Source organism: Miscanthus floridulus, chromosome 7 (assembly GCF_019320115.1).
Source record: "Miscanthus floridulus cultivar M001 chromosome 7, ASM1932011v1, whole genome shotgun sequence".
NCBI lineage: Eukaryota > Viridiplantae > Streptophyta > Magnoliopsida > Poales > Poaceae > Miscanthus > Miscanthus floridulus.
Window position 1 is genome coordinate 14241899 of NC_089586.1, and position 67858 is coordinate 14309756.

General features: G+C 46.1%; 3 protein-coding genes and 3 pseudogenes across 3 annotated transcripts; 3 read left to right on the forward strand and 3 right to left on the reverse strand.

Annotated features, from left to right (window-relative positions):
• The first annotated feature begins 17605 nt into the window (after positions 1-17605).
• On the forward strand, positions 17606-19977 carry LOC136465105 (receptor-like protein 9DC3; annotated as a pseudogene).
• Positions 19978-23791: 3814 nt separating this feature from the next.
• Positions 23792-29246, forward strand: LOC136465106 (receptor-like protein 50). Its single transcript, XM_066463973.1, has 3 exons — positions 23792-24210; positions 24286-25502; positions 28513-29246. The coding sequence occupies exons 1-3, from the start codon at positions 23804-23806 to the stop codon at positions 29244-29246; spliced, it is 2358 nt and encodes a 785-aa protein (XP_066320070.1). The 5' UTR covers positions 23792-23803.
• A 124-nt stretch (positions 29247-29370) lies between these two features.
• On the forward strand, positions 29371-30997 carry LOC136462628 (receptor-like protein 9DC1; annotated as a pseudogene).
• A 223-nt stretch (positions 30998-31220) lies between these two features.
• On the reverse strand, positions 31221-35966 carry LOC136466568 (3-isopropylmalate dehydratase large subunit, chloroplastic-like). Its single transcript, XM_066465014.1, has 14 exons — positions 35827-35966; positions 35616-35741; positions 35175-35498; positions 34966-35034; positions 34758-34874; positions 34251-34325; positions 34085-34162; positions 33908-34003; positions 33684-33733; positions 32961-33015; positions 32743-32874; positions 32593-32640; positions 32343-32501; positions 31221-31723 (listed from the first exon to the last, which is right to left on the reverse strand). The coding sequence occupies exons 1-14, from the start codon at positions 35878-35880 to the stop codon at positions 31583-31585; spliced, it is 1524 nt and encodes a 507-aa protein (XP_066321111.1). The 5' UTR covers positions 35881-35966; the 3' UTR covers positions 31221-31582.
• A 3781-nt stretch (positions 35967-39747) lies between these two features.
• LOC136462630 (putative disease resistance protein RGA4) lies at positions 39748-40471 on the reverse strand (annotated as a pseudogene).
• A 15556-nt stretch (positions 40472-56027) lies between these two features.
• On the reverse strand, positions 56028-57243 carry LOC136462631 (putative disease resistance protein RGA4). The gene has a single exon (XM_066461701.1). It carries the CDS (start codon positions 57117-57119, stop codon positions 56595-56597), a length of 525 nt encoding a protein of 174 aa, XP_066317798.1. The 5' UTR covers positions 57120-57243; the 3' UTR covers positions 56028-56594.
• Positions 57244-67858: the final 10615 nt, after the last annotated feature.

The window sequence follows — 67858 nt, forward strand, 5'->3', positions numbered from 1 at the left end:
GTGTTGTGTTGTTAAAAGTCCCCTCTCTAGGAACCCTGCCCTCCTTTATATAGTCAAGAGGTCAGAATCCTAGTCAGTTTACAATGAGAGTTCCTAGTAGGATTACAGAATAATACTACTACTAAGATTACATGAGAAGAATCCTAGTTAGACTAGATCTTCTCCCTTCATTGCGAGGTATCCCGTGGGTCCCGCACCGACAGACGTCCGGTTGATTTCTAAAGACCGCCAGACCTATTTAGAATCCATTTTTAGAGATGTCTCTTAATAGAGCCGTCTCTAAACTAAAATAGAGACACCTCTAAAAATAGTATCTGCAATAGTGGCCATTTGTGGCCACAAATTCCACGGTAAAGCATGCTCGGCTTTGGCATTACTATATAAATAGAACATAAACAAAAGAAATATAGAAGTATGTGTATAAAATTAGTTAAACCAAATGTGCCATAAATTGTCTTACCTTCCACTCAGTTAGCCGACTCCCTTGCTAACATAATTAATAGTCAGACAGTGGACCAAAACGGGCATGCATCTCTTAGCAAAAACTAATAACAATTAAGTATACACTGATAAATACTCCTTCGATCCAGTTTATAAGGCATCTTCTGACACACAGTACAGTCTCGTAAACTACAATTTGATTATTGATTTATTTTATATTGTATTGTTAATGATTATAAACTTATAATTGTTGGATAGTACATTTGAGTACAAATCTAATATTATCAAGTTTGTATTATTATAGTTAAACATTGTTAGGTAAATTTTTAATCACTATAAAGTTTGATTGTTGATCTACATGAAATGCCGTATAAACTGGATCGGAGGGTGTATGCACTAAGGTCCTCCACAGCGTGAGGCTTGTAGAGGAAAGAGAGACTTGGGGAACCGCTCCTTCCCACTGCAGCTAGTAATTCTAACTTCCACGTGTGCCAGCAAAACGAGCAAGAACCTGCTTCGGGCCTTGTTTAGATTGGGGTTAGGAATTAGTATTTGACACTATATCATTTTCGTTTGTATTTGACAATTATTGTCAATCATGGCCTAACTAGGCTCAAAAGATTCGTCTCGTAATTTACAATCAAACTGTGTAACTAGTTATTTTTTTATCTAAATTTAATACTCCATACATGTATCCAAAGATTTGATGTGATGGAGAGAGAGTGAAAAAACTTGCAATCTAAACAAGGCCCCGGTGCGCAAACAATAGAATAGAATTTTATCGGTACTTTAATGTAGACACCAAACTAACGCAGAATACTAGTTGGCTTTAGCTAGTGGCTCCTGTGTATTTTTTTTATCTACCACATGAGTCCCATCAGTGATGTCAGCAGCTATAGAGCATGTTCGCTGGTTGGTTTCTGAGCTGATAAGCTTGGCTCATGCTGGTTTATTGTTAGAGAAAAACACTGTTGGCTGGCTGATAAGGCCTGGCTGAAATCAACAAGCGAATATACTGATACACTGCAACAATTGGAGCGCTTCTGTTTTTGGCATTGGGGGGTCCAATTTTCTTGCTGGCTCTACTTCCACACGGTGGAAGGCCTAACACTTACCTATACTAATTTTATCATGATAATCATGATAATTACCGACTAAACTAAATTTGCTAATTATAGCACGTACTGCTGCTTAACATAGTAATATTGCTAATTAGTAATACTGCTACCCTAATCCTTATGGACACACAAATCTGCGCTGTAATTAAGAGAAATTTTACGATGGTTATAAAAAATATAGACCATCAATAGGAAGAGGGGTGAAAAATAGGATGTGTCCATGTGAAAGAACTCATGAGAAGTATAAAAGGTGGGGGACAATATATACAGCCTACTCGGGTGGCCTTTACAGCGGCTGCCGCTGCAGGAATCTACAGCACCAAACAGAGAGGGGGTAACGATAGTGTCCTCGCCTGGACCAATATACCTCCATTTCGTCTCCAGAATTTTCCCAGAAGCGGCAGTGCTGTTTGGTGAGGAGGAATGTAACGCAAACGTAAATGATAATAAGCTGCGGATGTTAACGGCGGGATGTAAGTTTGAACTAATTTCATTAACGTTTACATTACATTAGAACCAGCCAAACAGCACGCTAGTACGAGATGAGGCAAAAACTCAATTACCAATAACATTTTTTTTTAAAAAAAAAAGTACATGGAACAACCATCGTAACGATCAAGATTACAGAAACTGGATGAGCTCATCCGACAAGATTGGACAGATGATTTTCCCACATCAACATGTCGATCTCTCTGGGATTCTTCTACTAGTTGGATGGCACGGTCTAAATTAGACTAGAACCAAACACCACAAAAAAGTTAGATTGCCTATCCTGGACAACCATATCCCATAAACCAAACGTGCAGAGTCCGTCAGGGGAGGAGCAGAGCCGAGCTGCACCTTGCTGCGTTTTGCCGGACGGTGAACCACTGTCTCCATGTCCTGTGCACCAGAAACGTGTACATCCTCCTCAAATCCCTGCTGAATGGCGTTGGCCTTCAGACTGGACCCTTTCTCCAATCCATCCTGATAATGGACCTGCAATCCACCTGTGCTCTCCATCCAGCTCTTCACAACAACCGCCTTGACACCATCACCGTCCGCCAGCACTCCGCCCATGCACCCCGCAAGAACTCCACTCGTGACTCCAAAGCTTCGGGTGGAAAACCTCCTCAATGGAGATCCCGTATCACCCCCACCTCGGAGAACACACACAAGCTGGCCGAACTAGTCGAGATGTATTGGTTCCCAGCAGCTTGTTAACCGATCGGAGAGAGGGACAACCTGTAGCCCACCAGGAAGCCAGGGTTTCCTTAAACTTGCCTCAAGCCAGGCGCGGTCCACCCGTGTTCCTGAAGACCTGGAAAGGCAATCCCTGGCGAACTCCTCAAAAGAAATTGGCGTGATGCAAACCTGACAGAGGTGGCGCCAATCGCCATCTGCACGAGCCACAGCCCCCACCATGGAGCACTCTTGGTTTCCATGATCGGAGATCTTGATCAGAGCTCGGATCCTCCGCCGCCTGGATCCGCCGGGTTCGGTCGCTGGTTCTGCCGGGTTCGGTGAAAGAGTTATTGTGCTTAGTTAAATCCTTAAAGGTAAAGTGGGTGCCATAGTCAAAACAGACTTTTTTCCATTTCGTAAATAGTTTAAAAACTTAAAGTCATTTTTGGCTTATTTTTACCTTTCTTTGATTACGAGAACTAACTCTTGGTTTCATTCAATTTGTTTATATTAGACTTATACGTGGAAGACCGTGGTGATTACAACACTTTTCACCCCTTGCCAAATCCAGGGCGACATGAAGGGAGTGGGTCGGCTCCTCGCTATTGTCTTGTAACAGGCTGGTTCTATTTATCTTTATTGGTGTGGGCTTTGATGTGAGATTGGCAGCAGCTGTTCTAGTGAAACAGGACTGCGTTAGCAGGTTGTTTCATATTTTAATGATTCTATATATTTTGAACGTAGACCTTAGTAGTGGCTGGAACTATGTTCTATTATCTAAAAAAATATTTTGAACTTGACCTAAAGGCACCCAATTGTTTGCATGTACGATTTACCATTAAGGGTGTGTGTGCGCTTGCGTGCATGCGCACGTGTGTGTTTAAAGGAGGTGCAACATGTCATGCACAAACAACTTGGTATCATGTATTATCTTACTATTACTAGTTAGAGATCCCAACGAAGGCTTCACGTTAATTTTTGCCAAATATGCTAGGAAAAAAAAATGAATCCTAGAAATTCTCTCAATAATCAGAAATATCAAACCATCAAACCATTCATTCGGTAGTCTCTAACAATATAATGATAGCCACTAGATATATTCCATTTTCTAAAAAAGAACCCATATTTGTCATTATAAAAGACAATGTAAAATAACTCTTACTATTACTAATTAGAGGCCCCAACGGAGGCTCTACATTAATTCTTACTATTACTAATTCTTGCCAAGTGTATCGATCAAAAAATATAAGGCTCCGTTTGGATCCTTGGAATTGAATTCATTCTAATAATTATAATTTAGGCACATATTTATTATGTTAATATGGTTGTATATGGAATATATTTGTATACTATTGTTAGCTATGCAAGGAATATGCTTATATGTTGTATTTTACTATAGATAAGCGAGTTGAAGAATGTGCTATATAAGTTGAAGATTAGAAACATAGCATGGTAGTCTATAGAATAAATTTTCATCTCCCACCCTATGAATTTGAGATAGGCTTATATGTGAACTTTAGAAAGCTACGGAATCTCAAATTCCAAGCCAAATAGTATAATTTATTAAGTAGATTTCAATTTCTTCAAAATGAAAGAATTCAAACAGCCCCTAAGGGTGCTCCACTTGTCCTGGAATCCAAATTTCTCTGGCCACGTGCCAAACTTTTCTAGTGCCGCTTCTTTAGAAACATTGTGGATATACCAGACCAACTTTTCCAATGTCATTAAATCAAGCTATTTTAGTGATTTCAAGGCATTGACAGAATTGGGTATTGATGGACAAATTACTTCCATGGATTTCATCTCTTCATTTGGTATGCTTGAATCCTTGCGCGAATTGACCATGATACGACTAGATTCACTGAGACAATTGGAGTCACTTTTTTCTTGGTTTGAAGGCATCAAGAACCTAAGAAGCTTGGTTTTCTTCGATTGCAACTTATCCATGACAATACCTTCCTCCACTAGAAATTTCAAAAACTTGACAATGCTAGAGATTTTTGAAAGCAACTTCACAACACAGACGTTATTAGCAGTTGGCAATATTAGAAGCTTGGAAGTTTTCACCATCATTGGTTGCGGTTGCTTAACGGGACAACTGCCATCTGCAATTGGGAATATGATTAACTTCGAAAGATTGTACATTGCGGAGTGTCAACTTTCTGGGCCAATACCACACAAAGTTGGTGCACTGAAGAAGCTGAAATCATTGGTACTACCTTCTATCGGTCTTTCTGGCAGAATACCAAGTACAATTGCTAATTTAACTCAGTTGACTGAGCTGCAGCTTGAAGGAAATTATTTCAACAGTATGGATACCTTGCTTGCTCATAAATTTATACCAAATTTCTGTAAAAGCACCTACAAATGCTCACTCCATATTATTTTTAGCTCCTAAAACTGTATTATTTTATTTGATTTGTATTCCTGTACAGATGATTGTCTTGTAATGAACAATGCTAATGGAGCCATTGCATTGCTGCAAAGATTTTTTCATCAAAATGGTATAAAATTTTATGTTGAATAAGCTTGATTGTGAAACAATAGATTAGGAGTAAATGTTTGATACACGTCATTCTTCAATGGTTTGTGAAGAATGTAGATCGATCCAAATGCAAGTATAATATCTCCTAAGAGGGGCAGTGCGCTATGTGTTGTGGTATTAGGAAAGTCAAGGGGGAAGGGATTCTAGGGCTTATGACATAGTTATATTGTGATTTTTATTGGGGTTGTCCAAAGAGATGCTTTCTGTTATGCGTATGACAATGCAGTTTATTAGGTCATTTCAATTTTCTAAAAGCTCAAGATTGAATTAAAAACAACAATTGGTTAGCACCCTCTTTGAAATCAGATAAAGAAATAAACCGAATAAACCACAAAAATAGGTTATTATGGTTTAGTTTCAGTTTTCTTTTTTCTCATATTATTTGTCCACCATTTTTAACTGCAATCGCATGCTTTAATAAGATAGGCATATGCAAACCATATAAGCTAAATTAAATGGTTTAGACAATGTATAGCAGCATCTTTGTTCTCTTATATATAATAAGTTGTAAGAAGTGATATAGGATCATGCCCACAGTTGTTTTGTAAGATTCATAGTTTGTTGGGGGTGAGCCCAACACCTGTTAGTTATAGAATTGGGTACAAGTTATACTGCAACAGGGGTGGTTATTGTACTATATCACTAATGACAATTACACCCGGCCCCTATAATGTGTGTCCAGATGTAAAAAATGAAGGCAAATGTTTCAGTTGACGGCCTTATTTATGGATAAAAGGATGTGTGTGGACAAGAGAGGAGGGTCTGATTGCAATCAGGCCCACTTGTTAGTGACCCAAGTCCCTCTAACCTATGTTAGAGGAATTAGTTCTAGAGACGAGGGTGCCACACTCCATTCATTCAATATATTCTTACCTCTCTATTTCTTCCCTCTTGTGCCCTCTTCCTCTATTGTCTTCAAGTTTGAACTCTCATCTGGTGGAGAGAGCCCTTGCCATATCCAGTTAAAGCAAGACCATGTTTTGTTATAACAATAGTTTTAATCACCAAGGGTGTAAACAAAAGTATGCTATGTGTGTCGACCATTATAGACAATAAGAAAATTCTACTTCTAAACCACAAAGGAATTTAGTATGTAGTTTCTACACTAGCGGACTCCAACAGCTTCCTGACTTTTAGTTCTCCACTGGTGCATTTGTGATCATTGGGTTGGATTGCAAACTGGATGGTTGTGTGAAAACAACATGATACTAGTGCGTAACACTACTAATTTATCTTATCACCCTTACTCAAGTTTTTGTAAATAAAAAACTAACATATGTAGCATCGGAGTTATATTAGTTCAGTAGCATCTACATTCTACAGCATCCCTAAATATTTCTCTTCTTTTTGTAGGGAAATCCCAACATCTATATTCGCTCTCCCAGCGCTAAAGCACTTGGATCTTTCAAATAACCAACTTTGTGGTCCTATCCATGAATTCAATGGGGCATCTTCACACTTAAAGATAGTAAACTTACCAAAGATTGAATTAACTGGGCAGATGCATGTCACAACCAAAAATTTCAATTTTGAGTTGTGAATACAAAATACAAAATAAAATAAATGATTTAATGATTTTAATAAAATTTCCAAGATTTGGATAGTTTGTTGGTAATTTAAATGCGCAAAATATGAATTTTAAATAATTTTTATAAATTAATATGATAAGGTGTTGTATTCATGCCTTGCATTAATTTTATTATGTGAAAAATGAATTCAAAAATTTATTTAAGCCTCGAGTAGGTTTTGTTCTTTTTTTCAAAAAAAGGGTTTCAGAATTAGTTTAAATTATATCAAAACTTAGTTTCGAAAACAAGTTTGGAAAATGACAAAGCTTTATTTCATGATTGGGCCAAAATCTTCTCTTTTCTTCCTCTTCAACTTTCCTTTTCAGCCCACCCCATCACATTGGGTCGAATCTGGCCGAGGCCCAGATCACCCCACGAGCCCACCTTCTCCTCGGCTGGGCCTCCAGCCCGCTGCAGCCCCAACACCACTTCCCCTCTCCTCCAAGGCCGGCCCACTAGACACGCAGAGTTTAGCTCAGGTTCCCATTGCTCTCCCACCGATAGCCGAGTCCCGCCGACCTCCTCACTCTCAGTCGTTGACGTGTGGGCCAGCCCCATCATCCGTAACCTTCCGCCGCTCCCTTCTCTCTGGTGGAACCGAGCACGAGCTCGTTGCCGAGATGGACGCCCCGACCCCTTCATGCCCCATACCCGCACTCGCCGCGCATCACGACCGTGTCACGCCCCTCCTTTTTTCCCTTCTGACGCGATCAGCGCCCTCCCCTCACCCCCAGCTGGTCTAGGCTGCCATTGGTGGGCACCCGAGCTCCGCGGCCCTTCCCTCCTCCCTCGCCTCCTCCCCTATAAAAGTCATGAAAGCCCTAGTTTAGTTTTGGCTAATTGATAAACCTATTGTACTAACCCTATGCTCTAAGTGTGTATTTGAGGTAGGTTGGTCTAAGTCCAAGATGTGGAGCTAGATGGCACTCATGGTAATGGAGGTGGCCAAAAGATGGTGAATCAAGTGCTCCAACTTGGAAAAGAAGAAAGAGAAAAACAAAATGGGCTCAAGGCAAAAGTATTTGTAATAGGGCCATTTTGTTTTAATTTACCGGTCAAGACACTATAGAGAGTGTGACCGGGTTTAGGATTGATAGCCATACTATGAAGAGGGGAGAAATTCATTGTGAAACGCAATTATCAAAGTGCCACTAGAATTTCTAACTCATTGCATATGCATTTAGATACTAGTTACCTATCATACCCTTGCAAAATGATTTGGAAAATGCTAACACATGTGCACAAGTGTTGATGAGTACACTTTGGTGTTGGCACGTGAGAGCAAGGGAGAAGAGATCATGCTTGAAATAGAGCAAAGGGAGATGAAGTAGGGGCGTTAGACCCTGGCTGGCCTAGGTGTCGACCCATGTGCCGCCGGTTCGACGGCTAACCCTAGCCGTGCACTATTCCTGCATGAGCTTCGGACTCAGGCATCGGCCTCTTAGCCCTAGGTCCAGCAGATCCTCAGCAAAGAGGGTTCGGAAGCTCTGAACCCTGGTGCTTGGTCCGCCGGCTGCACCGGACCTGAGTCCGATAGTTTTGAGCGGTTTTGGAGCTCTCGGTGTAGTTTTCGCAGGGCGTCAGACCAAGGCACTTTGGTCCGGCTGGTTTAGTTGTACTCAATCTGACATGATTTTATCTCTCGGCATGTTTACCGGAAAGCATCGAACTGTAGTGCTCTTTGGCCCAGCAGTAGTACTATGTCGATCCGATGGTTGCTCCACGTGCGGGATCAAGTGACAGTTGGGGCATGGCAACGGTCAATTGTTTGACTGGGACATGTGGCGACTTAGCAGTGGGTGCGGCTGAGCGTTGGACCCAAGCTCCATGGTCTGACAGCCTCGTTGTCCGGGTCGAGAGCTCGGTCCGACGATCAGTTTAGGGGGCAATGGCTATTTCATGGCTTGCCCCTCTATTTAGGCCTGTTGGCTAGCTTGGGCTCTCTCTCTTGGCCATTTTCACAACTGATACAATCTTGTGAGCCTAGCCATTCACCTCTCACTCACTTCCTTTGATTTGTTCATCATTTAGTGAGATTGAGAGCATACAAGTGCATTGCTTGAGTGATTGCATCTAGTGGCACTTGGTGATTGTATTTCGCTGTGGATTTATCTTGTTACTCTTGGTGATTGCCGCTGCCTAGATGGCTTCGAGCAGTGGAGGAGTGTTGGCTCGAGTGGGTGATTGTTCCTGGCGACACCCGGTGTGATTGTGAGGGGTTCTTGACCTTGTCCCTATAGGAGTCGCAAAAGGTACTCTAGTGGATTGCTCATGATGTTGAGTGCCCTCATTTGTGTTGGTTCTTACGGCGCCCAAGTGTTGGGCTAGGCATGGTGCCTATTAGCGCGTGAACCCCAAGTGAATAGGCCGTCACAACGGGGACTAGATTGCCGGCAAGCAATTGAACCTCAGGATAAATCTTGGTGTCATCATTGGTATTCATGTTGATTGGTTGATCGCTTGCTCGGTTCGATATACCACACTACCACCCTTGTATTTACATTCATTGATATACTTGTGTAGTGGTAGCTCTTGTTTATCTTTCTAGTTGTGTAGCTAGTTATTTAGTTAGTAGTAACTTGTTCTTGCTAGCTCACTAGTTAGTTAAGTAGCAACTTAGCTCTTGTGTGTGCTATAGAGATCATAGTCATTAGCTCATTGGTAGGTGGCTTGCCTATTTGTGTAGAGCTAGAGCAAAATTGTGTTGCGCCATTTGTTTTACTAACCAAGTTGCTCTAGTGAATTTGTAGAAGTTTTATTATACTATTCACCCCTCTCTAGCCATTTAGGACCTTTCAAGCTACCATAGGGCTCCTCCCATCACGTCGCCTTCCTTGTGCCCTCTCTCCTCCCCCAGTGAAGGTCGAGCTCCTGATCTCCCCAATCCCGCAACCTCCCGCCTCCATGTCTGCTGAGTCGGTATCGTAGTGGAACAAGGAGTCCGTAGCACCACCCTACGACATCAAACCTAGCTCACAGCACCGCCCCCTGACTTCACCTCATGGCCGCCACCACCTGAGCTCCACCACAATCCACTACACCGCCCTGATCTCCCTCCTCGCTGCCTCCCCACCGCTAAGATCGCCGCCGGTGAGTCCACTATGCCGTGATCGTTGTCCCCCGCCGCTCACCGGAGCCCCCACTCTAGCCGAACCCCTAGCCGAGGTGCCACTCCTTTCCCTCCGCGTGCAAGCAGCAGCAGACCACCTTCATGGCCACTGTCCAGAGGAAGAAGATGACGAATTTACAAAACTGCCACTGGTTCGTAATCTTCGTCGTTCCTTTGTTTTATTTTTGTTTTGCTCTATTTAAATTGCATTAGATTCATGTCGACGTGATCTATGTGTTCGTAATGATGTTTACCATACTAAATGTTCCTGAGTTTATAATTTAAAATATTAAATTAATTAATGTTAATGCAACTAGTTCTATAATTAAAATCAATATAGGTTTTATACTTCGGTATTTTATACATAAACGTTAACATGATTAATATATTGCTAACATAAACATGTTTCTAAATTATAATTTTCTTAGAATAAACAAGATCATATAAAACCGTCTTAAATGCTCTCACATGTACCTTTGTTTTGCAAAGTTTAATCTAATTAAATTATATGACGACATTTATAAATAAAATATGGTTAGCTTTAACTCGATTTTTGAAATTCAATTTGTTATAATTAATGTGAATTAATACTACTCACATAGTTTTTCTTAATTAACATAAATTAGGCTGATAGTTGTTTCTTTTATAATATAAATCTTTCGGTAGTCGTTGCCATTATTGGCGTTTCTTATGATCTCGTGACCGTATAACTAGTTCTCTTTTAGTACTCCCTCCGTACCAAATTATAAGTCGCTTTGTTTTTTTGGTATATCCATTTTGCTAGATATGCGTAGCAAAATGAATGAACCAAAAAAGTCAAAGCGACTTATAATTTGGAATAGAGGGAGTACATTGTTTTCTCTTGTGTGGTGTACTGTTCTTAGTTGCTTTTATTTCTTGCTTGTATGTTTGCCTATGTGTGGTGCTTGCTATGAGTAGAACGAGAAACGTACGTAAGCGTTGGAGACCATAAGCTGAGTGCCAGAAGTTACAGTACGGAAGATGAAGTTCGAAGATTCTCTAAGCAAGTTGCTTTGGGTGAAAAGCAAGTTTAAGGCATGTATAGCATGGGATCATCCTTGTTGTCCTATTCACCTTAATAACTTTTTAATCATATGCATATGTCTACCTTGATACCCGTACGGAATTCTCCTAGCTATTTGATATCCTGGTTCCTTGTCACCTTGGGAATTATTTGCATATGGGTAACTAATGCTAGTGCTCAATTAATTATGATCATGGACTATAACTTGTCTAATGGAATATGCAACAAAAAATAAATGATGCTTTTTAGCAACAAGAATAAAGGGTGAGAGCATTTGGCTTTATACATGATGCCCTTGTCCTCCCTAAGAACTTATCTGTAAGTGATCACCCGGGACTTACAGTACAATCATGAGTGTTATATGGCTCTGGCTGTAGTCAAGTACGAGGATCTTTTCTAGCTTGCTAGTGGTTACCGAAAGGCGCAAAAGGGTTTGACACGATGGGTATAGTGTGGTCTCTGTTCCTATGTGTGTGCCATGTCGAAAGGGGGCTCTATATCTACATGCCACGGAAATCTAGTGGCTACTAACTTATTAGGAAAACCTTTGAAATGTTTCATAGTGAACCCTGTTGACCTTCCTGGAAGTCGTTCAAGAGGCTTGGCGAAGGGAAAAATCACGGCTCATGGGTAAAGATGTACAACCTCTACAGAGTGTAAAACTGTTATAATAGCCATGCTCGCGGTTAAAAGCGGCCCTGGACTCCTTATTGAATAATAACAAATAATCGCTGATGTTTTTTAAATGCTATCTCATTATTCATGTTATCAGTTTCATGTGATTAACCCGGGGGGGGGTTGCTAAACGTGTTGCTACTCAATTGCTAAAATTATGACTCATTAAAAGCTAATCGCAGTAAATCAGTGCCAACCTTTTGAGCCTCCTGAACCCCATGTTATATTACTGAGTACGATATGTACTTACGTTTGCTTTATATTCAAATTTTGGAAAAAAATCCTGAATGGGTAACAGAAGATGGAACTTGGTTAAAGTTTTTGAGGAGTGTTGGGCGAATGTTACCCCCAGTCAACTGTAACTGTGGCTCTGGAGGCTTCACTTGAAGATTAGAACGTGTATTTCTGCTACTCTGAAAATATCTTGTCTCTATATAAAGCATTGTCTCTTGATACTATTGTTAATTTATCGTCAAATGTGTGTGATTTATTTCTAGGCACACGTATGATTCTACATTCGATTTTGTCCTTAAAATCGGGTGTGACAATACCTCGGTCATTTGCTGGTACTCCCAAATTTGATACGACTTCATATTTCTAGGAACAACTTGATGGGATTAGTGGATCTTGACTCACTATGGAGGTTAGAAAACCTCACTTATTTATTTCTTTCACACAATAAGCTAACTGTAATGGAAGGGGAAGGTAGTAACTCTTCATCTACCTACCTATCTCAGCTCGTGCACCTAGAACTTGCTAGTTGCAATATAGCAAAAATACCAAACTTATTGATGCGTCTTAACCACGTGAAGTATCTAGACCTTTCAAGTAATAAAATAAGTGGAGATGTACCAAAAAGGATATGTTTTTTTTTGAAGACATCACCGGAGGGGTGAGAGCCCCACCTAAATGGATTTTCCATTGATTCCGGCGAGCCGGTGGATGGAGGGTGCCAAGGCACCTACAGGGTCGAGGACCCGTAGTCATATTTATATTACAAATGAGGAGGTAGGAGAGCTTAGTTCATTACAGACATTGCGCACCACTTGTCAACTATCCATTGATCTTCGACTTTTAGGCGGCAACTCCAGAGGCGACATGCTTCTTTGGCCGTAGCAAGCAGCCGCCAAAGGCAAGGCTGTTGCTGACGGAAGACGACGTCGTGCCTATGGTTCCAAACTTGCCAGCAACAGAGGAGAATCATTGTAGAAAAGAGCTTTGATGGCACCTCAGCCGGCCTGGGCAATTCCCAGAGCCTGTTGACAGGAGGGATAGGCAGGTCTCTCCATCCAAGGTGGTTCCAGAAAGATCTAGCGACCGTGCACTGGAAGATGAGATGGTCACATGTCTCAGCGGATTGGCCGCAGAGTTCGCAAATGTCGTCATCCAGGACATGCTTGTTGTGGAGGTTTGCTCGACACTGAATTCTTTCATGGAGCAACAACCAACCGAAGAACCGAACCCGGGGGGGAGCACGGCTTTTCCAGACGAAGTTGTCGATCATACTGACTTGTCCGGAGTGTGTCGAGACACGGTATATGCTGCCGGTGTCCAGCCTGTTCGCCGTGCAAGTAAACTTGCTGGAGCGTTCGTCTGGCTGCTGTTGTAGGTTGATGGAAGCGATGATAGCCTCGACCTCAGCCTTCTCGCTACATGCCTGGGGAGAGAGTCACGGCATCAGGATGGTCGCAAGGCCGCGAATGCATACTTCCCTGACTGAAACATTTGGCTGAGTGCAGTGACTGAGTAGGCAGGGAAATTTGAGTGCCAGCGTGGTGCCCTCTGTCCATGAATCCCACCAGAACGTCGTAGATGCACCATCTCCAATGACGACCTTGGTTATACATCTGTATGCTGGCAGTAGAGATTTCAGGCCATCCCAGTGGTTACCATCATTGGCCCCCTCCAATGTTGATAGGTCTGTGTGTTGCCATGCCCAGGCTGCCCATGCTGACTCTTCTGGATGGTGTAGGCGGTGCAGTAGTTTAAGGAGGAGGCAGGCGTTCTGTGTAGCCAGATCGCGCACCCCCAATCCTCCTTCAACTTTTGGCTTCTGGGCAACCTCCCATCATACTAGGCATTTGCTTCCTGAGGTCTTATCTGTTCCAGCCCAGAGGAAGGCACGCCGTTTCTTGTAAATGGCCGTGATCACTCCCGGTGGGAGGGCCACAGCTTGCATCATATAGGTTGCAAGGCCGTCAAGTGCCGAATTGATGAGGACAAGCCGCCCTTGGTGGTTCAGGAGGGCTGACTGCCACCCAGCAAGTCGACGGTCCACTTTGGAGATGAGCGGGGTGAAAGCGGCGAGATTCAACTTGACATTGGACAGAGGCAAACCTAGGTATACCTGTGGGAAGGACCCCTTTTGACACTGCAGGATACGCACAACGAGCTGAAGGCGGTTCTCAGGAACGTGCATGGGCACCAGAGTGCTTTTGGAGAAGTTGATCTTAAGTCCAGTGGCCAGTGCAAAGTCATCTAATGTTGTCTTTAGCCGCCTGACATTAGTCAGCTCCGCACGAACTAGCAGTAGCGTGTCGTCTGCATATTGTAAGACTGGGCATGGACCGTCAATGGAGGGGTGATGGATGCCCGAGTCTTGTTTGATCAGCTGCTGTAAGACATCAGCCACCAGAAGAAAGAGGTATGGGGACAGTGCATCACCTTGCCGCAGCCCCCTTCTGCACTTGATCCATCTTCCTGGACAGCCATTGATTAGGACCGAGGAATGAGAGGTGGTGAACAATTGGGTCATCCATTGAATCCACGTTGGTGGGAACCCCCTGGCATGTAAAATTGCGAGCAAGCTGTCCCAACTAACAGAGTCAAAAGCCTTGGCGAAGTCTAATTTGAGTACCAAAGTGGGACACTTTTTGCGGTGGCAGTATTGGACGAGCTCTGTTGCATAAACAAAGTTCTCTGAAATTGATCTGCCTTTGATAAAACCGGTCTGGTCGATGTCAATCAATTGCTGAACGTGCCTTTGTAGCCTGGTGGTAAGAATCTTGGTGATAATCTTGACCGGGCAATTCTAGAGGGAGACCGGCCTAAAATCTTTCGGAGTTGTGGCCCCCTGACATTTGGGCAGCAGAACAATGTATGCCCGGTTGATGCGGTCTAGATCCACCGTGCCGTTGTAAAAGCTTGAGAGGAAGCTGAGGATGTCGTCTTTGATGGCAGTCCAAGCAGTCACATACCAGGCTGGGCCGAATCCATCAGGTCCAGGGGCGCTGTTGATGTTCATTGATTTAACTACATTAAGAGCTTCACCTTCAGAGAAAGGAGCCACCAGGTCGGCTAGAGCAGCAGCATGCGTCACAGGGTAGAGTGTTGCCACATCGAAATTCCATCTCGTGTCATCAGCCACACCAAGGATGCTGGTGTAGTAATTGGTCATGGCCTCAGACTTCGCCGCATGATTGACCAGAACTGTGCCATCCACAGTTATTGCCGCAATCCGGTTCATTCTTTGGCGGCAAGATGCACGAGCGTGGAAGAATTTGGTGTTGGCGTCACCTTCCTTGAGGCTTTTCATTTTTCCCCGCTGCTTCTAGTAAGCCGCTTTCTGGCTAAGGAATAGCTGCAACCGGTTTGAGCACTGGTCCCTGAGACAACGTTCACCTGGAGAGAGTGATCTAAATTCTTCCAAGTAGTCAAATAAGAAAATGAGGAAGTAGCAATTATGGTATATGAATGGGGGGGGAGCGATGCTTACGCAGCCAAACCTTTGATGCTAGCCGAGCCGCCTTGACCTGTGCAACCATGACACGAGCAGCATCCCCAGTGCGAGAGACAGACTGCCAAGAAGGGAGAACAGAGTGTAGGAAGGAGGGGTCCAGGAGCCAGGACCTCTCCAGTCTGAAAATGCTGGGCTTAGGAATATTAGTTTGGATGGAGGCAAGGATTGGAGTATGATCAGAGGTTGGACGGTGGCCGGAGGTGAGAGTGGAGCCAGGAAAGATGTTTCCGAACTCCATGGTAAAGAAAGCACGATCCAGTCTAGCGAGTGTTGGCTCAGCCCTTTTGTTTGTCCAGGTGAACAGTCGGTCTAAGAGCGGCAGCTCGATCAGCTATAGGTCATCAATCATTTGGTTGAACCTGGAGGCTAAGCTAGAGTTAAATGAAGTCGTATTCTTATCCGACGGTGCCCGGGTGAGGTTGAAATCCCCAATAATTATCCAGGGGTCGTTAATGGTGCTGGCAACGTTGCTCAAGTCGCTAAGGAACTGATCGGTGAAAGCATGGTCCGCAGGGCCATACACGTTAGTCAGGGCGAGGCGAAGGTCAGATGTGGTTGACTGTAGGACCACAGTTATAGTGTACGCCGAGAAGTCATGGTGAACCAGGGTGAAGAGGCTGGAGCACCAGGCAGTAACCAGCCCACCACGAGTATCATTGGCCGGTTTAGCACGGAAGGCATCGAGGTTGGGGGGCATGAACGAGCGAAAGCAGAAACTGTCTACGACGTTAAGCTTGGTTTCCTGGAGGCAGACAAGCTGTGGGTGGTTCATGTCGATGTTGTCTTTGACAACCACGCGTTTGTCAGACTGGCCGAGGCCATGCACATTCCAGGAGAGCACCACAAAGTTGTGATACGAACGATTCATGGATTCAGACTGAAACAACCAACGCCTGCTGAAGGCAGCAACGAGTTCCTGAGAGACAAAACAGACGGCGAGAGGACACTGCACGAACGAACAGAAACTAACACAGCAAGGTTCAAAGGCCTAAGAAAAAAGGACGGCGACGGAGAACCGCGATGACCGGTAAAGGCAGTGGCAATGCCAACCAGCTGAGCCGCAGGCGCAGCGTCGATCATGGGTAGCGACCGGTGGCCGCCGCCACCGCAACAGCACGCCAGCTGGGGCCGTCAAGACACGCGGCCTTGGCCAGACGGGAGAGGTCGAGCGCCATCAGAGGATTCTTCTTCTTGAGGATGCGGCAGGCAGACCTTGCGCCTTGAGCTCAGAAGAGCAGAGTACAAGGCTCTCCCGAAGAGCCTTCCTGTTGACCGCCTTTGTGGTCATGTCGACGAAGGAGCCAGACTCCCGAGCAGCAAGCCTGGAGCTAGCACGCTGAGGTTGGCGCCCAGCAGGAGCACGACCGCGGCGAGGCTGCGGCAGGTGATTAGGAGCAACCGGTAGGCCCGAGGAGGCTTCAGGGGCACCAGAAGGACCCGGGCGCCCGACCGGGCGACGACCGCGGCGCGGCTGGAGGTGCTGGACCGCTGGGGACGGCGGCGGCGCGGGCGTAGTGTTGTCGACGTCGTGCCAGGGGAGAGCGAGGAGCGGATAGGAGCAGAGAGGCGTGGAGGGCACCGGGTCCCACGGCTCCAGCACCGTCGACGGGAGGATGACCGGGAGGCGCGGCAGCGGTGCAAGCGGGAAAGGGCGCACCAGGCCGTAGAAGAACGAGTCGAAGCCCGGGAAGCCAGGGACGAGCCGTAGGTTGCCGAAGGGGCGGGGCAGGTCCCGGGCAGGGGGACGCACAGGGCCGAACCGCGGGAGAGGGGTGTCCGACGCACTCGCGGGCTCGCGGGGAGGCGGTGCCGTGGGTGGTAACTGGGGTGCTGGTGGGTTGGCGCTAGAGGAGGCTACACGGTTGATGGGGTCAACGGTGGGGGACTGGAGGACTGAGGAGGAGGGAGGAGGCGACGCGGGGCGAGTGGGAACATGCAAAAGGATATGTTCACTGACACGGGACTCAATTCATCTGTTATCCCGTTCAATAATACCTTAGCTATTTTGGATCTTAGTTACAATAGGTTTGAGGGGCAAGTTCCTATGCCGCAGTCATCAACTAAACTCTTGGACTATTCAAATAATACATTCTCTTCCCTTCTTCAAAGCTTCACATTATAACTTAGCAAACACTAGTTATCTTAGGTTGTCAAACAATAATATAAGTGGTCATTTACCACATTCAATTTGTGATTCAACCATGGAAATCCTTGATCTGTCATATAACAATTTTACTGGACCGGTACCATCATGCCTGATGGAAAATGGAGTTTTGAGAATAATAAATTTGGGGGAGAATCAATTCAAAGGGATGTTACCCTCCAATATTTCAAGTGCATGTTCTGTCGAGACAATAGATTTGCATGGCAATAAGACTGAAGGTCAGCTTCCAAAAGCACTCATTGCACTGACTTGGAGGTTCTTGACCTTGGAAGGAATAAAATTGCGGATACATTTCCATCTTGGCTAGGGGGTCTTTTGAATCTTCGTGTCCTTGTCTTGAGATCCAATCAGTCCCATGGTTCAATAGGTTCTCTTGAACATGAGAAATCGGGAGATCAATTCGCAAGTTTGCAAATAATTGACCTAGCCTCAAACAAATTTTCTGGTGAGTTGCATCCACATTGGTTTGAAAATTTGAAATCAATGAAGAAGTATAACAATACAGGACAAATCATAGGCCATGGAATGATAACAAGTGGATTTTACCATGATTCTGTCACAATATCATATAAAAGGGTCTATGGTGACATTTGAAAGGATCTTAACTACCTTAACAGCAATAGACATATCAGATAATGCTTTGGAAGGTAGAATTCCTGTGTCAATTGGAAATCTTTGTTCTCTACATGTACTGAACTTGTCTCACAATGCCCTCAGTGAAGAAATTCCTCCCCAACTTGGTAGCATCGCTGCTTTGGAGTCTCTCGACCTATCTTCAAACATGCTATCAGGTGAGATCCCACAAGAGTTGACAGATCTCACCTTCCTTAGCATCTTGAACCTGAGCAACAACCAGTTGGTGTTAGATATATTATGGGCTTGGCCCGTATAATATTTAATAAATCAAATAAAACTCTATGGTACATAACATTAAGCGTTGTATGGTTTAATACCATACGGGATTTTGACTGAACGTTTACTCAGCTTATATGGTTGGAAATTATCCATCTTAATTGAGAAGCTGAGAAAAGGACAAAGGCATGCCACACGCGCCGCCGCCGCCGTCGGCCGGGCCGTGGCCGAGGCAGGTAGGCGGCGAGCGGGAGGGCGTGACCAGTCTTTTGCCACTTAATCCACATAATCATGGGAGTTTCTCCCTTTGATGGTGGAGGCGAACTAATTGCGTCAGTTACCGTCCCTTCCGCTTCTCCGTCTCCTGGGATTCTCCGCTGCCTTTCTCCCTTTCCGTCGCCGCCATATATCCGTAGTCCTCCGTCAGTCCAGATCTCCGTCTTCCGCAACCTCTCCTGAGAGAAACCACATCTCAGATCTCCGTCTTCCGCAACCTCTCCGGAGAGAAACCACATCTCAGCAGCCCTCTGGCTTCCCCGTCCCGTACCTCTGCGCGCACAGAGTAGCGGGAGAGCAGGTGCCTCCGGAACCCTCGTTCGCCTGAGAACCTTGCACGGGGTGTGCGGCGATTAGGTTTTTGGGGAGCGATCCGCGACTGCTCGTCCACGTACGCCTTCTTCCTGGTGGTGATCGCTCGGAACCTGTCTTCTTCCCCGTGATTGCCTGCGGAACAGCAAGGCGTCTTCTTCCTGGTGATCCGTTCGTGGGACTGCACTGCGAACATCGTCCTGCATCGACTGTGGTCCACGACTTCAAGCAACGCACTATGTCGACTAGTGCGAATGGAGCCTCCGATGCCCTTGGCATGGGACCCTCCGCTGGGTACAATATAATCCATGTGATTACTGTACTTTGCGCTTTTAATGTATTCATCTGTATGTCATGTCTGCATGCTGCAGCGTTTGTTAAAAATATACACATGCACATATATGCCGTCACGAACCTGCTGATGTTATATTTCTGGATTAAATTGATAATGAAAATACCTAATTATCTAACAGTTGGTAGGTCAGATACCACAATTGCATCAATTCACGACATTCCAGAATAGCTCATTTGATGGCAATGTCGGACTCTGTGGACCCCCTCTATCCAAGCCATGTGGCACTCCGACAAATACTCAAACTGAAGAGCATCCACAAAACTCCTTTGACATTGTTTTGTTTCTCTTTGTTGGTGTGGGATTCGGAGTGGGATTTGCAATAGCTATTCTAATGAAGCAAGATTGGATGTGGAGGTGGTTGCATATTATAAGGATTCTATGAACTTGGCCTGAAGCCGACCAGTTGTTTGCAACTTTGATTTACCAAAAAGGGATGATATAAAAGAGGTTGCTGCTCATACAGTTACGTTATCCTTAGCACATAAAGATAAAGTGTTAGTTCTTGTGTGTATGTAATCTTGTGGAATCTTGTAATTGTTGGTATTTTTGCTTACTACTACTTTCTGGTATTAAATATGTTACCAGTGATCAGAATTATTCATCACAGTGGCATCCTCGAGATGAGAATTAGACCTTTTTTTTTTTGCACACATGCATTTCAAATGGAAAAGGTATGTCCCTACCACCGCCGATCTGTGGGTTGGACTAATCGGGGGAAGGAGATGGTTTTGGGGATCGGCGGCGGGAGCAGCGAGCGGCGCAGGCAGGTAGTGGTGAGGAAGATGCCGCCATGCAGGAGCGTGCGCGTGTGCATGTGTGTGGCGATCGAGGAGGTGCGCTGTGCGGCCGGCCAGAAGCGTGCGCGTTCCGCGATGGGCGCCGTGACGCGCAATGGCGCCGGCAAGGAGGAAGACCTCTTGGTGATCAATTGATCCATTCCTCTCACGAGCACCTCAGATTTTGAATTTCCCCCAAATTTCTCCCCTTCTAGGTTTTTCCCGAGATTTGAGTTTTTCGCAAAAAAGCTTTAACCTTGCCGATGGATCTTGGTGAAACGAGTCGAAGCTGCATTTAAATCCTTGTTTCTTTGCTTTGAGATTGGCTCAATTCTGTTGAGTTCTGGAGGTACGCAGTTTTTTTCCCTGCACTCCTGTATCTTTTCTGAAATGCATTCAGCGTGCAGCAGCAGTTCTGTATCGTTATTTCAGACCTGCACTTCTTTTAGTTTCTCAGCATTCACCAGTTCTGCTGCTCTATTTCTTTGCTCTGCTCTCAGTTTTATTTGTTCTGCAAGTTAGTCTGTGCAAGAACAGCAGGTAAGCAGATCGACAATGGCTTCGGAGTAAGTGCAGAATCTCAGCCTATCTATTTTCTCAGATTTGTGACAAGTCCTTTTCAAGATACACTGGTAAATCGTTTAAGTAATCATTGCATACATCTTTTTGGTCAGCAGCTCTTTCGCTCCTTTTGACATAGGATCTGTGTTATGTTTCAGTAGTTGTCTGAATTAGCTGCTCTCTCTGCTTTTCAGTTAGTTCAAAGGCTCAAAGCTTCTCCGTATTCCTATTAATTATCAGTACAGTTCTGAACCTGTGTTATGATGTTCTTCTTGCAATAGTGTCGCATGTTTCTGTTAATTCGAGCACGTACTTGTTTTTAAAAAAGAGTTTGACCTCTGCTTATAAGAAAGCACCATGTTTGATACAAGACTGGGGTTACCAGTTTAAGTTGATACAAACATATAACAGCCTCGGCAAACACTAAGCAGTTCAAAGCAAGGCTAACAAAACAGGGAACATAAAGCCAAGCTACAGAGGCCCTAATTTTCTCCGATGTCCGACAGCTCCACCACGCTAGGCTTGAAAGACTTCATCCATTGGAGCACCTCCTCCTTCACACTCAGAATTCGCTCCCCGTCTACCTCCTTTAGCAGAATACTCCATTTCTGCAGTAAAGTCAAAGCAACATATACCACATCAGTTGGCGCCCTTGCAGACCTCTTCTCAATTGCCATCTTGTTTCTAGTAGTCCAAATAGCCCAACTAAAACCTGCAAAAACAAACATAAGAAGTTTAACAGGTAACAGCCCCTTGCCCTGTAACCACACCCCAGAAAAATGATCCACCGATCTTGGATATGTAACAAGGTGAAACACCTCCTTAGCAATACCCCAAATTAGTTTAGCCATTAAACACCCAAAAAAGATATGATTCACTGATTCCAGCTCCCCACAAAGACAGCATCTGTCACTGCCGTTCCACCCCCTTTTGGCCAAGCTATGGGCCACCTGAAGTTTGTTGTTAAAAAATTGCCACAAAAAAAAATGATTTTCAAGGGAACCTTACATTTCCAAATGATTCCAACCACCCTACTTGCAACCCCCCCATCAGACAAAAATCTATACAGGGATTTCGTAGAGAATTAGCCCTTCTTCTCCAAGGCCCATATCACACTATCAGTAGAATGCCTTTCCAAGTTAACCTCATCCAAGTCCTCCAACAGCTCCTTCCACAACTCAAACTCTCTCAGGGAGAGGGCTTTTCTAAATTCTATCTGCCACTCCCCTTCTTCCCAACAGTCAGCTACTGTACAGTCAGTGTCTCTGACCAACCTGTACAGCTCCTCATAGTATATCTGTCTGTAAGCCAATTCGAGCACGTAGCCACGTACTTAGTTCACCTCAGTTTGTTCTTGTTTTTGCTGTAGCAGTATGTCTGTCTGAATGTCTTTCGAGTTTTTGCTCTGTAGTACGTCGTCAGCCAGTAGTAGTGCATTTGGTTCCTCTTTGTTTGCAGCTTGTTTTTAGTACAGAAAAGTTTTTTTATTTTTATTTTCAGCTTGTGGTTAGCTTCTACAGTGTGCTTGTCTTTTGTTTCAGACCTTGCTTATTTTGCTTCTACAGTGTGGTTTTAAGAAACTAGGGTTAATCTGTCACTAGTTGGCTTATGTGACCTTGATGATCAGAAGGGAGGTGCTCTGGTCTAGTTTGGCATGTGTGCCGCAACATGGTTACACGAACAGGCTCGAGTAGCCAGGTCATGGCATGAGAGGTGTGGCATCGATGTAGGTTTTGTAGCTCCAAACTCAAAACAAGAAAGGTAATAGTAAGCGGCGACGAAGAGTTGTGAACGGACAGGGGGAGAGAGTGAGAGGGAATAAAAAAAAGTTTGCTCTTAAATAAAGACTTAAACATAGACTCAAATTTCGCGTGACGACGTACTACAGAGCAAAAACTCAAATTTCGCGTGACTTAAACATAGACTCAAATTTCGCGTGACGATGTAGGTCACGCCACAGTATTGTTTTGTCGCGTGACGAGACTCAAATTTCGAAAAATCATAACCCTTCAATACGATGTCGGATGAAGATAATTTTTATATGTAAATTATAGACCTCGATGAGATCTACAACTTTATAGTTTTAATTTTTTTTATTTGAGGACAGTAAGATGCTCAAAAAATAATATAAAATTTCAGCACCATAATAATCGCCTACTAGCGCTTGCCGCATTAGAGCACTAATATATTATTTGTATGGAGTTAAATGAAAATACTTTTTATACCAAAGTTGTAGCTCTCAATGAGATCTACAACTTTGTAGTTTTGAGTTTTTTTATTTGAGGACGTTAAGATGCTCAAAAAAATAATATAAAATTCCAGCGCCTCCCGAAAATAGAAAACAGCTTTTGAAACCAGCCGATGACCAAATTTGTCCAGTTTTGATAGTTGGAGGGTGTTTCTTAACCAGTTTCATAGTTGAAGGTTGAAAATCGAACTTCGGCGCGAGTTGAGGGTTGGAAAGTGTACTTTACCCTAAAAAAAGTTTGCTCTTAAATAAAGACTTAAACATAGAAAGTATAGATATACGTGTATATGTATACATATAGATATAGATTTGCAGCTTCTGAGCTAAGTATGTCAAGTTAGGGAATAGTCGGTCAAAATTAGGTCTGGCACCATTATTAGGTGTAAGCCCGTCTCAAACGCCATAAGCTTTTTGAAAAAAAAAAACATCAGAGGCGTTGAGACAACTACGGAGTATTATTGTGAATTTAGAAGCGGGAAAAGGCAACAGGTACGATAGTTCCTCTGTGTATGAAAAGAGAAAACAAGACTTTGACTCGGTGCCCGAAACTAGCCGCCGATTAGGACCTTATGAAGAAAAGGAAAGGGGCCGTGCATGGAGTGATGATTAATGTTAATGTGGTCATTCAACTGTTTCCACTGAGTCAAATTAAACAAAGAGAAAGTAATACACTAGTGGAGTGCTTTCAGTTCACGATCCACCACGCACATGAATGTGCAGCATGCCATTGTGGGTGTAGTGCGCGTGCGATGACCGACGATGACTTGGAAACTTGAACAAGACTATCAACTTCAATTACAAATGCAAATATGCCATCCTTGTGTTACCAGCTAGACAGTAGCCTAGCATGCAAAAATGGCTTCCAGTTGCATTGGTTGGACGCCATTGCTGCTCTGTCTCGTACAGCTCCTCCACTTCCACACACATGCCGCCTCCGCCTCCGGTGTCCATCCTCACGGGCATGCCAACCTCACTCGCCACCACTCTGCTCCTTGGCTATGCCGTCCAGATCAGGCAAACACTCTGCTTACACTCAAGCAGTCTTTCAGCTTCCACCCAAACGGAAGGTTCCCATATGACTTGGAGTCCACCACCACTCTTCCGTCGTGGAAACCTGGCACGGACTGCTGTCTCTGGGAGGGCGTCGGCTGCAGCAACTCCTCCTCAGGCCATCATGTCGTCACAGCTCTCGACCTCAGTGGGTTTCGATTGAACAGTGATGGAATTCACCCCGTGCTGTTTAATCTCACCTCCCTCAGGATGCTCGACCTGAGCATGAACAATTTTAGGGGATACGACATCCCATCAGTTGGTTTGGAGAGGCTCGTTTTGCTCAGGCACCTCAACCTCTCCAGTTCAGGAATCAGCGGTCAGGTACCTATTGGCATTAGCAAACTCACAAACCTTATCTCCTTGGACATTTCGTATCGTTCTAATGATATTGAAGACGCAGAAGACGACTATGATATCGATGCCATCTCCGTTGCACCTAATTATGGCCTCTCGGTACCCTATTTCCTCAACATAGTGGCGAATCTGAGCAATTTGACAGAGCTTTACCTTGATCTTGTGAGTATATCTTCATCTGTACAAGATTGCTTCAAAGCTCTAGCTAAATCTGTGCCACATCTGCGGGTTCTTAGCTTGGGGTACTGTGACCTCCAAGGTAATATTGATAGCTCTCTCTCAAGGTTGAAGTCTCTGGCAGTGATCAACCTCAGTGGGAATGATGGTATCACCCCCGGTCCATTTCCTGAGTTTCTCATGAATTTTCCCAATTTAAGAGTGCTCCAACTTTCTTGTATTAATCTCCAAGGGTGGTTTCCTCGAGGAACGTTTCTATCAAAAAATCTAAGGGTACTCGACTTGTCCTGGAATCCAGATCTCTCAGGCCACCTACCAAACTTTTCTAATGCAGCTTCTTTAGAAACACTATGGATAGACTGGACCAACATTACCTATGTTAAATCAAGCTATTGTAGTGGTTTCAAGGCATTAACAGAATTGTCTATTGATGGAAAAATTATTTCCACGGATTTCCTCTATTCATTTGGTATGCTTGCATCCTTGCGCAGATTGTTCGTGACACACCTAGATTCACCAAGACAATTGGAGTCACTCTTTTCTTGGTTTGGAGGCATCAAGAACCTGAGAAGCTTGGAGTTCAACAACTGCGACTTGTCCATGACAATACCTTCATCCATTGGAAATCTCAAAAACTTAACAAGTTTAGTCATTTCTGAGAGCAACCTCACAACACAAACATTATCATCAATTACCAATATTATAGACCTAAAATTTCTCAAAATCGAGTGCTATGATAGCTTCTTTGCTATTCCATCTGCTATTGGGAATATGACTAACTTGGAAAGATTGCACATCCTGAATTGTCGGAGTTCTCGGCCAATAGGCCCAATACCACATGAAGTTGGCGCACTGAAGAAGCTGGAATCACTTGTACTACATTCTATGGGTCTTTCTGGCAGAATACCAAGTACAATTGCTAATTTGACTCAGTTGACTGAGCTGCGGCTTGACGGAAATCATCTCAGCGGTACGGTTAGCTCACTCGCTCATTTACACCTAGTTTTTGTAAATAAAAGCTCACTCCGTACTATTTGGAACTCCTAAATTGCTCTTTTTGTTTGTGTTTCCTATACTGATTCTTCTGATCTTGTATTGAACTACAGTAATAGAGCCAGTGCATTGATGTAGAAATTTGGTTGTTTAAAACCAAACCTTATGAAATTTATATGAATAGGTTTGAGTGTGAAAGGATAAACTAGGACTAAATTTCAATGTGCATCATTCATTGTTTTGCGTAGAATGTAATTCCTTATGCAAGCATAGTATGTCCTTGGAGGGGCAATGCATTATGTGCTACGGTGATTGCAAAGTGGAAGGGATTCAAGGGGTTATGGTATAGCTAATGCATAATTTTTGGGGGGGTTGGTCCAAAATGATTCCTTCTGTGATGCAAATAACCATGCAGTTAATTTATTAGGCCAGTTCCATTTTTCAACCTGGAAACCGAATTAGGACAAACTGGCCCCCGCATCGCTCCTCGGGGCGGAAACCTCAATCCCCAGCGCTGGTGCCCACATCACCTCCCTCCCCTGCCTCGCTGCCGCCCAAGCGGGTCGCCAGAGGCTCGTGCGCCCACGAGGATGGCAGTGGCAGTTTTTTTGAGGTCCAAGCAAGCTCCAGTGACAGTGGTGGCGGCTCTTTTGGCTCCGGCGGGTGGATCCACTTTTCCCCCGGCCGGATCTGCGAGGGGCGGCCATATCCGGTGGGTTGGAGCTTGATTCCGGCAATATCGGCCTGGGCAGCAGCGGTGGAGCTCGAGCCACAGAACCCGCATGGGTGGCGACGCAGAGATCGCGCGGGCGGCGTGCCCGTGCCTTGCTTGCGAGCTCTAGACGCGGCAGCACAGCAGCAAGCGGGTTGTGCGCGAGTTGGCCAGCAACACATGGTGAGCGCGGTGGTCGATGACTCGGCCAACCGATGAGGCTTGGCATGGTGACGTGGATCTGGATGGTGTGGCGTTGGAGGCCAGATCTGCGTGTTGGTGGCCGGATCTTATAAGAAGCCGGAGAAGCATGGTGATGCTGCAACCTTTCAGGGGTGGCAATGTCGGTGGTGCTGCTTACTCCTGCAGCAGGTGGTGCTGTTTATCCGGCAGTGAGGCCGAGCAGCTGCGCGTCAATTTCGTGGTCTCCATTAAGTTCTTCGTGCCCCTGCTTTGTCTTGCACTCAGTCTTCCGTTGAGGGTGCTCCCAGCTGATGGTGCGCAGCCTCGCTGCTGGCGTGACTGTGCCTCAGCTGCGTTCTACGGGGGTTGGTAGGTTGAGGTCAGGTTGAAAGCTCGGACAGCGACGTCTCTGGGCGCCGCTTTCTCCTGGGAGGCATCCACCCTGCCCAGCCCTGCTGAGTTTTAATAGGGGAAAACCTAACCTATTTGTGGGCTGGCGATGGCGGTGTCGTTAGCACCGTGACCTTCCTGGAGGCATGGTCTTGTACTTCTTGCATCGTGCTTAGTTCCTCGGCTGGTGGTGGCACCTAATTACATCTTTGTTGAGAAGTTGGAGCTACTGTGTTAAGATGTCAACGAGCTCAACAACGATGACTCATAGTTGTGATTAGTCGTGGACAGTGGATAGAGCAAGGATCTTAGTGGTAGACTTCGTATTTGACCGTGCGTGGTAGCTGTTTGGTGCTTTGACGAGGTTTTTGTCTCGTGGTTGATCTAAGCTTTCGAGATAAGGCTGAGGTCCTTTGTTGGACGATTTCCAGGCTTGGTTTCTTTTATAAACAGGATCAATTCTCCTCTTTTTACTAATATATACGTCGAATGGTTCCAGATCTTTAAAAACCCGAATCAGAAACATCGGTCAGTATCATTTCGAAAATCAAATAAAAAATATACCGAATATATTCCCAATACCTCATAGGAGCTAATATTTTAAATAAATCTTAGCCTTTGGTCTATAAAATACATAAAACATTTAAATGATTAATAATTAATTGAAATATTAGAAGAAAAAAAAGGAAAATTAAAGGCGGGAAATCTCGGCCCATAGTTCAGTGTTGGTCTCCTTCATTATCCTCATGTTTTTTTCGAAGGGAAAAATTCCATATTCTCCAAGAGTACCTAATATTTTCTTTCTAAAAACATGGTGTTTTACAACTCCTAAAAAAGTATTAAAAAGAACAAAAAAGGTCATCTCCAAGAGTTTCTAATAATCCACTCCTAAAATACAGAAGACAATTTTACATCAGGAATCATATACTATTTCTAAATTATCATAACCATTTTTATATATTCTTTCTCTCTACATTTGTATCTGGAACCCTTTCCTACTCTTTATTCTTTCGACGCCCTTCCACCTTTAGATTGACCGACAAACACGTTGGGTGAGAGAAGATACGCATGATTCGAAAGCGCGTAACTTTACGCGGAACAGGGTGACTTTTCCCAAGTTCTAAAAGATTAGGAGGATGGATTAGGAGTTGTTGGAGAGATATTTTTTCTCATCTTCCTAAAAACAAAGGATTAGGAATGGATTTAGGCAACTCTTGGAGATGCTTTTAAACCGGGTAAACCACCTCCCTGAACTTTTAAAACTGTTCGTTTTACCTCCCTGACCCGTTATAAGCGGTTTTCAAAGACGATTTTGTCTTTTTCTTTTTTATTTATTTCGGACGAATCTTTGAAAAAATCATAGTAAATTACAGAAAAATCATAAAATGAAAAAATTCCAATTTTATTGGACTCCACATGAGTAGATCTACACAGTGACCATATAATATGATATGCTTTAGTACAAATTTTTTTTGTTATAGCTTTGGATCTATGCTTTTCTATAATTAATTCATAGCTGCAGTTTCTATAATCCAATTGTGGTGAAATTTTTATGTTGGGCTAATTATTGTATGCTTGAACTGTAGTAAAAATTTCATACTCATTGGATCATGTATAACTTAGTTATAGATTTATTTAGGTGTATACTTGTAAAAAGTATTTAGAAATCCACAGTGTAACTAAATTTATTTTCTTTGTGCAGGAGAAATCCCAACATCTCTTTTCACTCTTCCAGCTCTAGGCTACTTAGATCTTTCAGAAAACCAACTTTCTGGTCCCATAAATGAATTCGATGCTGCATCTTCATGCTTGAAGAGTGTATACTTGGAAATGAATAATCTGACACGGCAAATCCCCCAGTCATTGTTGGTACTCCCAAATTTGAAGGATCTCAATATTGAGGGCAACAACTTAATGGGCTCAGTGGATCTTGCGTCACTATGGGGGAAGAACCTCACTTCTTTATTTCTATCATACAATAAGCTGACTGTAATAGAAGGGGAAGGCATTAATAATTCTTTATCCACCTATCCCTATCAGCTTGTGGAGCTAGGTCTTGCTAGTTGCAATATGATAAAAATACCAAAGTTAATAATGCATGCCAAGCACATGAGTTATCTAGACCTTTCAAGTAATAAAATCAGCGGGGATATACCAAGTTGGATATGGGAGAGATGGAATTATGACCCCATGTGGATAAGTCTTGCAGACAACATGTTCACTGGTATGGAACTCAATTCATTTGTTATCCCATTCAGTAACACCTTCTATTATAGTTTCAATCTTAGCTCCAACAGGCTTCAGGGGTTGATTCCTATGCCATACTCATTAGCTAAATATTGGATTATTCAAATAATAGTTTCTCTTCCCTTCTTCCAAACTTCACGTTATACCTTAGCTCCACTGCGTATCTTATGTTGTCACACAATAATATAAGTGGTTATTTGCCACGTTCAATTTGCCATTCACCTTTGGAAAGTTCTTGACTTATCGTATAACAACTTTAGTGGACTATTACCACGATGCTTGATGGAAAATAGTCTGAGCATAATAAATTTGAGGGAGAATCAATTCAAAGGGATGCTACCTTCCAATATTTCAATTGGATGTCCTATCGAGACAATAAATTTGAATGGCAATAAGATTGAAGGTCAGCTTCCAAGGACACTCTCTAAATGCGCTGACTTAGAGGTTCTTGACCTCGGAAGGAATCAAATTACAGACACTTTTCCATCCTGGCTAGGGAGCCTTTTGAATCTTCGTGTCCTTATCTTGAGATCCAACAAGTTCCATGGTTCAATAGGTCATCTTGAAGATGAAAAATACAGAGGACGACACTTCTCAAGCTTGCAAATCATTGATCTGGCCTCAAACAATTTCTCTGGAAAATTGCATCCGCAATGGTTTGAAAATTTGAAATCAATGAGGCAGGATAACAATAGTGGAGATATCATATATCATCCAAACATACGGAGTACTTTACCAAGACTCTATCACAATATCATACAAAGGGTTGACCATGACCTTTGAAAGGATCTTAACTACCTTAACATCAATAGACCTATCAGATAATGCACTAGAAGGTAGTGTTCCTATGTCGATTGGAAATCTAGTTTCACTACATGTACTTAACATGTCTCACAATGCCTTCACGGGAGAAATTCCACCCCAACTTGGCAGCATAATTGCTTTGGAATCCCTGGACTTGTCTTCAAACATGTTATCAGGTGAGATTCCACAAGAGCTAACTGATCTCACCTTCCTTAGCATCTTGAATTTGAGCAATAACCAATTGGATGGAAGGATACCACAATCACGTCAATTCGACGACAGTTCCAGAATAGCTCATTTGATGGCAATGTAGGACTCTGTGGACCCCCTCTATCCAAAAAATGTGGCCCTTCGGATATTCCAAGTGAAGCACATCTGAAAAGCTCCTCTCATGGTGTCGATGTTGTTTTGTTTCTCTTCGTTGGTGTGGGCTTTGGAGTGGGATTTGCAGCAGCTATTCTATTGAAACTGGATTATTGGATCAGCAGGTGGTTCCATATTTTCAGGATTCTATGTTGACTTGAAGGTGCCTGATTGCTATAAAGGAGGTGCAATATGTCATGCACAAACAACTTGGTGGTACTGCATATTCTACGGTACCTAATTATACAGTATGGTTTAGGCTATCCTTAGCACATCAAGATAAGTGTTAGTTGTTTTGTGTATGTAATCTTGTGGAACCTAGGTTTGTTTGGCACCTTGGCTTACTAGTACTTGCTGGTCTTGTTACTATATGTTATCAGTGATCATTGCTCATCAAAGTGGTGTCATGTAGATGACAAGTACACATTTTGTCAATGTCCAAGAAACTGCTACTTTGTCAGTGACTTTTGCTCTAAATCAAACCTATTATAAACTAAATGCATGTGTTTCCTTTCCCATGTTCCTTTACATTGATGGCAGATTGGGCCTGCATACCACTCACCAAATACGGTAACAAGAGGTATATATAATTAGGATTGATGAGGAAGTATATATCCCGGGTGTGTCATTAGGCTTGTGGTGACACCCAGAAGAGAGTACGCTATATCATCTGTGAATGTCAGTCAAGATTATGCTACTAGCTAGTACTTTCCAAAAAAAAAAGTATGCTACTAGTAGAATTGCAATGGCTTGCAAGATAGAAGTGGGTTCCGTGGGAAGCATGACAGACTGCAAAACCCCAGCAGGATTCCACAGGGGATCCTGCTCCTGGATGAAAGGCGCATGTTTTCCTTTCTTCTCATGAGTAACATGATGTATGGAGTGTATATATTAGCCTTCCAACTAGGCTATAGATTCTGTCATTTATATAGGGTTGATTATTAATACTCACAATATGACATTCGCACCTAGTACAGAGCATTGACATGCAGAATATGAAAGATCAGTTGAGCTTCTTTCTCATATTCATTGTAAGAAAAGCATCCAGTGTGAACCACAAGATCTCTCAACAGGCCTTTTGTAAGAAGTAGGGAGTCTAGGAACTACCTTTTGTATGAACCACAAGAATGTATTTTCCTTGAAACAGTCAAGTATATTCTTGGTAGTACACTGTAATAATGAAAAACCTTACATGCGAACCTCCCGACATGCAGTTTATTCCTCAACGAAAGACATGCCTAAACTAAGGTTCAACACGAAAAACAGCAGTACATTATATATATATAAAAAAAACCGCAGTACAGCCTACACGCACTGTGTAACTGTGTTACATCATGATCTCTGTTGTTTCAAGATGGTTACATGAGGAAGTCCCTGGGGTCCGTGACGTACCCCGTCAGGGCCGAGGCGGCGGCGGTGTAGGGGGACGCCAGGTAGATCTGCCCTTCCTTGTGCCCCATCCTGCCTGGGAAGTTCCTGTTCGTAGTGGACACGCAGACCTGCATCCAGGTTACCAGATCCATATGTTAAATTCATCTCATCAAAGCCGCACATGTCAACATACTAGAATTTCAGAGTACTTGTTTTCCTTCACAGACTGAAGGACTTCAATCAATGACAAAAAATTCTACAATACTTGTAGTTTCAACTGGCATTGATAGCATCTATACACGTAGAGAAAAAAAAAGAAAGGAAAAAGAATATGCATCCCCCAACAGGAGGGCGGAGGGGTCTAGTAGTAATAAGAAGGTGCTAGTGCTAAATCTGCACAGGGTGCATTATTGTTTAGTGATTACAGCCATAACTATTCAGTAACAACATTAGAACAGCAACCTAGCACATAACTGAGATGGAGGTACAGTTATGTACCCAAGTAAGCATAATTTGCGCATCAGTTAGCCAGTCAGAGTGTGAAATTTGTATGTGCACAAGATATATTTTATCATTTGATAGTTCTTTGCTTTTTAAGGTAACAGGCAGAGCTTTATCATTCAATAGTTAAGATAACATAGCAACATACTAATTTGTGCACTAGAACCATAGTTCCCCACCCTAGGTATATACTAAGTACCATGCCTATTATATAGAAATGCTTCTAGATTTGCATGTGATACTTACCATAGGTTCATTCATCCGTGCATATGTATCACGAGGGCCACCCAAACAAGCACCACAGCTAGGACTTGCTGGTGTATCACAACCAGCCTCCTCAAATATCTGGGAGCAAGTTTTGCCACCAGATCCTGGTACAGGGAGGCTATATACGTCCATCCACACCTGCAGAGATTTATCACAATATTTCCAAATTATGAACAAGTCTACACTCTACATGGTGATCACATTGGAATATTTTTATTCTAAATGTCACCTTTTGTGTAGCAGGGACAAGAAATGTGGGAACTTTAACCTTCTTTCCCTGGATTAAAAAGAAAAAGTTTCCAGTAAGTCAAGTAGCCATGGGATAGGAGGTCTGAAAGATAACAAGTACGTACACCATGATAGGATTCAAGCTTCTTACCGAGGCTAAGAACACCTTTGCAGCAGCAAGGAAGTCCTCAGTCTTACCACCAGTGCAAGAACCAATATAGACTCGGTCGATCTTGACATCCTTGCATTCTCTTGCTAGAGCACGGTTGTCGGGCGAATGTGGCTGCAGATTCAAGACAGTTATTATTGCTTCGTTTTTATAGGAAAATCAACAAAAGATGAAGATTGCAAAATACTACATCAACAAACCTTGGCAACTACTGGCTCCAGTTTTGATACATCGAAACGGTAGTCACTAAAAAATCTGGGAACAAAGGCAATCAAATAAAATAAGCAATAAATCATGCGCAAGCCGTATCAGATGATCACACAGAGGCAAATTTGGAAGCAAAGAAATGACTTCATCTTTGATAGAGGATGTCCCTCCTTTAGTTCTTGGAAGAGGCTATTCATGGAGGAAGCTAAACTGCAAGCTTTGAGATTCAGTGATGCTAAACGACCGGCTCTCTCTTTGTATAGACTCCCTAGCTTAGTTTCTTCTTCTTCCATCATCCTTAGACCTGTTGCTCTTTCTGTTTTGGTGTCTGTTGTATAGTTGTACAGGCTTGTTCCTTTTTCCTCTTTTTTATTTAATAAAAAAAATCTTACAGTGGGGGCTTCCCCTGCTGTATTCTCGCTCAAAAAAAAGATGATCACACAGAGACTACAGAGCCAAATGTCTGGAAGGAAAGAATTAGACAACAAATTGTACTTCTTGTATGTGCATAACATAATCAACTTTTAAAGACAAGAGATAAGAGAATATGGAAAAACTAGTGGTGTATCTTTTATCCATTTACTTTCGAAGTTTGATGTTGTCTAACAAGGACTCGTGATCTGTAAGGCAAATAACTTTAAAACTGAAAACATGCACATAGATGCATACATAACATGAGCTAAAGGTCAAGAAAAGCAGGGACAGCCTATAGTCACCTGGCCTGAGCATCACTGTAGACAGGTTCATAATCAATTGATGTCTTACCCTGCAGTATACCAGCATAACAACAATGATGTCAGAACTATTCTACAAACTAAACAGTAGAAGCTCATTTTTGCAAATTGTTCTGAGCACTCTCTCAAAGTTATTGGAATGTTATGAAAGAAAAGCATATTGGTCCAGCTTTATTATGAGCATTTCAAGGGGACTAGTTTTGTGCCTCAAGGTATTTAAATGTAGTTTCATCAGCAGGCACAACACCGTTCTTTCCACCAGCTTCAATAACCATGTTGCATAGTGTCATACGCTCTTCCATCTAGCAAGTGTGTGAAAAGGACTAAGTTCAATGTTACGAAGTGTGGCAATTAATTAAGATAATCTTGAGCAGGAAACGCACAGTTAGACTTTCTACAGTTGATCCAACAAACTCCATTGATTTGTAGGTTGCACCAGATACTGAAATCTCACCAATAATCTGTAAGTAGCAATTAACAAGAATAAGAAGTCCCGATTACAGGTAGATCCTAAGAAAGGAACAAATTTAGCACAGCTTGTAAGCTTACTTGCAAAATCAGATCCTTCGCAAGTAAATAAGGCGGCATTTCTCCGTCTAATACAAACCTGATAGTAGGGGGCACCTGAAATGAACATTAAAACAGATCAAAACACTGTATTCTTTTTCTGGAGTTGACTGAAGCCTGTGAAGCGTATCCAGTATCCAGTATCCACAATATATGACAATGCGATAAGATAAATATAACTGATGCATAAGTAGTGCTAACTGAAATACTGGATACAATACTCAATATTTCTATTATTGTTATCCTTTGATGAAATGCAAGTCAGTGTAACAACAATAATATTTTATTGATTCTCATCTATCTTGAACTTTGATTTGTAATATATAAAAAAATTGTCACTCTCCTGACCGATAGAAGAAATAGAGGTACAGTTCAGTTTGCGTATACCCTGTCTTTTTTTCTTTTATTTTCTTTTCTTTTATGATTTTGGTTCTGTAAGACTGATTTCAAAATTTTACCTTCGGAGAGTAACAAGAACCATGGGCATACCTTGAGAAGAGCTTTTCCAGTGCCCAACACAAAACCTGCATCGGTGTTTCCAATTCCGGTTGCAAATTGACCGAAGGCTCCAGCATTGCATGTATGAGAATCAGTACCCAGGAGAACCTAGACAGCAATTGGAGCAGGTTAGCGCTCCCCAACATGCTGATGTTGTACAATCACAGGTGACCTGTATACTTGAAAAACAGCAAGGTACCTCGCCTGGTCGGCAGTGGCCTTCCTGAGCAAGTGCGACGTGGCAGACGCCTTTGTAGTCTGGATTAGCCTGCAAACAACTCTGAAATGTAAACTGTTCCGGAAGGGTGAAAAAACTAGAAGGAACCTAAACTTTAGTACTATGAGGCAGAGAAGCTAAGATATGAATGAATTGAAATGAACCGAGAAGCAAAGGAGTGGGAGGCATACCTTGAAATTGCTGAGGTCCTTGATGTCATAGAAGTACTTGATGTTCTGCTCCACACAGAAGTCCCTGATGATATCGACATTGCGGTTGGCGCGCTCGTCGCTGGTGAAGATGTAGTGGTCCGGGATGATGACGACCTTCTCGCGGTCCCAGACCTTGGCGTCCTCCCCGAACTCGTTCTTGAAGATGCCGATGGTGCCGGGCCCGCAGACGTCGTGCGTCATGAGCACGTCGACGTCCACCCACACGTTCTCCCCGGGCTCCAGCGCCGCGCGCTCCGACGCCCGCGCCAGGATCTTCTCCGTCATCGTCATCGCGCTCTTCACCTGGAGAGGGGCAGGCGGGCGGGGCGGCCGCGCGAGTTCGTGTGTGTGTGAATCGAACGCGGCGCGCAGAGCAACAGCGACAGCAGTTCGGGATTCAGGGAGGAGAGGGGGGCGTACCGAGCCGGTGGACGACGGGGCGCGGGGGGCGCGCGCGGGAGAGGCGACGGCGCGCACGCGGCACGGCTTGGTCCGGCGGCTCGAGCCCGCGCAGTGCTGCGACGGCGCCGGCGCGGCCAGCTCCTTCTGGGACGGGAAAGGGAAGGGGGCCGGTCAGTAACGGGGCGCGAGCGGGCGAGGAGGGAGAGAGGGAAGGGGGGAGAGGACGGACCTTGTGAGCGAAGGCCGCGGAGGCCTTGGCGGCGGTGGAGATGGAGGAAGCCATGGCGTGGCGGCGCGCGGTCGGCCGGGTCAAGTGAGAGAGAGGGAGGGATTGGGGCGGGGTGGTGCGGCGTGTGGGCCCGTGAGGGTCACCGGGTGAGGTGGGAAGTGGGCGAGCACGAGGCGGTGGTAGCTGCGACTGCGAGTGGGACCAATATATAACGGTGGGGAAAGGGCTGAGGTGGATGGGTCTGCAAAATGAGCACGGCTTTGATGTCGGTATATGACCCCATTGAGCTATGAGCTGTTTAGGCTAGCTTTGACATGACATGGAAAAAAATGGCATTTACTGACTGAGTGTTTCCTCCCTCGAAAAGCACATTTGAGTATAAATAAAAAAGGTCTTCAAAATCGTTGAGCTTCACTGTTTATATTCCAATATTTACCAATTGTTACAAAACAGCATAATCCGGTCATGGACTTTGTACTAGAAACATGTGTATGATTTTACTAATTGTCGAGCATAAACTTACATAGTATTCTCTCCTATTCAAATTATTTAAAAAATTGAATTTTAATATATATATATATATATATATAAGTGTATAACAAAAGCTATACATCTAGAAAAACCAAAACAACATATAATTTGAAATGAAGGGAGTAGTATAATCTGTCTATATAAAAATGCATCTCGACAAACATATAGAGTAGGTGAGAATATTATAGCGATACCAGGAGTGCTTGGCTGCACTTCTTGTCGCTGCTACAATTGTTAGCCACAAGAAGTGGAGCCTAACAAAGCTATTTATTCATGTAGTTATGGAGGACTAAATATTTACAGCCGATGATCAGTTATGGTTTTTACCCTCTCCATCCAAAATTATAGGTTGTTGTCCTAAATCAAATTTCTTTAATTTTGAAAGTTTATAGAAAAGATATAGAAACATATTTAACATCAAATTACTCTTATTGATTGTTTTCTCATTTCATTACATATATATGTTCTAGTACTGCATTTATTCGAACTTACAGGTGTCAATATATATTCTTTAAAGACGTGGCTAAAGTTGGAGAAGGTTGGTTTAGTACAAAGCCAAAGCGACCTATAATTTACGACTTATTATATATAGAGTAATAATTTTTTCAACCGGTTCCAAATTTCATCAGAACTACCTTAACAAAAAAAAAGAACAAATCTACTCAGCTATTGCTAACAGCCATGTTTCTCTTTTGCTAGCTAATTATTTGGTTCATCTTTTGGAACTCATGGTTCCTTGGCCACTACTCTCCCCAATTGGCATTTGCAAACTTGGACAAAACTGCTGGACAAGCGGCATTTGCCAACTTGGCCGCTACGCTTGCTCATTTTGTCTTGCCAGCCCGTGGATGAATACGCGCACGTGGTCCATGTCCACCCACTTGCGTTCTGTTCTTCCCACGTATGCTAATTTGGCAGCCCACGGAAGCGCAGCCCAGTGCAACGACGCAGGGTTTGAACGGCCCACTTTAGGACACCGGAGCACAAGGTGAAGCCATTTGGACTGCGCGGTGGCCTGCGCTGCGTGGCTGCGCCTGCACGCTCTCATGCACGGATCCGCGGAGGGCGTCCGGCAGCTCGGCAGCCAGCGCGGGTGATGTGCAGCTGCCGCGCCTGGTCGAGGTACATATGGCCAGGACGCCCTCCCGGGCCGCGGCGTGAAAGGCATGCTCGGGCGTGAGCCCCGCGGCGATGCCCGTGGCAACGTGCTGGTAGGAGTAGAGCACGCACGGCCTCGGCGCGGAAGGAGGCGGCGGAGGACCGCCTCGCCGTCACCGTTGGCGCGCGACGGACAGCGCCGGATGGCTAGGTCACAGGTGAATGATGTAGGTGAACTGCACACGCGCCTCGGCCGACGCCGCGGTGACAGCAGCGAGCCCGCCCGAATTTTTTATTTTTTTAGTTATTTTTTGAAATTTTTTAAGATTTTAAAATCTGGATCCTTAACTCAGCCATCGTCGATGGCGCCAAGTTTACACTTCTCGGCGTCATCGTGGCGTCATCGTTGCTGACGCCGAGATCTTGAGCTCGACGCAGACGTGATGATAACTTGACAAGCAGCTCGACGCCGTATATCGTGACACCTTGGTGTCGTAGTTACTGACGCCGAGGTGGTGTTTTAACCCCATCCCTGCCCGAGCCTTCCTCCTCTTCTTTCTCTCCCTCGCCTCGCCATCGCATCCGTCATCTGCGCACCGCCACCTCGCAGCCTCCGCCTGCTCTTCCTCTCCCCCGTCTGCGACCTCCACTGCCTGTGCCCTCCGCCGAACGCTGCGCGGCCCGCAGGGCGTGGTGGCGCTCCGGCCCACCTCCGGCCAGCTGCGACGACACCACGCCGGAGCGCCCCCCCCCCCTCCCCTCCCGCCTACGCCCTCCCCCGGCCGCGCGGCGCGGCACGCAGGGCGCCGCGGCGCCACGCTGCACCAACGCGGCCGGGGCACGCCGCGGCCCCGCAACAGCGCTGGCCCGCCTCCGGCTATCTCCCTCGCGGAGCTTCGTCCTCGCGTACTCCTGCAGCAGCGACGGCCGCGCCCACCGCCCGCAGGCACAGGGAGGCACCAAGCGTCCTCCGCCGTCGCCCAGGGAGATGCGAGCAGCAGGTAGGCTCTCCTTTTTCTCTCTTTTTATTTCCTCAATTTTCCCATATGATATATTGATATGCACATGAAAATTCATTTGCAGGGCCACTACCTCTCGCTGATAGTGTCTACCACCTCCTCCTGCATCATGTGACAGGCACGAGGAAAATCACGTTTACTCATTTTGGTTCTGCAAGCTCATTTACATCTCTGAGCATTCAGAAAAACGAATCTTTGTGTATGTCATTCAAACACATAGATGTTAGTTGTCCATTAGCCAATAAATTACTTTCTCCTTTCAGTTAGCTGTCATATCCATTAGTTTTGTTCATTGCTGCAGTGCAATTTCATCTTCTACCGGATAATCTAACGCAATGTTTGTTCACCGAAAAAACATGTTTTGTTCAGTTGCTGAACTGAATTTGACAATGTATTTTCTCTGCACAGAAAAAATTGTGATGATCCTTCTCATACACTACATAACTTCTTATTTGCGACAAAGTCATCCTGGGCTACGATCACAAGAGTAACCTGTTGCCCCTCATCTTGGTTTTGATGCTTACTACAGAATGATTTCTTTTTTCCCAGGTGTCCACTTCGTAGATTTCAGTGCTCACCCCTCCCCTTATGCGTGTTGTTCCAATTATTCTTTGTTGTAGCTAATCACTAATGCTGCTCGCCCCTCCATGATTCAGCTTCATATGCCCTGGCTCGGCTTGCAACAGGCTCGACAGGATGATCAGCTGCAGACTTAATGCACCAAGTGTCAGTGAGAGAAAGGCAGCTCCATGCTTATCTGGTACTTTCATCTGCCCATTCTACTCCAACCGTGTGCACGGCGAGCCTACTCCTCTCCGAGGTCAGATTTCTTCATCTACCTTCATTGCTTCGAATGTTTGGCATCATCATATATTTGTAAATTACCTCTGCACATATATATCCAATTCATTGGGTATTAACCACTGCCCATGTATTTGTTTTTCATAGTGTTTTCCAGGTCAAGATGCCAGGCTTACAGTGCTCATAGCTCCAACCTCTTGGCATCATCGTCAGGACATCCTTCCACCATGTGTGCTTCACAGCTTCTCCAATTTGACAAGGGTAGCGAATTTTTAGCAGCTTAGCGAGTTTACCTATTTTGGTTATGCTATTCATATGTAACAGCAGTATGTTTGCTCAAGTACCTTTGTACGCAGGACTTTATTTGCGGCTTGGTATGCAAGAGGAAATACACACACATTTGTCCGTGCTTATATGCTATTAGGCAATAAAAGGACGACTTATTGCTTCTGCATTTCTAGCCCGTGCAACGTGTTAAAATGGAGTGTTTAAATCATAATTGACTGATCTAAAACTGTTATACATTGTCTACATTGTTAGTCTCCTGCCCGCGCGAAGCGCGGGGTTACCCGCTAGTTTCTATATAATTGGTGGCAAATGACATGGCCACTGGTTGCAAGCCGCATGCTACCTAGCTCGCATCCTCCAGAGTCCAGAAGGAAGGTTTAATTAATGATCATAAATATCCCTTGGTGATTTGTTTCTCAAGCTCATTGAAGTTCCAAGCATCATTGACCGAGTATTCACCTGCAAAATAAGCCTTAGAAACCTTCACAAGCAACAAATCAATGGTCTGCACGATCCTACGAAGCTTGTTGCCCATTCTATTACGGAATGCAACACGGTTGTGAGTAGGAAAGAGCTTCACTCCCTCGAAGCCAAGCTTGCGGATGTGCCCCTTCTCCTTGGCTTCACGACGGAGCGCCTTGTAGTTGAACTCGTCAAAGGCTTCATTCGCCTCATACGCCACCGTCTTGACCTCCTTGAGCCACGCCTTCACTCCTTCTCGGCGCCTCGCCTTCTCCTCGGCATCGGTGATGACGTCGAGGATGGCAGGCAGCTTGCGCATGAGGATCTTGTGCTGCTCCTCCATGCCCTCCATCACCTTGTACTGCTCCAGGAGGTAGCTGGATGCCTTCTCCTTCACTGGGGACAGCTAGTGGCCCGACCACCATGCTGACCGCCACCTCCGCCATTGCACCCAGAGCACACAGCACACTGAGCGCCTGGAGTCGAGGAGGCAAGGAGAGGACGGAGAGAGGCTGAAGAGGAGATAATATGGTGGGAAAGGAGGACACTGAAGGTAGATGAAACTTCAATGGTGCCTTCAACACGGGAGCATCGATTCGATTGGTCCCTCACACCTGAAGGATAGTAGGTAGCTGTGCCTATCGTTCATACGTAACTTTCACTCTTTCAGTGTGTGGAAGAAATTTCGCCACCACTTGCTGATAAGCCCAGCCATTCGCTACGAAAGCACGCCAGAGTGTACTTTTCTAATCTGCAACTGAGGCACCACTGATAAAATGGAGACATTATTAGTTGTTTATTACGGAGGAGAGCATGTACATTGTATTTCTTGATTTCAATTGGCTCCCACTTTGTTTGAAAATCATGTGAGTTGAGGATACGGTTTCCATCCAATGACGAAGATGAATCAACAGATTGCGAAGTAGCTAAAGTTCAGTCCTACCAGGCTACGACCTATTTCTCTTGGTAATTTATCAATTTTGGTCTACTGTATTTGCAAGCAACAATGTAAACCGTTCATGAATGAATCCGGAAAGCAGAGGCATACGGAATATTCAAAATGAAGCGGAGTCACTGAACCATCTGAGTCTTTGATTTCTTTATTTTTTGGGGGGGACCTTTGTTAGGAGGAGGGGGGGACCATTGTTAGGATACATGGTTAGGCGGAGGCAAAAGTACGTTTAGGACTGTCTTCAATAGGAGACCTATTGCGGAACATAAACCTAAAATGGGTCTCTAACACAATACCTATAGCCTCCAAAAGAGTACCTATATGGAAGACCCATTTTAGGTGCCAAGAGAGACAAAACCCAAATTTAAGTATCTTCTCTCCTGGAGACCCATTTACAGAAATGGTTGTGTTTTAGGTCTTATTGTTGGAGAAGACAAAAAAAATAGGCATTGAACCATTTCCCTGTAGCGCTACCCAAAGAACGAATTGGTCTTGTATTTTGGATCACGGTTGTTGAAGACAGTCTTAGGATACATGCTTGATTTAGTTGCTTTAAACAGATAAACCAGTATAAGGTGGCGGGCCATCACTCGTAGAAACACTGTTGAGACGTCTGTGTGCAAGGACAATTATGTTTGCTGCCAGCTGTAGATTCCAATGAGATCGTGCATGTGTGGACAAGTCTCTAAAGGTTGATGGTTACTGCTCATGACCATGGCGGGTTACTGCTCATGGCGTCTAGGTTCACATGCTTCTCCATAAAGAAGTCATTCTACTTTTTTTGTCTAGTAGCTTCTCTTTTGTCTCTCTATTTCATTTTGTCAGACACCTTCAATATTGATAACGGAATCTTCGATGTCACTATACTCAAGTGGCATAATTATGCATGGTTATACATCAATTATACTTCACTGAGAAAAGAGCATGTAGAATGGGTGTGCAGACCTTCGAGTGATCGATAGAGTATCCAGACCTCGATATTCAGTCATTTTCTTTTCATCTTTGTTTTAGTAGGGTACTGTGGTTTCCTTTTTGTTGTTCAAGGCCCTAGGCTTCGAACACCAGGTTGTTGCGCGAGCGAAGTCAGATGTGAAATGAAGTGAAGGGAAAACGTATGCGAAAAAATGGACAATTTTATTGATCTTATTTTCCTCCTCTTTAAACTCCCCCGACGGGGGTTATTTATACACGCCCGTAGGCTTTTCTCCAGATAAGAATGCCCTTTCAACTACTACACATTCGGGGAATATTCCCCGACGCCATAGGCTTGCCCGCCATTCGGAGTTGTCACCCGCCTCAGGTAATGCCGACCCTGGGTGATGAGGACATCACTTCTTCAAAGGTACCTACTGATCATCCAACCGTCATGCAAGGTCCAATGACCCGGGCTCGAAAGCGACAACTCAATTTAGAGGTGAACTCGTTCTTAAGCGATACTTTTCATACTTTTGATAATAGACTACTACCTAATGATGTTATCTTGCTTAGGAACATTGAGAGGGTCATGAAGGACTTAGAGGAAGTGGTGGAGGTGATGATGACCAGCAAGGACGTCCAACATAAGCCGGAGGCCTAGTCCAACAAGAATTCGAGTCTGCCTCGGCCTACAGGATCAGTCTGTCTTAAACTGGTCACCCAGGACGCATCCAGACTCTGTTTTCGATGATCCACATATGGATGGAAAGCTAATTTGATAAGGAAGCCAATCCAAGTGGTTTCACGTCAAAATCTATTCAGAATAAACGGTAATCAGTCGAAACAAGTCAGCGTCTAGAATCTGCCAGGGTGCTGCGACACCGTCTTTTGGTCCATTGGACCATGTATCGAGTTTGGGCCCTATTAGGGGCGCGTCCAGGGGTCTTGCACGACCCTAGAGTCTTCATAAACAGCCGCCGCCCCTCCATTAGGGTTCGGGTTTTACTTAGATTATTCTGTCAAGAACAGTTTCGCGGTTCATCGGTTTGTGAGACCCCAACTCGTGAGATTAATCATTCATCTGCAATTTGGTTGCTTTCTTTCTTGTTCTTGCTTGTGTTCTTCGTTGCGTAGGCAGGGATTAGCCTTCTTGGCGAGGTCAACTAGATCCGTATCTTGGTTGATAACCAGAGGAGTTGTGGTGCTAAGATTGCAGGGTTCGATCTTTCGATCTAAAGCCGGATCGGTGTGTCATTCTCCGCCACAACTATAGTTACCTCTACCTGGCGGAAGATCGGGATTCCCGTCTCCATTACCGGGGGTCCTGACCGGCCCTGCTTCATGTCGCTTCCTTGCCAACCGTGCAGGCCCCAGTGAACGGAAGCCGCCGGCACCGTGAAGACGGCTGTCTACTTCCCCAGCGAAACCTGCAAAACAATTAAATGGGTCACCAAGGATTATTCACCCAGGCGAATAGCCCTAGTCGATGCAACACCACCGGCCGAGCTTTTTTGGGCCGAGCTATTCCTTTCGTCGTGGCGAGAAGACCGTTCCCCGCCTGACGGCGTCACCGCCTGTCGGTGCGGGACCCACTGGGATACCCTCGCCAGGAAGGGAGAAGAACTAGTCTAACTAGGATTCTTCTCCTGTAATCTTAGTAGTAGTATTATTCTATAATCCTACTAGGAACTCTCATTGTAAACCGACTAGGACTCTGGCCTCCTGACTATATAAAGGAGGGCAGGGACTCCTTGGATTCGGGAGTTCAGAGAACAATTATACAACACAACACTTTACAATCAATCCAACGCAAAGGCTAACGTCCGACTGGACGTAGGGCTATTACTCGATCGAAGATCGAGGGTCTGAACCAGGATAAATCGACTATCTCTTGCGTTAACCGTTCGAGTTCTAGCATACTGCTGAAGCCCGAAACAAACTGCCCCGAGGGACCCCCTATGGCTAGGCTATCGATGGTCAAACATCGATAGCTGGCGCGCCAGGTAGGGGCTTTCGGCAACTTTACATCCGAGAGCTCGATGGACCTAGACAACATGATCTTCTCAAAGGGATCAACCTTCATCTTCGGTTCGTGGATCTGCGAGGTAGGCGACGATGGCAAGCTCCAAGGCCTTCTCCTCGAAGATTCAGATCATCATCAGAACTTTTCCATTTCGGCGACAACGACAGATCAACTTGCTAGCAGATTCGCGCAGCTCATGATGTCCAATCTAACTCGGATTTCACGACTTCACGCATCTGATTTAAACTTAGGTTCCGCTTCTAAGATGAAGTCTTATCCGAGTTCTTTCGGAAAACCAAGTTCTTTTTCGACAAAGCTCTAAAACACGACGTCAACCTATCAAGAATACTACTCGGAGTACAATCAGAGTACTTCAAAGAAGTCGGTCCTCTTCTGTTCGGACTCCACAACATGGCAACATCTTATCAGACATGGCCCGAAGGATCCACCTATCCCGTGCTTAGAATGCCGCTGAAAGGAGCCCAGGAATGTCTCATCTTAACTATAACATCTCAAGACTGTATCGTCCATTGGCCAGGTTCTGTTCCTAAAGATGACGACACCCAACTAGTCGACGATACGATGACAACAACTCTACCCTACCAAGAAGGAGACTCGATCTATGACCATGAAACCTCTACTGAAGTTATCAACAGCTCTGGCAGTACGAAAATCAACAACGATGACAGAACAACTCACACTAGAGAAGTATTCATGATTCGCCATCCTCGATCACCTTTGGTCCCCCTAGAAGCACCCGACGTCAGGTCTTCAGATGAATCCGAATCCAACATATCACCATTTATCCAAGGGCACGATGGTGAAACTGAGAGTCAGAGGCAGGCCAGAGAGAGAAAGAACAAATTGAAGCAAGGACGTCAACGCCGTGCTAAGCAACGAAAGGAAACTTGGATCAAATATGAGTCAGACCTAGCCGAGTACAATAGGAGAAGATCAGAGCGAGAGGTCGAAGAAGGGCGAGCAGCGAATACACCCTACAATAAAATCCGAGAAGCACTAGAAGAACTCAGGGCGACTTCATATCCTAATGAAAAACAAGAATAGCTCCGGGACTTCCTCCGATCAACAGTTCTTAGGACGCACGACAGAAGGGCAACATCTCATGAACAGGAAGATCAAAATCAAAGGAAGTCTGCCTTCGAGAGACTTGGACCAAGTGGAAGTCACAATAGAGAAAGTACAAGAAACCATAGTCAAAACGACTGGGTCGAACAACCAAGAAAGGCCAGAAGCAAAGCACCTACTCGGATAGCCATGCAAAACTACTCTCACCAAGACAATAGTTGGCAAGAAGGGGGCGCGGAATCAGAATACATAGAAGCCAGAACGCACGATAGATTCCCCTGTTTTGTAAACAGATTTGCTTCAATATGACTGCCTCGTAAGTTCAAGCCGTCCAACCACTCCAAGTATGATGGCAAGACCGAACCAAGGCAGTGGCTTAGGATTTACTCGCAATCGATTGAATTGCCCAGAGGAGACGATGACATCAAGACCTTGTTCTTTCCCATGGCCCTAGAAACCATGCCACTTCAATGGTTTGACAAATTGAATCCAGGATCAATCAGAAATTGGGAGGACTTGCAAAGAGCTTTCTGTGAAAATTTCATGGGTATTATTACACACCCAATCACACACGCAGAGTTAAAAGGACTCAAGAAGAAAGGAGGTGAAAGTCTCAGAAATTACTATCGACGATTTAGCGAACTACGAGCTCAAGTACATGACATCACACAACGAGAAGTAATCGAAGCTTTCTCTCACGGAATCATGGCTAGGTGGCAATTTCAAGACTTCTGCAAAGAAAATCCAAGAAACAATGAAGAATTCAGATGAACAGTAGAAAAGATGATTACCGCAGAGGAAAAGACACGAGAAAGATTCCTGGATAGAAATAACAGAGACAACCCGGACAGGCAAAATCCTCGAAACAACAGACATCAGGAAAGAAAGCGTGGTCCAGACAACACCGTAGCAGTGACCTACAAATCAAGGAAATTTTCCAAGCCCAGAAGATATGACGACATTGAGAACATACGTTGCCCCTTGCACCCCAAAGGAAATCACACCATCAGAAATTGCTACACCTTCAAAGATTGATACACAAGGAAAGATAGTAAGTAGAATACCAAAGAAGACAATTAGAAAAAAGAAGATGACAACCACGAAGACAAGGGATTCCAAAAATCCAGGGGGATAGTGGCAGTAATCTTTGCCGGGGTTCCAGATTCCAAAAGCAAACATCAAGAAAAGCTAGCGTTACGAACCATCATGGCAGCAGAACCTGCTACACCAAGATATCTCAATTGGTCAGAGTATCTAATCCAATTTTCAAGAGAAGACCAATAGACCAGCGTAGGAAACGTAGGCCATTACCCACTGGTTCTAGATCCAACCATTGCTAGAATGACTGTTACGAAAGTACTAATCGACGGAGGAGCTGGACTCAACATCATTTTTTCAGAAACTCTAAGGAAGATAGGACTACAACTCGTCGGGATGATCACACCAACAAGCACGCCTTTTTATGGCATAGTACCCGGCAAGGCAGCAATGCCACTTGGACAAATCACTCTAACGGTTACTTTTGGGACTCCCTCGAACTATCGTACAGAGTTCATCAAGTTTGAAGTCGCGAACTTCGATTCATCATAACACGCAATTCTCGGGCGCCCAGCACTAGCAAAATTCATGGCAATACCGCATTATCCGTACCTGTTGCTTAAGATGCCAGGGCCTAATGGTGTCCTCTCTCTTTGGAGTGATTTGAAGCGCGCATTTAACTGTGATGTTCAGGCAGTCCAAATTGCAGCAAAAGCACAGGCCAACGATGGAAGAAAAGAAATAACCACTGTTGCGGCAGAAATGAGCCCAGAAGAGCTAGAGATACCGGCTAAAAAACCCAGCATCCTAGCACCACCAAAAGAAGCCGATATCAAGCAAATCGACCTGGGCACCGGTGATCCCTCAAAAACAGTAACCATCAGCGCCCACCAATCGGCAAAATAGGAACTCGCGCTCACCAACTTTCTTCAGGACAACAAAGATATCTTCGCTTGGAAGCCGGCCGACATACCAGGGGTCCCAAGAGAGTTGGTTGAGAACATAATTGATATCAATGAAGGCTCCAAGCCTGTGAAGCAATGACTACGACGATTCTCACCAGACAAGAAGGCAACGATTAAAAAGGAAATTACAAAACTAATGGCAGCCGGATTCATCAGAGAAATCCTCCATCCAGATTGGCTAGCAAACCTAGTTCTGGTATAGAAAAAGAATACGGATGAGTGGCGCATGTGTGTCGACTACACAGATCTCAACAAACACTGCCCGAAAGTTCTTTTTGGACTACCACGCATTGATTAGATAGTAGATTCAATAGCAGGATCTGCCCTACTATCCTTCCTTGATTGCTATTCAGGATATCACCATATTGCATTAAAGGAAAAAGACCAGAGCAAGACATCTTTTATCACTCCATTCAGTGCCTACTGCTACAAAACTATGTCATTTGGACTCAAAAATGCTGGTGCGACTTACCAAAGAGCTATCCAAACATGCCTCGGTGATCAGATCGACGAAAACGTAGAAGCATACGTGGATGACATAGTGGTAAAGACAAAGAACCTGAATACACTAATTGAAGACCTAAAGCAAACATTCGAAAACCTAAAAAGATGGAGGTGGAAATTGAATCCAAACAAATGTGTATTCGAAGTTCCTTCAGGACAACTACTCGAATTCCTAGTCAGTCATCGTGGAATCAAAGCAAGCGCCAAGCAAATTCGAGCCATAACAGAGATGGGCCCTCCTCGAAGTGTCAAAGATGTGTAGAAGCTAACAGGCTGCATGGCGGCACTAAATCGTTTCATATCAAGACTGGGCGAAAAAGGGTTACCTTTCTTTAAATTGCTAAAGAAGACAGACAAGTTTGAGTGGACAGAAGAAGCCAACGAAGCTTTCAAGAAACTCAAGGCATATCTCACATCCTCACCCGTTCTCACACCTTCAAAGAAATATGAAGACATGATGCTGTACATTGCGGCAACTTCTACTGTGATCAACACTGCAATTGTCGTAGAAAGAGAAGAAGAAGGGCATGTATATAAAGTACAACGCCCCGTATACTACATCAACGAAGTACTATCAGAATCAAAAATCTGGTCCCCGCATGTGCAAAAACTACTCTACGCCCTCCTGATCACTTCACGCAAGCTTTGCCACTATTTTGAAAGCCATAAGATTACCGTAGTAATAGATTTCCCACTAGGAGACATCCCACCCAGTGTATTCATAGAGGAATTATCAGCTCCCTCTATCAAACAACCCAGTGAGATAACCTCTGAAATCTCAGTTAAAGGCATCCAGATTTTGGTAACCACCACTTCATGGACCCAGGTTTTTATTGATTACATAAAAGAGAATAAGTTGTCAGCGGAAAAGGAGGAAGCCACCAGAGTTGTTCGTAGAAGCAAGAATTACATCCTAGTGGGAGACAAGCTCTATAGAAGAGCCGCATCATCAGGAGTACTCCTAAAATGTGTCTCATTTAAAGAAGGCAAAGAGATCCTAGATAAAATACACTCAGGTTGCTGTGGAAATCACGCCGCTTCAAAAACACTAGTCGGCAAAGCATTCCGCACCGGTTTCTACTGGCCAACCGCTTTGAAAGATGCAAAAGAACTCATCAAAAGATGCAAAGGTTGCCAAATGTTCGCAAGACAAGCTCATGTGCCAGCTCACAACCTCATCTACATCCCACCTGCTTGGCCTTTCTCCTGCTAGGGGCTGGATCAAGTAGGACCTCTCCAGAAAGCAAAAGGTGGCTTCGAGTACATCTTCGTAGCAATTGACAAGTTCACCAAGTGGATTGAATTCAAACCACTCGCAAAATACAGCGCAGCCAAAGCAGTCAAGTTCATCCAAGACATTATGCACCGCTTCGGCATGCCCAATCAAATTATCATGGATTTGGGTTCTCCCTTCACAGCCATAGAATTCCAAAGTTGGGCATAGGACTGCGGCTTCAGAATAGATTATGCATCAGTCGCACATCCAGAGGCCAACGAACAGGTCAAAAGGGCAAACGGACTCATACTAGCTGGATTAAAACCAAGATTGTATAAAGAACTAGTAGACTATGGATCAAAATGGATTGAAGAATTACCCAAGGTCATGTGGGGGCTACGAACTCAAATAAGCAGAGCCACCGGATACTCACCTTTCTTCCTGGTTTACGGATCAGAAGTCGTACTACCTGTAGACTTGATCTGGACATCGTCGAGGATAGAACAATATGACGAAGGAGAAGCAGAACACACCCGAAGATTAGAACTCGACAGTACAGAAGAAGTCAGAGTAAACGCTACCCTTCAATCAGCAAGATACCTCCAAGGACTAAGACGCCACTACAACAAGAATACCCAGTCCCGATCATTACAAGTCGGAGACCTAGTACTAAGAAGAATACAAAAAACTAACGGATGCCATAAACTACTCAGTCCATGGGAAGGTCCTTTTATCATCACAAAAGTCATCGGACCGGGCACATACAAGTTGATAACCGAAGACGGAAAAGAAGTCAACAATACATGGCACATCAGTCAGCTATAAAGATTCTACGCATGAAAACAACTCAATGGAAAATATGTATACAAGACACAAGAGATCAACGTTCATGATCAACAAAGATAGCGCTCATCAACAACATATGTACTATTGTGACCTATCAATATTCATGATCAATAAAGATGGTTCTTTCTTGACAAACATATGTCTCATTATGGCTTTCCCCGAGTCGTTTCCAATAAGAACAAAAAAGCAAAATGGCTGAAAAGATGCCTGAGCATACCGGCCGAGAGCAAAAGAGCTGAAAACATGCTTGAGCCCGCCGATGAGGGTAGCTAATAAGCTAACACCCGAACCAAAAAGCAAAATGGCTGAAAAGACGCCTGAGCATACCGGCCGAGAGCAAAAGAGCTGAAAACATGCTTGAGCCCGCCGATGAGGGTAGCTAATAAGCTAACACCCGAACCAAAAAGCAAAATGGCTGAAAAGACGCCTGAGCATATCGGCCGAGAGCAAAAGAGCTGAAAACATGCTTGAGCCCGCCGATGAGGGTAGCTAATAAGCCAACACCCGAACCAAAAAGCAAAATGGCTGAAAAGACGCCTGAGCATTCCGGCTGAGAGCAAAAGAGCTAAAAACATGCTTGAGCCCGCCGATGAGGGTAGCAAATAAGCTAACACCCGAACCAAAAAGCAAAATTGCTAAAAAGATGTCTGAGCATACCGGCCGAGAGCAAAAGAGCTGAAAACATGCTTGAGCCCGCCGATGAGGGTAGCTAATAAGCTGACAGCTGAACCAAAAAGCAAAATGGCTAAAAAGATGCCTGAGCATACCGGTCGAGAGCAAAAGAGCTAGAAAGATGCTTGAGCCTGCCGATGAGGGTAGCTAATAAGCTAACACCCGAACCAAAAAAGCAAAACGACAGAAACTAAGCCTGAACATAAATCAAAGCGACTTCAAGACAAGACCCTCCAGCTCCTTGTGCCAAATAGCAAGAGGCTCGGGGGCTACACTCAGAAGACCCCAAGAAGCGCTACACGGTTTTGCTCAGAAAAGCACTCAAACAATGCCTGTACCTACTCGGCAAGACCTGAAGGAACAAGGTGAGGCTTCCATAGCTCAACCATGAAGTGCTCGGGGGCTACACCAGATGCTGATCACATCTTGAGTTAAGCAAAAAAGCAGAGGTCGTCGGTCCTAAGTCTTTTCAGTACTAACAAGAACACAAAGTTTGTCAAGACAACGATCTACACCGAGTTGTTTCACACGGCACAGACGAAAGCTAGACAAGTACTTGGCAAATCAAGAAAATTTGTCAAATACAACGATCTACATACACCGAGTGGTTTATGCAACGCAGATGAAAGTCAGAACAGATAGCTACTAGGAGAAAATTCTAATCACTTGGACAACACATTTAAAGAGTAAGCAAGGATTAGACATCCAGACAAAGAAGACGTCAACAAAGATAAAGGATCTTCATTCAAGAAAGAGTATAAGTATTCTATTACAAAAGCCAGAGTGCAAAGGTCGATTACATTCAAGCATTATCATCAGGAGTAGAAACATCAATATTAAGATTATCTACAATCTTCCTGGCTAAGTCATCGACCTCAGGCTCTAACCTCTCAACAGCATTGAGGTACTCTTGGCTCTCGGCTTCATCGGCAACCTTGGACAAAGGAAAATCCGGAGAAAGAACTTGGACTTGGGCAAGAACGTTCCTGGTGCAAAGATGGGCACACCTCTTCATGAACTCCTGGAAACGGGTCAGCACTTGGGGAATGAATTGAGCCCAAGAATGACCATCATCCACTGAAGTCCGGAGGAGACCGGCTACTGACCGAAATGATTTACACAAAGCATTCCAGTTTTTAGTAGCCGTCGCCAACTTACCAGACAAGTCTTGAATAGTCTTTTGAGCCTGCACAAGATCTTTGTCAGCCCCATGCCTAATCAGTTTGGCAAGCGTGAGTTCTTCCTCAGCACGAGTAATTATCTCCTCAGCCCTATTGTGACTATTGCGGGCAGTGGTCTTCATTTCCTCAAGACCCTCCGAGAGCTTCTGCTTTTCAACTCAGAGAGCTAGACCAGGCAACAGAAATAAGTCAGCAGAAAGGAAAATTAGAGTACAAAAGAAAAAACAAAAAGTCAGCAGAAAGGGAAGCCAGAATACAAAAGGAAACAAAAAGAACCCGCAATACCTTTGCACTCATTCTTCGCAGCATCCTTTTGCTTCTCTACCTTTACCACTCAGGCACGAAGAGTTTTCTCCTCCTTTTGGTGCGTCTGACACTCGGTCTCCAACTTGGCCCAGAGGAGGTCAAGCTCAGCCTTCAGGGCGCTTACCTCAGAAGACAACTTCTTCTCGTTTTCGGACGAGAAAAAGAAGTCAGTATGATCTCGAGAGAAAGACTGAACAAAAAGAGAGAGAGAAAAGGCATAAGAAGAAAACGAAGATCGAACATCCAAAGAAAGAACTCCAGAAAAACTCACCTGAAGCTTTTCACCAAAGGAAGTCGAAAGGGCCCCCCAGGCAGCAGTCAACTCTGATAGATGATGGGTGGCATCGAACTGCAGCAACACATCGTCATCCAAACACTGACTGCTGGCTCCAAGGGGAGCAAGGGAGAAGTTGACGCAGGCAAAGAAGGCAAAACCAGGGCTGTATCCTGGGAAGCCCCGGCTACCTCCCTAGAAGTACCCACCACTGTGGCCACGGTCACCTCTAGAGCAACAGGATTAGCAGCGGCAGGGGACTCAGCTTCCCCCATAGCTACCTCACCGACTGAACATTCCAAGCCCTGAGACTCAGCGCACAGAGGCGGGTCAGAGGACTGAGAAGAAGTCGACAGAGGGTTAAGAGAAGGCAAGGGTCTACAAAATCATAAGAAAAATCGACGATAAGAATATGAGTTAGGGAAAAACAGAGAGAGAAACAAAGAAGCACAACACGAAATCACTTACTCAGCTATCTTCTTCTTTATAAAACCAAAAGAAGACTTTAAAGGTGGGACTATGGCAGCAAAGACGTCACCGCCACTCTACGGCAGGAGTGGCGTAGCTAGTACCAAAACCCTAGAAGAACTCAGCACCAGAGCCCTAGAGGAACTCGATACCGGAATCCTAGAGGAACTCGGTGCCAGTGCCCTAGAAGAACTTGTACCCGATGACCGCTTACTACAAAGAGATCAAGACCAAAGTCAGAACAAAAAGAAGGTTTCAACTATAGGAAAGCAAGAAAACAACTCACCGACAAGTAACAAGGGCAGCATCATCGTCCTCTTCCTCCTCACTCTCGACCAAGGTTGCCAAAGCACCAGCTGAAAAAGGACAAAAGTACTCGGTTCAAGACAAAAACAAAAAAAACAAAGGGACAGAGCGTATTAATATGCTCACCTAAGAGCATGCTAGCTACAATTGGAGTACCTGTACGAGTACTTGACTAGCGAGACTTCTTGGCAGAAGACAAACCAGAAGAACTTTTAGCTCGACCCCTCTTTCCGACACTGCGAGGGCCTCGAGGAACTAGACGAGGAACATACTCTTCATATACGTCAGAAAATGCAGAAGAAACACCAGGAAGCATAATAGCAGTTTGAAACTTACTGGTCAAGGACACCCCAGCAAGACTACCCCCAACATCCACATTTGCAGGGAGATCATCAAGGGGAATTGGATCAGCAAAATTACGCCCCAATTCCTATAAAACAACGAGACAAGGAAGATTATGCAAAAGTGGATACGACGAAAGGAAATCAAAAGTACCCGAATAAAGAAAAGAACAACTCACAGCAGGGGGCAGGTTCTTTGCGCTGTACTCAAGGACAGCAAGCGGAACAATGCTTACTCCTTTCAGCATCTTCTGGAGACGCTCGAGCACTTCCTCGTTGGTCAACTCAAGGGCAGGGACCATACGAGAAGGGTCCTCCGCCCTAGAGTACTCGAAACCGTAATGTTCGTGCTCCTTCAAAGGTTGAACTCGGCGGCGAAGAAAACTTGAAATAATACCAAAGCCAGTCAAACCTTACTGCTTCAGAGTGCAAATCTTCTCGAGAAAGGGCTTGATCGTCTAGAGCTCAGCAGTTGTCACTGGGTTCTTTTCCCATCGGTCATTAACCAAAGGACCAGACCCGGAGTGAACATAAAGAGGAGGAATCAAGTTGGCAGCATAAAACCAGTCAGCATGCCAATCTCTTATAGAATCAACCAGGTCATAGTCAAAGAATTTACTTCTAAAACCCTAGCGAAACTGAATCTCGCAGCCACCAAGAATGCTGGTGTCATCGCGGCGAGGTTGGGGCTTTAGACGAAAGAAGTAACGAAAGAGGGAAAGAGCTAGAGGAATTCCAAGGAAGGTTTCACAGAGATGAACAAAGATAGAAAGATGGAGAACAACATTGGGAGCAAGTTGATTTAGGCTAATCCCAAAATAGCTGAGAAACCGATGAAGAAAAGCAGAAGCCGGGAGGCAAAGTCCAGCACGGATAAAGGAAATGAAGAGAATGATCTCACCAGGACATGGAGCAGGGACCCGATGCTCGCCCGGAGCCCTCTATTCAGCAATGTCCTTGCTCTGGATCAGGCCATCGCTAACAAGCTCGCGAAGCTGGTCTTCAGTCATTGTCGGAGCTGGCCAAACCTTCTGGGCAGTCCTCATGGCCATGAACTCTTGGTTCTCGATCATAGAAAGTGATGATTCCTCATCCACAAAGGCTACCTAGGACTTGCTCGTGGCTTTCTTCCTACCCATGTACTAATGGAGGCAAAAAAGGCACTCGGGAAAGAGAAGGCTCGGAAGGCGGCGCTCAGATGGCGGCGGCAATGGTGACGGTGGAGTTGCGAAGGCTAGGGTTTTCAAGGCAAAGGCAGGGTACCAAAGAAAAGGAGGAGAAAGGCCTTTAAATAGATTTTACACCGGTAAAAACGCGGCCCACAAGGCCCGTTTTAACACGGCATGAGGACGCAACGGTCCATTTACCGACACAGCGAAAATGACGGACGGCTCAAATCCACACAATGGTACAGTTCAACGGGCAGATTTCAGACTTATCCATCCAGCACCACGGCAGAATTATCATATCACCACAAAAAGAACTCATCAACAATAAAGCAAAGAAGGGTTATCTCACAAGGAGCGCAACAACCCGGTCCTTACAGAAAGAACTCGGAAATCTCATCAACAACCGGAACACCAGGAAAATAAAGAATTGCAACTCAGAAGACAAGATTCTTTCCATTATAACTAGTTTCAAAAATAGAAGATTACACATCTTACAAGACCCAACGAACTCGGTACCACGAAAAGCAAAGTAGCAAAGAGGAACCCGGACACGGCTAGGCTCTGGAATGACTACGTGTTCCAAATTGCTACTCGGCAGGACAAACCGCCCTTGGCTACACTGTTTTCTTCAAAGGACGGGTGAAGCGCATCTAAGGCGGAAATCAACAGCACGGTGGGACAACATGGAGCAGAGAAGGCTAGCAGGCATCTGTCTACCCAAGTCCGATGTGATGCTGGATATGATGCTGATCTACACCGGATAGTCTCAGGGTAGGCGACGAGGATCAACCCTGAACTGCTAGATGAAGGATCGCATCCCACATCACAAGACTCCCTCCAACTACCGCCATGTACTTCCAAGTACGATGCTGCTGTGGGATTAGTCTACCTCTAATCCCTATCACAAGACTCCCTCCAGCTATAGCGAGACACACAAGAACTGCAAAATATGCCCGGAGGCTGCTCTACTTCACAAACTACCATATTCATGACTACAGAGACTTCAGAACAAGCAACAAAACACTCAATGAATCAAAACAACACTCCAGGAGGGTATTTATAGACCGAAGGAGCGGTGCACATGGACCAGGAGCACCAACGAAATAAGCCTAACAAAGGACACAGTGAAAAGATAGAATTCAATGAAAGAGGACTCATGCGTGAAGGAACAGTACCTAAGGACAAGCATATTTGAAAGGATATACCAACACTATACAACTCATGAACAAACAGCATTCACACTCAACCACCACCATACAACTACATCTGACAACAGCAGACTACTAGAGAATATGCCAAGACCCTGCATCCGAGTTCTTCCTAAACAAAACAACCCAGATATATGCTCGGAGGCTGCAACAGGAGAGGTATACAGTTCTTTCGAACAACTCAGATTCAAGACCCTCCAACTTTTTGTTCCAAATAGCAAGAGGCTCGGGGGCTACACTCAGTGAGTGCACTTTTTCCTTCAAAAAAGCGCACGTCACTCAGAAGACTTCTTTAGGACAGACGATTTCAAGGCCACATGATAAAAAGAACCTAGACATAGCTATATCCGAGCTCTTTTCGACAAAAAGAACCCGGACATAGCAAAATCCGAGCTCTTTTCGACAAAGAACCCGGGTATATGCTCGAGAGCCCTTCAACAAAGAATCAGGACGATTTCAAGAAAAGACCCTCAAGCTCCTTGTGCTAAACAGCAAGAGGCTCGGGGGCTACATCCAAATGGGAGTACTTTTTTCTTCAAAAAGGTACACACCACGCGAAGATCTCATGAAGCGCTACACGGTTTCGCTCAAGAAAGCACTCGAACAACGCTTGTTCCTGCTCGACAAGACTTGAAGGAACAAGACGAGGCTTCCAGAACTCAACCATGAAGTGCTAGGGGGCTTGTCGGTGTGGGACCCACGGGATACCCCGCAAGGAAGGGAGAAGAACTAGTCTAAGTAGGATTCTTCCTATGTAATCTTAGTAGTAGTATTATTCTGTAATCCTACTAGGAACTCTTATTGTAAACCGACTAGGACTCTGGCCTCCTGACTATATAAAGGAGAGCAGGGCTCCTTGGATCGGGAGTTCAGAGAACAATTGTACAACACAACACTTTACAATCAATCCAACGCAAAGGCTAACGCCGACTGGACGTAGGGCTATTACTCGATCGAAGATCGAGGGTCCGAACCAGGATAAATCGACTATCTCTTGCGTTAACCGTCGAGTTCTGCATACGCTGAAGCCCGAACAAACTGCCCCGGGGACCCCCATGGTAGGCTATCGGTGGTCAAACATCGACACCGCCCCATTTGCCTAAGCGAAATTACCGGAGTCAATAAGGATGGAATCAGTCTCGCGCCGCTGCTTGGGTGCTGGTGCTTTGTTTTGATAGTTGAATCCAAATGTATTCATTTTAGTCACAAGGAGCTCAATGGTCTGCACAATCCTGCGAAGCTTGTTGCCCATTTTATTACTGAATGCAACGCGGTTGTGAGTAGGAAAGAGCTTCACTCCCTCGAAGCCAAGCTTGCGGATGTGCCCCTTCTCCTTAGCTTCACGACGGAGCACCTTGTAGTTGAACTCGTCAAAGGCTTCATTCGCCTCATACGCCACCGTCTTGACCTCCTTGAGCCACGCCTTCACTCCTTCTCGGTGCCTCGCCTTCTCCTCGGCATCGGTGATGACGTCGAGGATGGTAGGCAGCTTGTGCATGAGGATCTTGTGCTGCTCCTCCATGCCCTCCATCACCTTGTACTGCTCCAGGAGGTAGCTGGATGCCTTCTCCTTCACTGGGGACAGCAGTGGCCCGACCACCATGCTGACCGCCACCTCCGCCATTGCACCCAGAGCACAGAGCACACAGCACACGAGCGCTGGAGTCGAGGAGGCAAGGAGAGGACGGAGAGAGGCTGAAGAGGAGATAATATGGTGGGAAAGGAGGACACTAAAGGTAGATGAAACTTCAATGGTGCCTTCAACACGGGAGCATCGATTCGATTGGTCCCTCACACCGAAGGATAGTAGGTAGCTGTGCCTATCGTTGATACGTAACTTTCACTCTTTCAGTGTGTGGAAGAAATTTCACCACCACTTGCTGATAAGCCCAGCCATTCGCTACGAAAGCACGCCAGAGTGTACTTTTCTAATCTGCAACTGAGGCACCACGATAAAATGGAGACATTATTAGTTGTTTATTATGGAGGAGAGCATGTACATTGTATTTCTTGATTTCAATTGGCTCCCACTTTGTTTGAAATCATGTGAGTTGAGGATACGGTTTCCATCCAATGATGAAGATGAATCAACAGATTGCGAAGTAGCTAAAGTTCAGTCCTACTAGGCTACGACCATTTCTCTTGGTAATTTATCAATTTTGGTCTACTGTATTTGCAAGCAACAATGTAAACCATTCATGAATGAATCCAGAAAGCAGAGGCGTACGGAATATTCAAAATGAAGCGGAGTCACTGAACCATCTGAGTCTTTGATTTCTTTATTTTTTGGGGGGACCTTTGTTAGGAGGAGGGGGGGCCTTTGTTAGGATGCATGGTTAGGCGTGTTAGCATACATAAGCCATGTAGCTGCATACTGTAAATAGGCATTGCACTGCACATTTTTTTTGCTTCAGTTGCATGCGCGAGCGCCGAGTTGTGGTGGCCGCGCAAATAGGAGGTAGTGGACAGCGAGATTAACTCGCGCACAACCTGGGCGTCGAGCGGTGCACGCACGCCCCGGACGTGGGGATGGACGCGTCGTGCGCGCGTCGTGCGGGCATCGCCAGAGCTCTGCATGTTCGTTAAATAAAAGGAGAAGAAAACCACGAAAAGCTGCGGTTCATTGAGCAGCACCAAATTCTCTGCGTTCACTGTCTCCATGAGTTCGTGCGTGTGAGTTCTTGCAGTTTTCTCTGTGTCCCGGCGAGAGCCTTTGTTCCCGGCGCCGTACATCGTCGCCCAGGGCCTAACAAGTGGCATCGGAGCTAGGTGAGCGGGAATCGCGGCTGCCATGGCTTCACCACCACCGCGACCCCGAGGCCGTACCCCGCCGGACGCTAAGAAGAAGCAGGTTGACGGCTCCAGCGGCTCCGGCAACAAGACGCCGCCGCGCTCGCCGTCACCACGTCGCTCTCCACCGCGCCGTACGCGCGACGCACGTCGTTCGCGCACCCGGGACGCACGTCGTCCCCGGGAAGTCATCGTCGAGCGCGTCATCCACGAGGGTGGCGGTTCAGGCAACTGGCCACAGCTGACGCGAACCAACTACAACGAGTGGGCGCTGCGCATGAGGCTGAAGATGCAGGCGCGTCACATCTGGGACGCCGTCGAGTTCGACGACGTAGAGTACGACGACAACCGGTGCGCGCTGGACGCGATCTGCAGCGCCGTCCCGGAGGAGATGGTGCCGGCGCTCGCCACCAAGAACACCGCCAAGGAGGCGTGGGAGGCCATCCGCATGTTCCGCATCGGCGACGACCGCGTGCGGAAGGCGACGGCGCAAAATCTGCGTGCTGAGTACGAAAACATCAAGCTGAGGGACGGCGAGGCGATTGAGGATTTTGCGCTCCGCCTCACCGGCGTGGTTCAGCGGCTGGGGTCCCTGGGAGATCCCGAGCCGGAGCCTAAAGTCGTCGCCAAGTATCTACGGGTCGTTCGTCCCAGGTACAAGCAGCTCGTTGTTTCAATCGAGACTCTGCTGGATATATCGCAGTTGTCGATCGAGGAGGTTACCGGAAGATTGAAGGCGGCCGACGACGTCGTTGATCCGGCTCCTCCACAAGCTGCCAGCGGCAAGCTACTCCTTACGGAGGAGCAGTGGCTGGAGAGATACAAGAAGAAGGAGTCGTCACGCGGAGGTTCAAGTTCCGGCGGACGAGGCAGGGGCCGCGGCAAGCCACGCGGACGCGGGAACGGTGGCGAAGCGCGCGGCGCGTCCAGTGGCAGCGCCAACGGAGCGAACAGCAACAACAAGTCGCGAGCCGGGCCAGATGACATTTGCAAGCGTTGTGGCAGGATGGGACATTGGGCCCCGGACTGTCGCACGAAGCTGAAGGCAGAAGCTGAGGCCCACGTGACCCAGGATGATGAGCCCACTCTCATGTTTGCCTACGGGCTACTTGAGGGCGAGTCAGACGAGTCGTTCCCCCTCGCGCCGCCACCAAGCCTCACCGTCGCCGGTAAATCCGTCCCTGCCGCGGCACCGCCGCTCAAGCTTCTGGAAGCCAAGGTCTTCGTCGCAGCCAGCTCGGAGGAGGACCGGGACCCGAAGCGCTGGGTCCTAGATACCGGCGCCACCAACCATATGACCGGCGTTTGCTCGGCATTCTCCGATCTCAACACTGGCGTGGTAGGCTCTGTCCGTTTTGGCGACGGGTCGGTCGCCAAGATCGAAGGCCGAGGCACCATCCTCTTTGCGTGCAAGAACGGGGAGCACCGCACGCTCGCCAACGTCTACTACATCCCCTGTCTGACTGCCAACATTATCAGTGTTGGGCAGCTTGATGAGATTGGTTTTCAGGTGCTTGTCGAAGGCGGGGTCTTGAGGATTCGAGATGAGGATCGCCGCCTACTTGCTAAGGTCCACCGTAGCCCAAGCCAGTTGTACATCCTCGACACCGAGATCGCGCGACCTGTGTGCCTGGCAGCGCACGCGGCGGAGGACCCCTGGCTCTGGCACGCCCGCTATGGGCATGTCAATTTCGGCGCGCTCAGAAAGATGGGGCGTGACAAGCTCATGCGCGGGATGCCGCTGCTGGACCACGTCGACCAGCTCTGCGACGCGTGCCTCGCTGGCAAGCACCGGCGGACGCCGTTCCCGCAGCGCGCTCTGGCGCGTTCCACGGAGGCGCTCCAGCTCCTCTATGGGGACCTCTGCGGGCCCATCTCTCCACCAACTCCGAGCAGAAACCGCTACTTCTTGCTGCTCGTCGACGACTACACACGGTACATGTGGATAGCCCTGCTGCCTTCCAAGGACGAGGCGGCCGCGGCGATCAAGCGCGTTCAAGCCGCGGCAGAGCGCAAGATGGGGAAGCGCGTTCAAGCCCTCCGGACGGACCGTGGTGGCGAGTTCCTGTCTGCGGCGTTCGAACAGTACTGCACCGACATCGGCCTCCGGCGTGAACTCACGGCGCCCCACTCTCCTCAGCAGAACGGAGTGGTGGAACGCCGAAACCAGTCGGTGGTCGGCACCGCCCGCTGCATGTTGAAGGCCAAGCAGCTCCCTGGAGTCTTCTGGGGCGAGGCGGTGTCAACGGCGGTCTACCTTCTCAACAGATCGTCGTCCAAAAGCATTGGTGGAAAGACTCCTTACCAGCTGTGGACGGGCAGTGCGCCGGGTGTTCAGCACCTGCGCACGTTCGGATGCATCGCCCACATGAAGCTCACGGTGCCGAACCCCAAGAAGCTCGATGACCGGAGTCGGCGCACCATCTTCGTCGGGTACGATCCTGGCTCCAAGGCTTACCGTCTCTACGATCCAGTGTCACGGCGAGTCCATATCAGCCGCGACGTCGTGTTCGACGAGGGTGCACGCTGGAGCTGGACAGATGAGATCCCAGCGGCGACCGATGACTTCGTCATCGAGGAGGGTGACACCGAGCTGCCTCAGGTAGTTATGGTGTCAACGACGATCACGCCTTCTGCCCCAACACCTGCAAGCACCTCCACGTCGAGCCCTGCGCCGTACCACGACGTCGCGCCTTCGACCCCGCACACGCCAGCACAAGCTGCTGGGCAGGCAGTGGAGTTCGCCACTCCACCAGGCAGCGGGGACATCCACCTCGACGCTGATGCAGATGACGCCCCTCTCCGCTTTCGCAGGGTTGAGAACATCCTCGGGTCAGCCCCTACACCTGGACTGGCACACCAGGACTTGGAGGAGCAGCTCTTGCTGGCTAGTGATGCCGAGCCGAGCTCTTTCGATGAGGCGCAACAACACGAGTGCTGGCGCAACGCGATGCTCGACGAAATGACGGCGATCGAAGCCAACGGGACGTGGGAGCTCGTCGACCCTCCACCTCGCTCCAGACTCATTGGACTGAAGTGGGTGTTCAAGGCCAAGAAGGATGCAGCCGGGCTCATCTCCAAGTACAAGGCCCGGCTGGTTGCGAAGGGCTACGTGCAGCGCGCGGGCGTGGACTTCGACGAGGTGTTCGCGCCAGTGGCGCGCCTGGAGAGTGTCCGTCTTCTTCTCGCCCACGCCGCCAACGAGGGATGGAGCGTCCACCACATGGACGTGAAATCTGCGTTCCTCAACGGCGAGCTGCAGGAGGAGGTTTTCGTCGAGCAGCCACCGGGCTTCATCCTAAAGGGCCATGAGCGCAAGGTCCTGCGCTTGGTGAAGGCCCTGTACGGTCTGCGGCAAGCTCCTCGCGCCTGGTATGCAAAACTGGACAGCTCTCTGCTTGGTCTTGGTTTTCAGCGCAGCAGCTCAGAGCATGCCGTGTACTTGCGCGGCGAGGGCGTTCATCGCCTCATCGTGGGGGTGTATGTCGACGACCTGGTGATCACGGGCGGCGACACCGGCGACATCGACAAGTTCAAGTCACAGATGAAGGGAACGTTCCAGATGAGTGATTTGGGACTGCTGCATTACTATCTCGGTCTCGAGGTGTCCCAAACGCCGCAAGGCATCACCTTGGGGCAGAGCACGTACGCAGCCAAGATCCTACAGAACGCAGGGCTGACGGGCTGTAACACCAGTCTGATCCCCATGGAGCCGCGCCTGAAGCTGAGCAAGAAGAGCACGGCGCCCGCTGTCGATCAAACGGCGTACAGAAGTATCGTGGGCTCACTGCGGTATTTGGTTAATACTAGGCCAGACCTAGCCTACTCGGTTGGCTATGTGAGCAGGTTTATGGAGGAGCCGATGACCGAGCACCTTGCAGCTGTGAAGAGAATCCTGCGCTATGTCGCTGGGACACTTGACTACGGCTGCCGATACACCAGGAAGAAGCAGAAAGAGGCTGAGCTGATCGGGTTCAGCGATAGTGATCTTGCCGGCGACCTGGACACCAGGAAGAGTACCACCGGCGTCATCTTCTTCCTCGGCGACAACATCATCACTTGGCAAAGCCAGAAGCAGAAGGTCGTCGCTCTGTCTTCATGCGAGGTAGAGTACATAGCAGGGACTACTGCGGCTTGCCAAGGAGTGTGGCTGGCGCGTCTGCTCGACGAGCTGAAGGGCAAGCAAGAGGGAGCGTCCACGATCTTCATCGATAATCAGTCAGCCATCGCGCTCAGTAAGAACCCCGTTTTCCACGACCGCAGTAAACACATTGATGTGAGGTTCCACTTCATCCGAGAGTGTGTCGAGGAGGGCAGGGTGAGTGTTGCTCCTGTTGGCACCGCTGAGCAGCTGGCGGACATCATGACCAAGGCTTTGTCTCGGGAGCGCTTCTGTGAGTTGCGCGCCAGGATTGGTCTTGTGAAGATTAAGTAGGATACATGGCTTAGGAGGAGATTTGTTAGCATACATAAGCCATGTAGCTGCATACTGTAAATAGGCATTGCACTGCACGTTTTTTTTTGCTTCAGTTGCATGCGCGAGCGCCGAGTTGTGGTGGCCGCGCAAATAGGAGGTAGTGGACAGCGAGATTAACTCGCGCACAACCTGGGCGTCGAGCGGTGCACGCACGCCGCGGACGTGGGGATGGACGCGTCGTGCGCGCGTCGTGCGGGCATCGCCAGAGCTCTGCATGTTCGTTAAATAAAAGGAGAAGAAAACCATGAAAAGCTGCGGTTCATTGAGCAGCACCAAATTCTCTGCGTTCACTGTCTCCATGAGTTCGTGCGTGTGAGTTCTTGCAGTTTTCTCTGTGTCCCGGCGAGAGCCTTTGTTCCCGGCGCCGTACATCGTCGCCCAGGGCCTAACAAGGCGGAGGCAAAAGTACGTTTAGACTGTCTTTAATAGGAGACCTATTGCGGAACATAAACCTAAAATAGGTCTCTAACACAATATCTATAGCCTCCAACAGAGTACCTATATGGAAGACTCATTTTAGGTGCCAAGAGAGACAAAACCTAAATTTAAGTATCTTCTCTCCTGGAGACCCATTTACAGAAATGGTTGTGTTTTGGGTCTTGTTGTTGGAGAAGACAAAAAATAGGCATTGAATCATTTCCCTGTAGCGCTACCCAAAGAACGAATTGGTCTTGTATTTTGGATCGCGGTTGTTGAAGACAGTCTTAGGATACATGCTTGATTTAGTTGCTTTAAACAGATAAACCAGTATAAGGTGGCGGGCCATCGCTCATAGAAACACTGTTGAGACGTCTGTGTGCAAGGACAATTATGTTTGCTGCCAGCTGTAGATTCCAATGAGATCGTGCATGTGTGGACAAGTCTCTAAAGGTTGATGGTTACTGCTCATGACCATGCCGGGTTACTGCTCATGGCGTCTAGGTTCACATGCTTCTCCATAAAGAAGTCATTCTACTTTTTTTGTCTAGTAGCTTCTCTTTTGTCTCTCTATTTCATTTTGTCAGACACCTTCAATATTGATAACGGAATCTTCGATGTCACTATACTCAAGTGGCATAATTATGCATGGTTATACATCAATTATACTTCACTGAGAAAAGAGCATGTAGAATGGGTGTGCAGACCTTCGAGTGATCGATAGAGTATCCAGACCTCGATATTCAGTCATTTTCTTTTCATCTTTGTTTTAGTAGGGTACTGTGGTTTCCTTTTGTTGTTCAAGGCCCTAGGCTTCGAACACCAGGTTGTTGCGCGAGCGAAGTCAGATGCGAAATGAAGTGAAGGGAAAACGTATGCGAAAAAATGGACAATTTTATTGATCTTATTTTCCTCCTCTTTAAACTCCTCCAACGGAGGTTATTTATACACGCCCGTAGGCTTTTCTCCAGATAAGAATGCCCTTTCAACTACTACACATTCGGGGAATATTCCCCGACGCCATAGGCTTGCCCGCCATTCGGAGTTGCCGCCCACCTCAGGTAATGCCGACCCTGGGTGATGAGGACATCACTTCTTCAAAGGTACCCACTGATCATCCAACCATCATGCAAGGTCCAATGACCCGGGCTCGAAAGCGACAACTCAATTTAGAGGTGAGCTCGTTCTTAAGCGATACTTTTCATACTTTTGATAATAGACTACTACCTAATGATGTTATCTTGCTTAGGAACATTAGAGGGTCATGAAGGACTTAGAGGAAGTGGTGGAGGTGATGATGACCAGCAAGGACGTCCAACATAAGCCGGAGGCCTAGTCCAACAAGAATTCGAGTCTGTCTCGGCCTCCAGGACCAATCTGCTTTAAACTGGTCACCCAGGACGCATCCGGACTCCGTTTTCGATGATCCACATATGGATGGAAAGCTAATTTGGTAAGGAATCCAATCCAAGTGGTTTCACATCAAAAGCTATTCGTAATAAACGGGAATCATCGAAACAAGTCAGCATCCAGAATCTGCCAGGGTGCTGCGACACCGTCTTTTGGTCCATTGGACCATGTATCGAGTTTGGGCCCATTAGGGGTGCGTCTAGGGGTCTTGCATGACCCTAGAGTCTTCATAAACAGTCACCTCCCCTCCATTAGGGTTCGGGTTTTACTTAGATTATTCTGTCAAGAACAGTTTCGCCGTTCATCGGTTTGTGAGACCCCAACTCGTGAGATTAATCATTCATCTGCAATTTGGTTGCTTTCTTTCTTGTTCTTGCTTATGTTCTTCATTGCGTAGGCAGGGATTAGCCTTCTTGGCGAGGTCAACTAGATCCGTATCTTGGTTGATAACCAGAGGAGTTGTGGTGCTAAGATTGCAGGGTTCGATCTTTCGATCTAAAGCCGGATCGGTGTGTCATTCTCCGCCACAACTATAGTTACCTCTACCTGGCGGAAGATCGGGATTCCCGTCTCCATTACCGGGGGTCCTGACCGGCCCTGCTTCATGTCGCTTCCTGGCCAACCATGCAGGCCCCAGTGAACGGAAGCCGCCGGCACCATGAAGACGGCTGTCTACTTCCCCAGCGAAACCTGCAAAACAATTAAATGGGTCACCAAGGATTATTCACCCAGGCGAATAGCCCTAGTCGATGCAACACCACCGGCCAAGCTTTTTCGGGCCGAGCTATTCCTTTCATCGTGGCAAGAAGACCGTTCCCCGCCTGACGGCGTCACCGCCTGTCGGTGCGGGACCCACGGGATACCCCGCAAGGAAGGGAGAAGAACTAGTCTAACTAGGATTCTTCCCCTGTAATCTTAGAAGTATTATTATTCTGTAATCCTACTAGGATCTCTCTTTGTAAACCAACTAGGACTCTGGCCTCCTGACTATATAAAGGAGGGTAGGACTCCTTAGATCGGGAGTTCAGAGAACAATTTTACAACACAACACTTTACAATCAATCCAACGCAAAGGCTAACGTCGACTGGACGTAGGGCTATTACTCGATCGAAGATCGAGGGTCCAAACTAGGATAAATCGACTATCTCTTGCGTTAACCGTCGAGTTCTACATACGCTGAAGCCCGAACAAACTGCCCCGAGGACCCCTGTGGTAGGCTATCGGTGGTCAAACATCGACAGCTAGCACGCCAGGTAGGGGCTTTCGGCAACTTTGCATCCGAGAGCTCGATGGACCTAAATAACATGATCTTCTCAAAGGGATCAACCTTCATCTTTGGTTCGTGGATCTGCGAGGTAGGCGACGATGGCAAGCTCCAAGGCCTTCTCCTCGAAGATTCAGATCATCATCAGGACTTTTCCATTTCGGCGACAACGACAGATCAACTTGCTAGCAGATTCGCGCAGCTCATGATGTCCAATCTAACTCGGATTTCATGACTTCACGCATCTGATTTAAACTCAGGTTCCGCTTCCAAGATGAAGTCTTATCCGAGTTCTTTCAGAAAACCAAGTTCTTTTCCGACAAAGCTCCGAAACACGATGTCAACCTATCAAGAATACTACTCGGAGTATAATCAGAGTACTTCAAAGAAGTCGGTCCTCTTCCGTTCGGACTCCACAACATGGCAACATCTTATCAGACATGGCCCGAAGGATCCACCTATCCCGTGCTTAGAATGCCGCTGAAAGGAGCCTAGGAATGTCTCATCTTAACTATAACATCTCAAGACTGTATCGTCCATTGGCCAGGTTCCGTTCCTGAAGATGATGACACCCAACTAGTCGACGATACGATGACAACAACTCTACCCTACCAAGAAGGAGACTCGATCTGTGACCATGAAACCTCTACTAAAGTTATCAACAGCACTGGCAGTACGAAAATCAACGACGATGACAGAACAACTCACGCTAGAGAAGTATTCATGATTCGCCATCCTCGATCACATTTGGTCCCCCTAGAAGCACTCAACGCCAGGTCTTCAGATGAATCTGAATCCAACATATCACCATTTATCCAAGGGCACGATGGTGAAACTGAGAGTCAGAGGCAGGCCAGAGAGAGAAAGAACAAATTGAAGCAAAGACGTCAATGCCGTGCTAAGCAATGAAAGGAAACTTGGATCAAATATGAGTCAGACCTAGCCGAGTACAATAGGAGAAGATCAGAGCGAGAGGTCGAAGAAAAGCGAGCAGCGAATACACCCTACGATAAAATCCGAGAAGCACTAGAAGAACTTAGGGAGACTTCATATCCTAATGAAAAACAAGAACAGCTCCGGGACTTCCTCCGATCAACAGTCCTTAGGACGCACGACGGAAGGGCAACATCTCATGAACAGAAAGATCAAAATCAAAGGAAGTCTGCCTTCGAGAGACTTGGACCAAGTGGAAGTCACAACAGAGAAAGTACAAGAAACCATAGTCAAAACAACTGGGTCAAACAACCAAGAAAGGCCAGAAGCAAAGCACCTACTCGGATAGCCACGCAAAACTACTCTCACCAAGACAATAGTTGGCAAGAAGAGGGCGCGGAATCAGAATACACAGAAGCCAGAACGCACGATAGATTCTCCTGTTTTGTAAACAGACTTGCTTCAATATGATTGCCTCGCAAGTTCAAGCCGTCCAACCACTCCAAGTATGATGGCAAGACCGAACCAAGGCAGTGGCTCAGGATTTACTCGCAATCGATTGAATTGCCCGGAGGAGACGATGACATCAAGACCTTGTTCTTTCCCATGGCCCTAGAAACCATGCCACTTCAATGGTTTGACAAATTGAATCCAGGATCAATCAGAAATTGGGAGGACTTGCAAAGAGCTTTCTGTGAAAATTTCATGGGTATTATTACACACCCAATCACACACGTAGAGTTAAAAGGACTCAAGCAGAAAGGAGGTGAAAGTCTTAGAAATTACTATCGACGATTTGGCAAACTACGAGCTCAAGTACATGACATCACACAACGAGAAGTAATCGAAGCTTTCTCTCACGGAATCATGGGTAGGTGGCAATTTCAAGACTTCTGCAAAGAAAATCCAAGAAACAATGAAGAATTCAGATAAACAGTAGAAAAGATGATTACCGCAGAGGAAAAGACATGAGAAAGATTCCCGGATAGAAATAACAGAGACAACCCGGACAGGCAAAATCCTTGAAACAACAGACATCAGGAAAGAAAGCGTGGTCCAGACAACACCGTA

Bases quoted from the DNA above. Each gene is read 5' to 3' on its own strand.
- LOC136465106 (XM_066463973.1), top strand. From the start codon at position 23,804: ATGGCTTCCAGTTGCATTGGTTGGACGCCATTGCTGCTCTGTCTCGTA. The intron at 24,211-24,285 runs GCTCGACCTGAG...CGTTTTGCTCAG, and splicing joins AATCTCACCTCCCTCAGGAT to GCACCTCAACCTCTCCAGTT. The intron at 25,503-28,512 runs GTACGGTTAGCT...TTCTTTGTGCAG, and splicing joins TGACGGAAATCATCTCAGCG to GAGAAATCCCAACATCTCTT.
- LOC136466568 (XM_066465014.1), bottom strand. From the start codon at position 35,880: ATGGCTTCCTCCATCTCCACCGCCGCCAAGGCCTCCGCGGCCTTCGCT. The intron at 35,742-35,826 runs GTCCGTCCTCTC...TTCCCGTCCCAG, and splicing joins CCGCGGCCTTCGCTCACAAG to AAGGAGCTGGCCGCGCCGGC. The intron at 35,035-35,174 runs GTATGCCTCCCA...AGTTGTTTGCAG, and splicing joins AGGACCTCAGCAATTTCAAG to GCTAATCCAGACTACAAAGG.
- LOC136462631 (XM_066461701.1), bottom strand. From the start codon at position 57,119: ATGGCGGAGGTGGCGGTCAGCATGGTGGTCGGGCCACTGCTGTCCCCA.